The 72089-nt window shown below is 35.0% G+C and overlaps 4 protein-coding genes and 1 long non-coding RNA gene across 9 annotated transcripts; 2 read left to right on the forward strand and 3 right to left on the reverse strand.

Annotated features, from left to right (window-relative positions):
- Positions 1 to 8741: 8741 nt before the first annotated feature.
- Positions 8742 to 9745, forward strand: LOC126699481 (uncharacterized). The gene is made up of 2 exons (XM_050397321.1): positions 8742 to 8957; positions 9047 to 9745. The coding sequence occupies exons 1-2, from the start codon at positions 8892 to 8894 to the stop codon at positions 9743 to 9745; spliced, it is 765 nt and encodes a 254-aa protein (XP_050253278.1). The 5' UTR covers positions 8742 to 8891.
- A 15399-nt stretch (positions 9746 to 25144) lies between these two features.
- Positions 25145 to 26234, reverse strand: LOC126700332 (uncharacterized). Its single transcript, XM_050398429.1, has 2 exons — positions 25950 to 26234; positions 25145 to 25817 (listed from the first exon to the last, which is right to left on the reverse strand). Exons 1-2 carry the CDS (start codon positions 26081 to 26083, stop codon positions 25394 to 25396), a joined length of 558 nt encoding a protein of 185 aa, XP_050254386.1. The 5' UTR covers positions 26084 to 26234; the 3' UTR covers positions 25145 to 25393.
- A 4697-nt stretch (positions 26235 to 30931) lies between these two features.
- On the reverse strand, positions 30932 to 49042 carry LOC126700330 (protein ALTERED SEED GERMINATION 2). Of its 5 annotated transcripts, none has more exons than XM_050398427.1 (20): positions 48645 to 49042; positions 47175 to 47243; positions 46232 to 46309; positions 44745 to 44879; positions 44541 to 44648; positions 44263 to 44391; positions 43328 to 43443; positions 43118 to 43235; positions 42039 to 42144; positions 40847 to 40992; positions 40550 to 40720; positions 40325 to 40435; positions 40020 to 40131; positions 38641 to 38990; positions 38253 to 38343; positions 34195 to 34290; positions 34027 to 34097; positions 33822 to 33949; positions 31853 to 31958; positions 30932 to 31356 (listed from the first exon to the last, which is right to left on the reverse strand). In XM_050398427.1, the coding sequence occupies exons 1-19, from the start codon at positions 48705 to 48707 to the stop codon at positions 31877 to 31879; spliced, it is 2280 nt and encodes a 759-aa protein (XP_050254384.1). In that variant the 5' UTR covers positions 48708 to 49042; the 3' UTR covers positions 30932 to 31356; positions 31853 to 31876. The 5 variants fall into 5 exon arrangements, with proteins under 5 accessions (XP_050254384.1, XP_050254383.1, XP_050254382.1 ...); XM_050398426.1 differs by having other exon boundaries at positions 40847 to 40989; positions 48636 to 49042; XM_050398425.1 differs by having other exon boundaries at positions 30932 to 31303; positions 48636 to 49042.
- Positions 35301 to 37649, forward strand: LOC126700333 (uncharacterized). The gene is made up of 2 exons (XR_007647117.1): positions 35301 to 35370; positions 37616 to 37649. It is a non-coding gene; the product is annotated as an uncharacterized LOC126700333 (long non-coding RNA).
- A 17814-nt stretch (positions 49043 to 66856) lies between the features above and the next one.
- LOC126700338 (transcription factor bHLH143-like) lies at positions 66857 to 70793 on the reverse strand. The gene is made up of 4 exons (XM_050398434.1): positions 70550 to 70793; positions 69304 to 70012; positions 69059 to 69208; positions 66857 to 68948 (listed from the first exon to the last, which is right to left on the reverse strand). The coding sequence occupies exon 4, from the start codon at positions 68928 to 68930 to the stop codon at positions 67824 to 67826; it is 1107 nt and encodes a 368-aa protein (XP_050254391.1). The 5' UTR covers positions 68931 to 68948; positions 69059 to 69208; positions 69304 to 70012; positions 70550 to 70793; the 3' UTR covers positions 66857 to 67823.
- Positions 70794 to 72089: the final 1296 nt, after the last annotated feature.

Raw genomic sequence — 72089 nt, forward strand, 5'->3', positions numbered from 1 at the left:
GGATACATTTTTTAAGTTAGTGCTTTCTTTAAGAAGGTAAAAAAATTAAGATTTTATTTTCAAAATTTGTCATTCTATAGAGTGTCACGTTATTTAAAATTTTAAATGACATGACACTAAATACACATTTAGATTTATAATATTTAATTTAAACCATTAAATACATTCATTTCAAAATTGAGAGCATCAGTCGGCAATGCATGAATGTTTGAGCTATACATACTAGCATTAAGTGATAGTATTGAGCTACCAATTTTTTAGATTCAACCATGGATGAGTGAAGGGAGTCAATCACTTGAGCGTACATTTTTTATGGGGGAAACTTGAAACTAAATTTAGTCTTTTTTTTTTTTTTTTTTTTTTAGAAAATCATAACTAAATTTAGTCTCATGGAGAAAGAAAATGAGAATTTGAAATTAGTAAAGAGGAATTCTTCTCAACTGATTGTACTATCATTTGGAATTGAATGTTCTAAAAACTATAAATAAACTAAGAGGTGCCCTATTTTGAGCTTGGAGAAGGAATGACCAGAGTAGATCATAAATGGCTTGTTTGGAAGTTTAAAAAGGGAGGAGAGTAGAGGAGAGTAGAGGGGAGGAGAGTAGTGGGGAAGAGAGTAGAGGGGAATGGTTATTCTCTACCTTGTTTGGATGTTTTTAAAATTAGTAAGGGGGAATGGAGTAATTAACCCTTCCTCTTGTTTTGATGTTTTAAAAATTTGGATGGAGAGGAGAGGAAATGATTTAAATAGACAAATTTACCCCTATTTGAAAATGGACTTGCAACATTAGTCTATAATTAATTTATCAGTTTTGTAAAGTCTTGAACCTGATTATCATTTGTCCAAATCTTAGAATATGTTAGTGAATTTTTTTTTTTTTTTTTTTGGGAGAAGCATAAATAAAATTAAAAAAAAAATAAAACAAAATAAAGTATATACCTAAAAACTAAAAATAGAGTAAACATCCAAACCCAACCCAACAGCCGAAAAGAAGAGGCCCAATCTTCAACCACCATACTTTCACACTATTCAGGTCAAACCAACATTTTTAGCAAATCAAACACAAAAATCTATGAAATATAAAAGCGTAAGAAACTAATATAAAATCAAATCCTCAATTCGTAAAGCTTCTTCACCTGACCAATCAAAAAAAAGAAAAGAAAAGGGAAACACACATTAGCGTACAGAAATGATGTAGAGTGCGAGCGAGAAAGAGAATTTTTTTTCGCAAAAAGATTTTTCCATTTTTCTCGTGAACCACACAGAAAAATTGAAGAAAAAGAATCAAACATACAGATTGGAGGATAGAGGGATTAGAGGCGGGATCGTTGGCTGAATTGGAGTCTCGTGCACTGTGATGAGAGAGTGAGAGTGAGGTCTGATCTGATATGATTCTCGGTTTTTTTTTTTTTTTTTTTTTTTTTTTTTTTCAAATCAGCAACCAAAAATTCAATGCTTAAATTTTCTCAAGAAACAAACAAAGGTTATTTATATAATTGGTTTGTAATTTTGTTAATTTAGAAATGGTAAATTGGAAAATTTCTTTGAATAATAATTTATCTACTCTACTCTCCCTCCAAATCTCTCCAATTTGGGGGAATTAAAAATGAGGGGTTAGAGGTAGTTGAAACCCCTCCAAATCCCTCCCCCTCCTTCTTTAAAAACTACCAAACAAGGTAATTTGAATTACTCTCCCTCTCTTTACTCTACTCCCTTCCTTTTTTAAACATCCAAACAGGCCAAAAGGGTGAGCTAGCGCTTGTCCTATCCTAAGATGGGAGATATCTTAATAAAGGTTTGGTATTACACCCATTTTTTTTGTATATGGTACCTTTCGCCGTAGGGGATAGGATTTATATGATTATCTATAGATTTGAAGGGCGTCATATCTAATTATCTATAGGCTAGGCTAGATTATATATATATATATATATAATCTACTAGGTAAATAATATTTTATTTGTGCATCTTTCATCTCTCTCTCTCTCTCTCTCGGTCAAAGGTCGAAAGGAGCAAAAACACTATAACACAGTGGGCCCAATGGTCTATACTCTAAAGAGGCCAGAGAAACCAGGCATGTAGCTTGCAGGCTCTAGAGTCAAAGGTTTGAACTAAGCAAAAACATGAATTGAGATAAGATGCAGTACTAATAGCGAGCACTGGTATTGGTGTGTAAATACTCTCTAGCTACTATTTTACGATTTAGTACAGTAAAAATTCACTTTATTTGGATTTGTATACTTAAAAAAATTTGCAACTTACTAATAGTAAGAACACTAATATTGAGGAGTGTAAACACCTCTCAGTTACTATTTTACAACTTAAACCACCTAAAACCCACTTTATTCGGGTTTGTAAACTTAAAAAAAATTGCAACCTATGAAAAGAAGAAGTGAGTGGAGAAAAAAGAGAGAAAAATACTTTTTATTATTTTATTAGGGGATGTTTGGTACGCCATTTCAAACAACAATTTTCAGTTTTCAAATAAAATTACACGTATTTTCACACACTTTTTTCACCCACGTATTTCCATACATGTTTTCAAATAACAAAACACATGTTTTTAAGTGCATATACCAAACACCCCCTTAGGTAGTTTATATTATTTTATTGGGTTGTATGTAAAAATAAAAACTGAGATGTAGGGTGAGTTGTAAAATGAGATAGTAAAATATATAAAATAGTGTTTGAGGATGCAAAATAAGGTTTTTTTTTTTTTTTTAAATCCCTGGATGCTAATGCTCTAAGGTTGCATATATACAACCTTATTATTCACACATTGAAAAAAAAATAAAAAAAAAAATAAAAAAAAATCTAGTGGTTGTGTGTGAAGATAAAAAGATAGTGGGAGGAAAGAGAGAGAAGAATACTTTTTATTTTTTTATTAGGTAGTTTATATTATTTTATTGGGTTGTCTGTACAAATAAAAACTGGAATGTAAGGTGAGTTGTAAAATGAATTGGTAAAATAGATAAAATAGTGTTTGATGATACAAAATAAGTTTTTTTTTTTTTTTTTTTTTTTTTTTTTTTTTTTTTTGCATCATGCTAGTGCTCTAAGGGTTGAGATTAAGAAATAAAAAATAATTTTCAATCTCAATATTTGAATTATAAAAAAAAAAAAAAAAAAAAGAGAGTAAAAAATCAAAATTAAAAAGTAAAAATGTTTGTATGTGAGCGATCCAAATCCCAAAAACACTATAACACAATGGGCCCAAAGGTCAAAAGAGGCCAGAGAAACCAGGCATGCAGACCTAACATAACTTTCAGGCTCTAGACTAGCACTTGTCTATTGTATTGCCCTAGATTTGCTATTGGCAGATTCTGGGCTTCGAAGACCGAAGCTTGAAGAATGTGGGCCGAGACTTGTATTGCCCAAGGCTTGCAATTTGCCAACTCTGGGCTTCAAAGACTGAAAGCTTGAAGGCTGTGGGCCGGAGTTGACCTAAAAACAGATGGGGATGGTTGTTCCAGCTTTGAGTTTTGTACTTTGATCGAAGATGGAAATGAAGAAAAATCGAGTTCAGCTTGTAAAGAATGTGGGAGGTGGAGGTAGGTTCTAACCACAAACATGGGATACTATGAAATATGTTATTACCACTGAGCTATCACTTGAGCCTCTATTAGTTTGTTAAATTGTCAATTCAAAGAATAAGCTACAATGAGAGTGTAAGTTTATATATGTGGGTGGTGAGGAATTATCGATGGATATTTGATGGAAGCTCTTATACAAAGGAGTATCAGTATGTTCGGCACTTGCACACAATGAATATAGGAGCAACCCTAGCAGGGGTGACAATGAGCACTTCGAAGCTCAAGTCAGTGTTTTGTCTTGGAAGAAATTGAATGAGTGCAATTGTTATGTGTCAAGAATTGTTTATACCTTTTGGACGTTGCAAAGGGAGTATTTAAGCCTTTAATTAACACTTACCAATTCAGAGAAATCTATCATAAGACTCATAACATATCCAACTTGCTTTTGGTGAATGTGACCATCTTTTGGCCGATTTTCTAATTTCGAGATACTTTTAATAGTGGTTGGGACTTCCACTAAAGAGACGGATCACATCACATTAAATGCTGACTGATTTATTAGATTTAATTAATGCAATCATGATTGATACAACTTTATGACATGTATTTTGGGGATTGCACCCAATTCAGCCGTTGTGAATGGCATATTGGAAAAACCTTTGAACTGGAAATCCTAATGATTATCGATCTAATGTATTGGTCTTTTGTTTGTTTGGTATAAGTTTTAGGCAAAATACTAGTCATAGCCTTGAGTCTTGACTCATAAATTAGACCACCACAATTTCCATTAGAAGACTTAGTCTGGTCCACAGGAGGAGTTATCCTAATTAATTATTAATTTTATAAATATTTAAATTTATTGTATAATAATAGTGGTAGAAAAATAAAATACTCATCCCCTTCAAGTAATTGTGAACAGGTATTTTGTGAACAGATGTTTAAAAATTAAGTGTTAATAATGGAAGACAGAGGTCGCTAGCCTAACATTTGAATAAGCATATTTTTCATCAAATGCCAGTGTACGCCATAGACTGTCTTCAATTTCTAACATAGAGTTGTTAATACTTATGACGAGCTCTCTTACATTTAGTTATTACTACTAAATTAAAATTATTAGTTTGTTGATATTATGCTCGTGCAAAATATGGATAAAAAATCATATATAAACAAAATAAAATATTTTAATAATATAGCTGAAAATGAAACATTAAAGTACATAGTAAAAATGAAAGAATAAAAATTATTTTAAGTTATGCAATGAGTGCAATTTATATAATTAAGACAAAGTTTCTATCAAAACCAAAATGCTTGAAACTTTTGTTAATTGAGTTTTAATCGTAGTATTTTCAATTTATCGAAACTTTGGTAATTTTATTTCACTAAGAAAAAACTATGCTAATTTTTATGTACTTATTGTGCATGGCTTGTCATATGATATATAATAGTTACATTGAACCACACAATTTAACCACATTCTCAAGCAGTGTTAAACTTAATTTTTTATTGTTAAAACTAATCTAAAGACTTTTGGCAAAAGGATTTTAATTAGAGCAATATTTTTAAACTTTTTGAAAATTTGATAATAGAGTTAGAAAAAACTATATTAATACTTTATAGCAGTGGTGGCGCCAAGTATGACCACACTGAAATTTTTTTTTTTTTTAATATACCTAAAAAAATTTTAAGTTTTAAATTAATATGGGTCTTTTGACCACCCTAAAAAAAAAACTTGATCGCCCTTAAAAAAAACTTGAACACCCTTAATAACAATTGAGCCCATTAAAAATAAAATTCAACCTCTACTTATTGTGCATGGCATGTCATATGATATATAATACTTACATTGAACCACACAATTTAAGTATTTAACCACATTTTCAAGCACAGTGTTAAACTTAATTTTTTATTAATTGTTAAAACTAATCTAAAGACTTTTGGCAAAAGGATTTTAATTAGAGCAATATTTTTAAACTTTTTGAAAATTTGATAATAGAGTTAAAGAAAACTATCTTAATACTTTATAGCAGGGGCAGGGCCAAGTAATAATGAGGGTGGTCACAAAACCACCCTGAATTTTTTTTTTTTTTAATATACCTTAAAAAATTTTGAGTTTTGAATTAATATTGGTCTTTTGACCACCCTAGAAAAAAAACTTGACCACCCTAAAAAAAAACTTGAACACCCTTAATAACAATTGAGCCCATTAAAAATAAAATTCAACCTCTCCAAAATTTTGGTCCATTGAACGTTGAACAAAAAAATTGCAAGAAATGCAATGTTCACAATATTTTCATAACAAATCTTAAATAGCAAGTTATTACTGGTAAACAAAAAAATAATTTCAATAGTAAGTTCAAATTAGAACCAGTAAAAACTTATCACCTAAGTTTTGTTGTGAAAATATTGTGGACATAGCACTTCTCAAAAATTGTCCAAACAAACAAATTAGCCTAAAATCTCAAACCAAATGTTTAATTGCGATTTTTTAAATTGTATTTTCAAATGACATATTTTAAAATCACTATTTTATATATATATTGTAGTTGCACGATTTTCCTGGCCCAACTTCTGTTGATCAGGCCTTGGCCCAAAGCACAACCCACAATAAATACTTGTAGAGAATGGGTTAAAGAACTTGGCCTCAGTGAAACTAGCAGGTCTAATGCATGTAGTGTACTGTTTGCAGAAAGAAATAAGAACGTAAAGAAGGATTCCTCCCGTCTGATTTTATTTCTTTTGTTCCTCTTATAATTCTGCCGTCCCTTCTTTGAGGGACTCCACTACATTATATCTCTCTCTCCCTCTCATCTCAACCTTACACCTGTTGACCATCTAGACGTCCATCTGAGCACCTGTCCCATCAGACGCCCTTATCAGTCCCTTTGTGAGTTGTAGAGGCCAAGGCGGCACTGTTCAGGAGTCTTTTCCTCATTAATGCGGCCAAGAGAGTGGTTGGGGCGCAATTAATGTGGTGGTAGCTTTCCGTGAGATATTTTGGATTTAATTCATTTTATATGTTGGGAAGGCGAGTTGAAATGGCTGAGCAGAGTTTCTCGTCTGGGCTTCGTGATGTCCGAGGAGGAATTACTTCTCGGACGGGTTTCCATGGAGCTGCTGGGATTGGGTAATGCTGTATACGAGGCTCTTCCTCGGATAGTACGCTCCTCGGACGGGCCTGAGTTTGGAATAGCCCATCATTTTTGGGCCGGCCCCCACAATAGCCCCTCAAAACTGCGGTTTTAACCTCCCTCCGAGGAGAAAAGCGGGGTTTTGATATTTGTGAGTGGAGGCAAATAAGGAGATCGTGGGGTGCGCGTGCGGACAGTTACTTTTGGCGCGCCACAATTTACGAGACGGGGTCATTAACTTCTGGAGGCGTTATGTTCCCTTCATCCAACGGCTTGGCGTGAATCGAACGGCCATCGTTTCTTTCTCGTATTTTTAGGCAGGGATGATCTTTTCTCTCTCCTCCCTGCTATATAAGACGTCAGCGGGGCTCAGTTTCTTTTTTCATCTGCATTTCACAAACCCCAAAAGACTCCAGAGAACTCCACCGAATCCCAGAGATATACGAACACTTGCGTCCGTTACGCCGCCGTAGCCGTTCTTGTGAAGCGCTTCGTCCAAGAGAGATTCCCAGGCGTCCCCTTGAGCGTTTTGTGAAGGTACCAGTTCATTTCGCCTTTCTCTCCGTTTCAATTCCCTCCTCGGACTCTACTTTTCTTTTCAGTCTTTACTTTCATTTCCTCAGTTCAGTTCAGATGGGTAGATTCGAAAAATTAGTAAAAACTCCTGCCGCTATGGAAGCCTTTAGGGCTAAATACCACATTCCCCCGAGGGTTGGGCTGCGGCACTGTCCTCTTGAAGGAATATTGACCGATAGAGTTGAGGGGGAAGTCGTTATCCCCATGATTGCTTTCATAGAGGGAGGGATGACACTTCCCATGCGCAGGATCACAAGGGAATACCTGTTCAACCATAGGTTGACGCCGTATCAGTGTGCCCCAAATATGTTCAAGATACTAGGCTGTGTAGATGTCTTAAACAAGCGGATGAATTTAGGCCTCACTTGGCACGATGTGGCTTATTTGTACGAATGCCACCGCCTCGGGGATGATGGGTATTATCTTAAATCCCGGAACGAGGTCGTTAGGTTGATCTCTTGTCTTCCAGTTTCCAATAAGACCGTGAAGGATGACTTCCTCATTGCTTCTAGGGAGTGGTTCGACGGTATTCCCTGTCCAACTCGGGCAGGAAACCCAGGTGCGACGCTTTTAGGATTGATCCTTTTTGGGGAAAGGATTTAGTGTTGAGGGGCTATTTTTTCTGGCTTTCTTTGTAATTGGAAAATTTCATGATCTGACCTCACTTTTCTTGGTTTGCTTGCAGACAAAAGTCACGTTGCTCCTCGGATAAGACTTGTGAACGTGCCAGCGCTGAACTATCTTCTCAGGTCGGAGATTTACGTTACCGGGGACGGACAGTTGCGTGCGGCCCATCTGGTTTTGGGCTATCAACCTCTGAGCAGCGCTTTCCAGGCAATTGGTCACGCTATAAGGGCTGGCAGCCCGAGGCTAGCCAGAATTGACGTGTCCCGGGACGGATTCCTAGCTGACCACGATTTGCCACCAGTTGTGTTGCCAGGTGTCAGAAATCCCTATTTAGCGGAGCAGTTACCTCCGGTAAACGAGCCTGGTGCTGCTGTTTTGGTTGAAGAAGAGGCTGAATCATCTCGTCTTTCCCTTGAAGAGGAGATAGATAAGTTTTACTTCGAGGAGGAAATTCAGCAAAACCCCTTGGTGGAGCCTTCTAATCCCGAAGTAGAGCAGGACCAACATTCCGCAGTTGGTGTTCCCTCAATCGTTATCTGCTCGGACGATACTTCAGACGAAGAGGTAGAGCCCATGGCAGGAAAGGGAAAGTCTCTGAAGGAGCTGATGACCTCTCGGGGGAAAGGTCAGTCATCAAAGGTTCAGCCATCGAAGGGACCAAGTCCATCAAAGGTCAAAACCCTTCCCCCTGTGGTTCCCCAGGGCGTCTCGGACCCTGGCCTTAAGGTCATCCCGGACCTGAAGAAGAAGAGGCCGGTGGACACGCCTGAGGAGGGCGAGGTGGCTGTCCAGCCGGCCAAGCAGCAGAAAACCACACGGGCGCCAAGGAGCAGAAAGGGCACCTCCTCGGACAGTAGGGATGAGGGGAACCTTGCTGAAGTGCGCACTGCCCCTCGTCCATGGGACCCAAAGTTGGAGCTGGATGGGCTCGCCATTCCTTACACTGCTTCGGTCCGAGAGTATAATCGTGGCCGGGCAGGGTACGTGGCGGAGGCCTTAGAGCAGCCCCTACTTCTTCCTCGGGACATGGAGGCCTACAGGCGGTGCACTCAGTCCGAGCTCTTCCTATCCCTTAAAAGGGATCTCGCGCTGGTAAGTAATCCTTTTACTGCTTTGTCCATTTACTTGCTCCTGTTAGATTATATATTTTTCTTTTAAGGACGCTCTTGTTTTGTCCGCAGATTACTCAGCAGGTCTTTGTGGCTGAGGAGTTTTGCCGTAATAGCCGCAATCTGGCTGAGGCTGAGACCCAGGCTCGGACAGAGGTGGAGAAAGCCTTGGGGTCCCTCAAGCATGATCACACTAAACTCACGGCTGAGTTCAAGGATTCGGAGAACCGACGTAAAAGTGCAGAGGCTGGCTTGAAGAGTGCCGAGGATCAGGCGGAGGACCAGCGCAAACAACTGTACACGGCTCAGCTTAACCTTAACACCGAGAGGCAGGCAGTGCAGGATCTCAGGACTGCCCTGCAAAAGGTAGAGGATGAGCTGAGGCTGGTAAAGGCGGAGGCCCAGCTGATCCGAGAGGCCACAGAGGCTGAGAAGAATGCTGCTCGCCAGCTCGGGGCCGAAGAGACGGAGGCCAAGCTGTCTGAGGAGATCCCTGAGGTGTGCAGAGAGTACTGCGACATTTCATGGGCTCATGCTCTCGACGCTGCAGGAGTTCCTGCGTATTCGGCCCAAAGGCTGCCTGAGAGCATCTTCTATCCTCCGGAGATCCGAGCTAGTCCTGATGAAGCCCAAGTCGCTTCGGAGCAAGACCTGGCGGTGCCTGATGCCGTCCTTGTGTCTGATGTGGCTAAGGATCCTGCCACAGACTCTACCATTGAGGTTCCTCCTCCTCAGCCCGAGCAGAAAGAAGATTCTCCCGCTAAGGCTTAGCCCCCTCTTTTTTTTCTTTTTTTTTTTTATGAGAGTTGTCTTGTTTTTTCATTCTTTTGTAAGGACCTCTCCTTTTAATGTACTCGGAATATTAGTATAAAATGTTCGTTTTGCTTACTAAGAATGTATGTCAATAGCGTTCTTTTTTAAACATTTGCAACGAGGTAGATACAGGCAAACGGTCAAAATGAAAATGGGTTTTTGGGTTGCTCATTCGAGGGTCGCGATGGTGCTAGATGGTGCGCATGTATTAAAAGTGATTTCCTTTAAGTAATAATCTCCCAATCTATCACAAGTAATAATCTCCCCAAAAGTCTGTGGTCCGAGGAACCAGGCAGGGCTTAGGTTCTGTTTAAAACTATGACTTGTCATGAGTAATAATTTCCCCTAGAGTCTGTGGTCCGAGGAGCCATGCAGGACTTAGGTTCTGTTTAAAACTATGAGCTGTCATGAGTAATAACTTCCCCTAAAGTCTGTGGTCCGAGGAGCCATACAGGACTTTAGTTTTGTTTAAAACTTATAAATAGTTGGCTTAAGTAACAATTTCCCCCAAGTCTGTGGTCCGAGGAACCATGCAGGACTTGGGTTCTGTTTAAAACTTATAAATAATCGGCTTAAGTATTAATTTACCCCAAGTCTGTGGTCCGAGGAGCCATGCAGGACTTGGGTTCTGTTTAGAACTTATAAATAATCGTAATGTGGACTGGCAAGCGGCAAATAGTCATGAAAGAGAACGTATGCTAAGCCATTCTTATTAATAATAATACCTCCTGAGGTTATTTACATTCCATGGTCGAGGTACAGCTTTTTCATCCAAATCCTCTAGGTAGTAGGCGCCTATTCCGGCCACGGATGTGACACGGTATGGTCCCTCCCAATTGGGCCCCAACTTGCCCCAAGAGGGGTTCTTTGCGCTGCCAAGAATCTTCCTCATCACGAGATCACCTGGACCCAGAGGCCGCAGTTTGACGTTAGCATCATACCCTTGTCTTAGCTTCTGGTGATAATAGGCCATGTGAATCGTGGCCTTTTCCCTTCTTTCCTCAGCTAGGTCCAGACTTCTTCCTAACAACTCATCGTTATCACCTGGGGTAAACGAACTAGACCTTAACGTGGGGAAGTTGTTCTCGATTGGAAGCACAGCCTCTGCCCCGTAAGTCATTGAGAAGGGAGTTTCACCGGTTGAACGCCGCGGCGTTGTCCGATAGGTCCATAAGACGTGCGGTAGTTCTTCTACCCATCTCCCCTTTGACTCATCCAGTCTTTTCTTCAACCCGTTCACTATGACCTTGTTTACGGCCTCGACTTGCCCATTTCCTTGGGGGTATGCGGGAGTGGAATATCGATTAATGATCCCAAACTCACGGCAATACTCCCTAAAATTCTTGCTGTCAAACTGAAGACCATTGTCGGAAATGAGTGTTCTCGGAGTTCCGAAGCGGGTGATAATGTTCTTCCAGATGAATTTCTGGGCGTCCACGTCCCTGATGTTGGCCAAAGGCTCAGCCTCCACCCATTTAGTGAAGTAATCGGTTCCGACTATTATGTATCGCTTGTTCCCCGCAGCCTTGGGGAAAGGTCCGACAATATCAAGACCCCATTGCGCGAACGGCCATGGACTGGAGAGTGGGTTGAGAACCCTTCCGGGTTGGTGGATATTTGGGGCGAATCTTTGGCATTGATCGCACTTCTTAGCGTATTCCTGGGCTTGTCTCTGCATGTTCGGCCACCAGTATCCTTGGGTGAGTGCCCTGTGCGCCAGCGATCTTCCTCCGGTGTGACTTCCACATACTCCCTCATGCAACTCTTCAAGAAGAGACTCGGACTCTTCTGGATGTACGCAGAGCAGGTACGGTCCAGAGTATGAGCGCCGATAAAGCTTGCGGTCCTCTGATAGCCAAAAATGAGGAGCATTTCTACGTATCTTCTCGGCTTCTAGTCTTTCCTCCGGTAGGATCTCATCTTGGAGGAAATTCCTTAAGGGGTCCATCCAACTGGGGCTCTGTCTTATCTGATGGACTTGGGTCGGGTTTCCACTGATGGGACTGGCCTTAACTAGATCTTCGACTAGGATTACTCGTGGCAAATTACGTGCCGAGGACGTGGCAAGAGTGGCCAGCGAGTCTGCATGAGTGTTTACCCTCCTGGAGATGTGCGTTAAACTGAAGGTTTCAAAGCTCTCCCGTAGCCGTTTGACTTGTCCCAGATACTCTTGCATCCTAGTATCTCGAGCTTCCAGCTCTCCCATCACTTGTCCGACCACTAATCTGGAGTCCGAGAAGGCTTCTATTACTCTTCCACCCAACCTTTGAACCATTGCCATTCCTTGAAGTAAGGCTTCGTATTCGGCTTCATTGTTCGTAGCCGAGAATCCGAGTCTTAATGACTTTTCAATGACAGCGCCGTCTGGCGATATTAAAACTATCCCAACTCCTGATCCTCTCTAGTTGGCCGCACCATCCACGTAGACCTTCCAATGCATGGTTTCCCCGGCCGAAATCGCGCCGACCAGTTTTCCGCACATGTCTTTCTTCTCGGTCATCGTTTCTATAGAGGGCTCAGCGAACTCTGCTATCAAGTCTGCGAGGACCTGTCCTTTGACGGAGGGTCTGGGCATATATTTAATATCAAAAGCCCCCAGAAGAGCACTCCACATGGCGATCCTTCCTGTGTAGTCAGCACTTCGAAGCACGGCTCGAAGTGGAAGCTGAGTCAGGACGATGACTGTGTGCGCCTGAAAGTAATGAGGAAGCTTCCGGGTTGCATGCACTATCGCCAAAATTGCCTTCTCTAAGGGTAGGTATCGCACCTCGGCCTCATGTAGTGACTTGCTCACATAGTACACCGGTCGCTGTACCCCGTTATCATCCCGTATTAGTACCAGGCTTACGGCGTGGGGAGCTACGGCGATGTATGCAAACAGCACCTCGTCTGCCTCAGGACTGGACATGATGGGTGGTCGGGACAGGTAGTCTTTAAGCTGTTGGAAAGCCTGAACGCAATCCTCCGACCATTTGAACTCTTTCCACTTGTTTATCAGGAGGTAAAAAGGCCGGCATCGATCCGCCGATCGCGATATGAATCGGCTTAATGCCGCAATCATGCCAGTGAGCTTCTGCACCTCCTTCGGGTTCCGAGGAGTCTGTAGGCTGTTAATGGCTTTGATTTGGTCAGGACTTACTTCTATTCCCCTGTGGGTGACCATGTACCCTAGGAATTTCCCAGACCCGACTCCGAGCGAGCATTTGGAGGCATTTAGCCGCAAGCGGTGCTCCCTTAAGATAGCGAAGATGGTTCCAAGGTCTTTCACGTGTTCGGACACCCTTTTGCTCTTCACGACCATATCGTATATATACACCTCAATGATTTTGCCCAGTTGTGGCTCGAACATCCGAGTCATCATCCTTTGGTATGTCGAACCCGCGTTCTTTAGCCCGAAAGGCATCACCTTATAATGATAATTTCCGATGGGCGTCATGAAAGCCGTTTTCTCTTGGTCCTCCAGCGCAAGGGGTATCTGATGATAGCCCTGGAAGGCGTCCAGGAAACTCATTCGAGGGTGCCCCACGGTTGCGTCCACCAATCGGTCAATTTTGGGTAGGGGAAATGGGTCCTTGGGGCACGCCTTGTTCAGGTCCGTGAAGTCTACGCAGACCCTCCACTTCCCCGTCTTCTTCCTTACCACCACTGTGTTTGCCAACCATTCGGGATAAAAGACCTCTTTGATAGCCCCTGCCCTTTTTAATTTTGCCACCTCGTCTCTCACGGCACTAGCGTGCTCCTTTAAAGGGCGTCGGGATGGCTGCTTCCTCGGAGTGGAAGAGGGGTTGACGTTCAAGTGGTGACAAATAAGGCTGGGATCGACTCCCGGGGCATCGTAGGCGTCCCAAGCGAATACATCGACGTTTTCTCTGAGAAATCTGACCAGTTCCTCCTTTTCTTGAGAGGGAAATTCAGAGCCGACCTGAAAAAACTTCTCCGGGTCATCGCTGACAGCAATCTTATCTAGGCCTTCACACATTATCTCCTCGGCCAGCCCCTCGTTATGCTTCACCGAGGAGGCTGGTTGCTATAAGCTTTTTGAGTCCGAGGTCTCGACCAAGGGCCGATGTAAAATGGCGGCCACCACACACTTCCTAGCCACGGCCTGATCTCCTCGGATCTCTTCTACTCGTCCTTGGGATGGATATTTTACTTTCTGGTGAAGTGTGGAGGTCACGGCCTCTAGGCTGTGGATCCATGGCCTTGCAACTATCGCAGTGTAGGGTGAATAAGCGTCGACCACGATAAAATTCACCTCCACCACTTCCACCCCAGTCTGTACGGGCAGTCGGATTAGCCCCTTTGGCGTAACAAGCTTCCCCTCAAAGCTGAGGAGGGGGGAATCATAAGCCGTTAAATCTTCTGGCGTCAAGTTTAGCCCCTTGTATAGGTCGGGGTACATTATCTCCACCGCACTTCCCGAATCTACTAACACCCTTTTAACATCAAAACCCCCAATCCGCAAGGTGACCACCAAGGCATCATCGTGAGGTTGAATTGTTCCTTCTTTATCCTCATCCGAGAATCCCAGTATCAAAGAGCTTCCCTTTTTTAACCTCTTGGGCTCTCTTTGCCTGCCCATGTAGGGGAAATGATCCACGGCTAATACCCTGGGGATGGGCGGCCCAGTTCTTCCTGGTGCAGCGAGGATGACATGTATCGTCCCGGTGGGGGGTCTTAAAGACACGTCCCTTCGAGGTTCTTGTGCTGCTTGGCCGGGATGGCCGCTTGACGAGTGCAGCAGGTGACGTAACTTTCCTTCTCGGACCAATTGATCTAGGTGATTCCACAGATTCCTGCAGTCCTCAGTAGTATGCCCGTGGTCCTGATGATATTGGCAGTACAAGTTCTGATTACGATTGGCAGGGTTTCCAGCCATCTTTCTCGGCCATCTGAAATAGGGTTCATCCCTTACTTTCTCCAGTACCTGTTGTACTGGCTCTCTGAATACGGCATTCACTGTTTGCGGGGTGCTCTGCCCAGCCTGTCGCGGAAAATCTCTCCTCGGCTGACCAGGATTGTGACGTTCCATTCTGAAATCATTTGCCTTAAAGGGAACGACCTTCTCCTTGCCCTTCCCTTGCAGCTGATCCTCCTCCACTCTTTTGTACTTGTCGATCCTATCCATCAGTTGTTGGACGTCAGTAGCTGGTTTCCCGGTGAGGGATTTCCTTAAGCCATGCCCGGTGGGGAGGCCGCTTGTGAACGTGCTGATAGCAATGTTATCATGGTTGTCATCTAAATCGTTATACACCTCCCAATACCTATCGGAATACGCTTTCAGGGTTTCTCCTTCGTGCATGGACAAGGACAGCAGCGAACTGAAAGGTCGAGGGACTCTAGTGTTTGTAATGAAACGGGAGCAAAAAGCTTGAGTGAGCTGCTTGTAGGAGCCCACGGAGTTTGTCTTCAGGCTGTTGAACCATCTCATTGCCATCGATCCCAAGCTAGAGGGGAAGATTTTGCACATCAAGGCCTCGTTTTGCGAGTAAATTGCCATCTTTGGATTAAACTGACTCACGTGCTCCACCGGGTCTGCTTTGCCGTGATAAATGGCGAACGCCGGTTGGTTGAAGCGTCTTGACATCTTAGCCCCTTCGATTCTATTCGTGAAGGGTGATCTTGAAACCTGATCCAACGCCTTCTTCATGGCGTCGCTCCCCGAACCTTTGCTGGACGGGCGCTCATACTTTCGTACAAGGCGTGGTTCCTTTTCGTAAGAAAAGGTTTCGCTTGGTGGGGTCCTTGACCTTCGTCTGTAACTCACGTCTTCTGGACTAGAAGACTCGCCTGAGTCAGAGGGAGATCGTCTTCGCTGCGCACGTCGTAACTTCCTTTTTAGGTCATCTATCTCTCGCTGCATGGCCTGGTGACTATTTCGCCTCTGAGACACGTGACTTCCTATCTGAGTGTGACTCTGGCTCGTCCGGGTGGTATGCACACTCCCTTCACGATTCCCCCTTTCACCTGGGCCAGTTGGGTTATTTTGCCTCTGGGACTCGGCATGTCGTGTCCGTTGGGAGTTAGCTTGGTGAGGATCCTCTTGGTGCGGGTCTAGTTCTGACATGCTTGACCGTTGCACTAGCTGATGCCCTAGTTCCTCCCACAGACGGCGCCAATTGTAGTTGCACGATTTTCCTGGCCCAACTTCTGTTGATCAGGCCTTGGCCCAAAGCACAACCCACAATAAATACTTGTAGAGAATGGGTTAAAGAACTTGGCCTCAGTGAAACTAGCAGGTCTAATGCATTTAGTGTACTGTTTGCAGAAAGAAATAAGAACGTAAAGAAGGATTCCTCCCGTCTGATTTTATTTCTTTTGTTCCTCTTATAATTCTGCCGTCCCTTCTTTGAGGGACTCCACTACATTATATCTCTCTCTCCCTCTCATCTCAACCTTACACCTGTTGACCATCTAGACGTCCATCTGAGCACCTGTCCCATCAGACGCCCTTATCAGTCCCTTTGTGAGTTGTAGAGGCCAAGGCGGCACTGTTCAGGAGTCTTTTCCTCATTAATGCGGCCAAGAGGGTGGTTGGGGCGCAATTAATGTGGTGGTAGCTTTCCGTGAGATATTTTGGATTTAATTCATTTTATATGTTGGGAAGGCGAGTTGAAATGGCTGAGCAGAGTTTCTCGTCTGGGGCTTCGTGATGTCCGAGGAGGAATTACTTCTCGGACGGGTTTCCATGGAGCTGCTGGGATTGGGTAATGCTGTATACGAGGCTCTTCCTCGGATAGTACGCTCCTCGGACGAGCCTGAGTTTGGAATAGCCCATCATTTTTGGGCCGGCCCCCACATATATATATAAAATGTACACTTTTTAAATAATTAATCTATTAGTGTTTGCTTTAGTCTCTAGCCGAATTTGTTGGATTTGTGTGATATATTTTTTCAAAAAGATAATGCATTTTGTTTATATTAGTACTTATTTAGGCAATATGTTAGTAATTGAATGAGAGGTCAGTAACTTAATAATTGTTTGGTTGTATACATTGAAAAAGATGTAGCTGATAACATTGATAGTGAAACTATCACACAATGATTTCAAAATATGAAAACTTGTGAAAGGAAATTTAATATATTCAAGTTTTATTATTATTAAATTTTTTTAATTTAATTATTTTTAATGACCACCCTGAAAAGAATTTCTGGAACCGCCACTGCATTATAGGTACTCATAATAGGAGATGATATTGACTTGGCATAACCATAACTTGTAGGACACAACTTTTACTATACATAAGCTCATAAACGAGTTTTAAAATCCAATTTCAGCTTATAACCCAAATGCAGGCTTAAAATACGTTAAAAAAAATTGGGAGATCTCTAATAATTATAACTTTTTTCCTAGGCATATCTTGAATTCAAAATGAGCAGAAGAATTAAATGGGTGCGCCTCTCATAGTCTCATTGTAATTATGGTGTGCAATCTTCATTTTTATTTATAATCAATTTCTAACATATTTTGGAACACATACTATTACTGTATCAATGATTGTTGCTTTATTTTAATGTCTTTCTGTCAAAGGAAAAGAGAAAGATGAGACCCTTCACCAAACAAATACTATAAAATACCACATATGTGGATCCCATTACTGTTGTAAATTTTGTAATTTTCGCATTTTGAATGAACTACCAATGAAGATTTCTTCGCAGGAAAGTTGACCCAAACTTCACTTTCACAAATGGAGATTAAAGTATTACTAAACCATTGACCAATAAAGAAGTCTTCGTTGGTATTGGTAGTTCATACAAAATTATTTTTATATTTCATCAATCCGTGTGGACCTATCTATATAATTTTATATCCCCTCCCAACTTTTCTTTCGGCTCCATTTCAATTTACATTACATGGTGATTTTTATCCTATATGCACAAACATTATTTCTTGTTCTTCTATACGGTCGTTACTTTGTTCCATGTTTTGTATCCCATTGTTGAGGTTTGTTCATTGCGTCTTTGTGCTTTCTCGTTTGTGGACTATTGCTCTGTGTTTTGGTGCAAAGACGAATGTTTTGGTTCTTTTATTATTATTATTGTTATTATTATTATTATTATTATTATTGTAGGTGGGTGTAGACGTGGCAAAACGGACGGGTCGGATTAGATTCGGATCGGGTCAATCGAGTCGGGTCAAGTTGACTTGTATTTTTCAAACTTTTTTTTTTTTTTTGAAATAGATGCAATTTGTCAATTGTTTATATGTTCCTTAACTATAATTAAATTCTCACTAGTGATACTGTTACCACTAAACACTTGATACCCAAATTTGGTGCAACTCTTGTTTCAGCTTTCTATAAGCTAATCTTGGTATAATCTTTGATCTGTTTAAAGTAGGTAGAGAAAATGAAGGTGGCAAGTAAAGAATGACAAACTATAATGGAGTATATAACATATTAAGTAAAGAAGAATAAGTAAATATTTTATAAGAATTATACCTCAATCTCAATATACTCAACGTTGGTAGACATGGCAAAACGGTTGGATCGGGTCGGGTTAAACGGGTCGCAGGTCAAAACAGGTCATTTTTAAACGGGTCAATCGGGTTGCGGGTCAATCAGGTCGGGTCAGAAAATTCTGACCCGTTTTGCCATGTCTAGGTGAGTGCATATATGGTGATGGGTATTTGATGTAAACTCTAAAAAAAAAAGGTTTGTTTGGCCGGTGCCTGCACACAATAAACATGATAATCCCAACTAGGGTGGCTATAAGCCTATAAGCACTCTGAAGATTAATTTAGTATTAAGGAAAATGTCTAATTGGGTGGAAAGTGGAAACTAATTGGGTTAAGGGTTGCACACCTTTAGGAATGCTACAGTGGGGTATTTACACCATTGATTGGCACAAGCTTAACTATGAAAATCCATCATTACCCTCTTATGTTGCTTTCATTGAATCAAACATGCATGTTCTACTGATCTGGGCATGACTCCAAACGGTGGTTAGGAATCCCGCTGAAGGGGCAGGTTACATCTCATTAAATGTTGAGTGGGTGGGTGGTTAGGTATAATAAATATGATTTTGATAGATTTAACCATCAAACCCGCCTTTTGAAGGGTTCCCTTTAGATAGATCGAGATGATCGTTACACTAAATTGATATGCGTATTTTTCTCATCTATTGATCTATTGTCTAGCTTACAGGTTCTTCAATAGAGACTGGCACGTGTTGACTACGAAGTTCCTAACTTACGGCCAAAATGGCAAAATACCCCTTTTGCCGAAACTTTCCAGTAAAATACCTTCTGTCTGAAACTATTTAAGAATATGCCCCTATTTTGAAACTCAATTTTTAGAAAATCGAGTTTTAATGAAAAACTCGATTTGGCGAAAATCGAGTTTCTTGAAAAAACCAACATGGAACTCAAGTTCCATGTTTTATTATTATTATTATTATTATTATTTGATTGCCTATAACTTGATTTTCTAAAAATCAATTTTTTCATTGAAACTCGACTTTTAGAAAATCAAATTTAAAACAGGAGCATATCTCTAAATAGTTTCAGACAGGAGGCATTTTACTAGAAAGTTTCAGCGAAATGGATATATCCCCATTTTGGCCCCCAACTTACTCTTATGTTGCTTGGCCCCTCACGATTATTATTATTATTAGTGTTATCTATATATATAAAAAACCGAAACTTTTGAAACTCCCACAATTTTCCACATCAGCAATACTTATATAAATAATAATAAATCTTTTTTTTTTATTTCCACCAAATACAAATTACAAACCCGATCCTAAACGCAGAAATCAGCCACAAACAAAAAGCCACACCCATAGTCCAAAATTCATCAAACAACTAACCAACCATTACAAATCTGTATCAAATCCAAAGACCCAATCTCTACCAAATCTCCCTCTTCTCCCTTCACCTAAAGTGCACACTGTTAGCCACACCTATTTGTCTCTCTTTTGCTCGGAACTTCCACACCCAAAACTCCCAATTAGAAATCAATGTGTAGGTGGCTATCGCTGCTCAAGTCGACGTCGTTGAGAGGCTTGCTATGGGTTAGTTAGAGACATAGATATGTGGGTTTTCATTGGGTTTGAGGGTGTGGATCGAAGGTTGGGTTGTATTGTGGTGGTTGTCTACTTTGGTAGTTGAGTTGTATGCGTTTGTTGTGATGTGGATTAAGTTTTCCCCTTCTTTTTTGGGTTATGGCTGTACTGGATATTAGCTGATGGTGGTTGGGATGAGATTGGTGTATTTGGAGATTGGAGCAAATTTGGTTGGGTTTTTAGATTTGGGTTTTTGGTTGGCTATCATAACTTTTTTTTTCCCTTATGGATCTAGAATTTTGGGTGGTTGTTAGTGGTGGGTTATGTGCGTAGTTCTGTAATTGTGCTTGCATTTGGTGGGTTTTGAGAACAATGGAATTTTTATTTTTATTTTACTAAAAAAAAAAAACACTAAAAAATGATTTCTAAAACATTTCCAATTATGCAACTAAGTACCGTAAAATGAAAACATTTTACTAAAAATATTTTACATGTAAAATATTATACATTATAAAATATTTTATTTAGAACAACAAACAGCGTAAACATAATGGAAAACTTTCATTTGTTATATATTTTTGTTCTTTTACCATTTTTGCAAATAGTTGATATTGTTCAATTTTCCTTTAATCAAACGTGATTCCAGTTTTTGAGTATGTTATGAGTAGAAAGCCAACCTATTCATTTTAAAGTGAGCTTTTAAGCAAAGTAAATATATATTATTTTTCTCAAATTATTTCGTGCATTGCACGGGTTAGCAACTATGTACAATCTAAGTGGAAAAGACAAATAGTTGTTAACATCTACTTACACAATAGTTTTCCCGTGCATTGCATGAGTTAACGACTAGTTATTATTATTATTATTATTATTATTATTATTATTGGTTAAGTAGCAATCTTCATTAAAACAAGAAAGAGCGCAACAATCCATACATGATAAAATACAAAGATGCATAGAACAATCCACAACAAAGGGATACAAAACAATAACATAAAACCTTATTCTTGCTTTTAACAACTAGATTAGTCACCGATATAGGAGGAATGGCCATTTTAAAATGAATTCAAACTTAAAGGATTAAAGTGAAAACTATATAAACTTAAGAGACCAAAATGAAGAGGAAAAAATAAATCAAACTTTAAGGGTTAAAAATATAATTTAATCAAATTTAGAGCATTCCTAACATCGCGCTCTTAATAAAACAAGCATTACTAATATATTGCGTGTGATAATATAAGTGTCTTACCATGAAAAAATAGAAAAAACACCTAATATATTGCATGAGTTAACGACTAGTTATTATTATTATTATTATTGGTTAAGTAGCAATCTTCATTAAAACAAGAAAGAGCGCAACAATCCATACATGATAAAATACAAAGATGCATAGAACAATCCACAACAAAGGGATACAAAACAATAACATAAAACCTTATTCTTGCTTTTAACAACTAGATTAGTCACCGATATAGGAGGAATGGCCATTTTAAAATGAATTCAAACTTAAAGGATTAAAGTGAAAACTATATAAACTTAAGAGACCAAAATGAAGAGGAAAAAATAAATCAAACTTTAAGGGTTAAAAATATAATTTAATCAAATTTAGAGCATTCCTAACATCGCGCTCTTAATAAAACAAGCATTACTAATATATTGCGTGTGATAATATAAGTGTCTTACCATGAAAAAATAGAAAAAACATCTAATATATTGCATGAGTTAACGACTAGTTATTATTATTATTATTATTGGTTAAGTAGCAATCTTCATTAAAACAAGAAAGAGCGCAACAATCCATACATGATAAAATACAAAGATGCATAGAACAATCCACAACAAAGGGATACAAAACAATAACATAAAACCTTATTCTTGCTTTTAACAACTAGATTAGTCACCGATATAGGAGGAATGGCCATTTTAAAATGAATTCAAACTTAAAGGATTAAAGTGAAAACTATATAAACTTAAGAGACCAAAATGAAGAGGAAAAAATAAATCAAACTTTAAGGGTTAAAAATATAATTTAATCAAATTTAGAGCATTCCTAACATCGCGCTCTTAATAAAACAAGCATTACTAATATATTGCGTGTGATAATATAAGTGTCTTACCATGAAAAAATAGAGAAAACACCTAATATATTGCATGAGTTAACGACTAGTTATTATTATTATTATTATTGGTTAAGTAGCAATCTTCATTAAAACAAGAAAGAGCGCAACAATCCATACATGATAAAATACAAAGATGCATAGAACAATCCACAACAAAGGGATACAAAACAATAACATAAAACCTTATTCTTGCTTTTAACAACTAGATTAGTCACCGATATAGGAGGAATGGCCATTTTAAAATGAATTCAAACTTAAAGGATTAAAGTGAAAACTATATAAACTTAAGAGACCAAAATGAAGAGGAAAAAATAAATCAAACTTTAAGGGTTAAAAATATAATTTAATCAAATTTAGAGCATTCCTAACATCGCGCTCTTAATAAAACAAGCATTACTAATATATTGCGTGTGATAATATAAGTGTCTTACCATGAAAAAATAGAGAAAACACCTAATATATTGCATGAGTTAACGACTAGTTATTATTATTATTATTATTATTATTATTATTATTATTATTATTATTATTATTGGTTAAGTAGCAATCTTCATTAAAAAAAGAAAGAGCGCAACAATCCATACATGATTAAATACAAAGATGCATAGAACAATGCACAACAAAGGGATACAAAACAAGAACATAAAACCTTATTCTTGCTTTTAACAACTAGATTAGTCACCGATATAGGAGGAATGGCCATTTTAAAATGAATTCAAACTTAAAGGATTAAAGTGAAAACTATATAAACTTAAGAGACCAAAATGAAGAGGAAAAAATAAATCAAACTTTAAGAGTTAAAAATATAATTTAATCAAATTTAGAGCATTCCTAACATCGCGCTCTTAATAAAACAAGCATTACTAATATATTGTGATAATATAAGTGTCTTACCATGAAAAAATAGAGAAAACACCTAATAAATTTGTAGTTGTACTCATGGCTATAATTATAGAGCTCAATCATCTTTTTATTGTCCACTCTTATTTAAATCTCTCAATTTTAATTTAGATTTAAGACAAGTGACATTTACAAAAATCTAATGGTCTTAAAAACTCTATATAAATCACACCAAAAAAAAATGTCATGTATCTTATAATTAACTAAAAATTTGAGGGATTTAGAGGATTTCACGGAAGAGGATTTTATCCCCTGTAGCATGAGTAACATGGAAATGTTCATCTGAAACTTGAATCTTACCCAAATAGATACTATGTCTATTTAGAATCCCTAATAAGTAGATTTGAAATGAGATGATAATTTCACCCAAAAAAAAAAAAAAAAAGAGATGATAAGATATAGAAAAGACAAAAAAGATATGATATTATAGGAATCTAATGTGTTATATTATGAATTTTTATATATGGTGATTTTAAAATGATATGCCAAAATGCATCAATATATAAATCCAGCTTTAGTAGATAGACTAACTAATTAAACATATAGTATAAACTTACTCTTACTTATCTCCTTTTACTTATTTTAAAAAAAATAAATAAAACAATCAAATGGAATTTATAATAGCCTTACTAGGTCACATTCACACTTTTTCTTGTTCGATTTTTTTGAACAATAGAAGATTTAGTGTAGAACAGAAGTATCTAAATAATTTACGAAGCATATATATGGATTATCGCTGAATTCGAATCTTTTGCTCGTGACACACATTTTGTCAATGGATCAATTGCCTATCTTTGATTTTTTTTTTTTTTTTTTCAATTTTAAATATAACCCATGCTATTCATAAATCACAATGCTTTTTACGGAGTCAACTTATTCCAAGATTCTTTTCTCCACCCAAAAAAAAACTTACTCCGAGTTTCTCATAATTCTTTATTTCTTACCTAATATATTAGCCATATCTTACTACAATCTTTCTGATATTCTCTCCAAGGATTCTAAGACATTTTGCAATGTATCCAAAAAGTTGGTGACATATTCTTGCAGCATATAATAATTTTAAAATATATAAAATATCCAAGTGATTGTAGAAAACTTTGGAATTGACAGATTCTATAAAAATAAATAAATTTAAAAAATTGAAAATAAGTCTTTTCCAGCCCATTTAAACAGTGAGGGGTTTAGCAAACTACCTTGAAACTTCTTAAACCTTGAAACTACCATTTTTATTTGGGATTTAACATAACCCACTGCTTCAGTAAACTACCTTGTAACTTTTAAAAAATAGACAAAACATTCCCCTAGTACTTTTAACATGCAACAATGTGTGAATGGCTCCAAAAATGTACTATGTATTGCCATGATGTTGATGATTGGTGACAACCCAAGATGAGTAAAATGCCAAAATTCTTACAATAATTCTAATATGGGAGGAGGGTATTGTTGCAGTTTTTTTGAACACCATGAATCAATGATGACAAAAAAATAAAATGGTGAAAACACCAAAATTTGTATTTCACCTCCCTAAAATGGTTCCGACAGAACTCAAAGAATAAACACCTTTGAAACAAAGGTTAGTAATGTTAGTGGTCTACTACATTTATTATTATGCACCAATCACAGCATGTTTGTTATATATATATATATATATATATATATATTGGAACCTCAAAATTTAGTATTCAATATTCGACTAGTTTTGGCTAATTACAATCTATGAAGTACGGGTACATTTCCGAATTCGAGTGCAGGTGTGGGTGCGGGACTCGACAATTTTTGAAAAAGTAGGGTGCAGGTGCGGCGGGGTGCGGAGATTAAAAAATTATTAAAAATATTTTTATTTATATTTTCTATATATTTTTACTATTAAAATATTCTTAAAAAACACATTACTATGCCTTGATTCACAAAACAAAGAAAAAAGAAGGCAAGAAACACAAAACACAAAAGAATCATCAAATATTCATAATAAAATTGAGAAATGACAGATTTAGGGTGTTTGGGCCTCATTCAAAGCCGATTTTGGCTGTTCCGGATTCAAGGCCAATTTCGATTATTTTGACCTTTTCGGTCGCCTGCTAATACTACCCGATACGGCTTGATTCTGGCCAAATCGGCCTGGTTTGGCACAAATAGAAGCCGAGTCGGCGTGAATCCGTGAAAAAAAAAAAAAAAAAAGAAGCTCAAACGCAGCACCGACGCGCGAGCAGCCGCGTCAAACTCCGGTGCGGCACCCTCCCAGCCGCATCCGTGCTTCATAGATTACAGTCAGAAACGTATAGTTTCATTATAACAAGGCATTTAGTTTGTTGTCACCACTGATTATTGTTACTAATCCAAGCTTTGCTAGCAAATTACATTGACATTGTATGTATAAATAATGGAATTTATAGGGAATGAAGAAAAACTCTGAGGTGACCCTATTACGGTATTACACTATTACCCATATATTATCTGATCTTCATTTTCCTGTACAAAAAGACAAAATATATATATATATATATATATAAAATAAAATAAAAAACCAACAATTCATCTGTATTTGTTCGCAAAAACCCATATTGATATTATCAATTATTGATCAGCTTGAAACCTCATCCAAAAGCTTGTACCTTCTAACCTTATTCCTAAATACTTGCCTTGTGACTCCAATTCTGTTTGCTATTTCCTCTGACTTTGTCCTCCTTAGCTTCTCTTCCATTCGAGCTCTGGTTATAAGCCTCCTTCGTGTTGTTGGTGATGGGGTTGGCGATGGTGAATTTTCAGCAGGCGATCGCTGTTTCTTGATTGGGTCATTGAGTTTCAATTGCAAAGTGCCTCTTTGGCCCTTTAGGTTTGCAAGGTTGTCACTTTTTTTTGTGTTCCCATTCCCTTCGGTTTGGCTCTTGTTTGATGAGGAAGAATTGGAAGAGTTTTGTGACTTTTCTTTGGTGTCATCCTTTTGACTTAGACACCAATTGCAAATCTTGTAGGACTCAGCCTTTGGGTAGAGATTGCTACAATACCTGTAGTAAAGATTTGAATTGTGAGATAACAATCAGATAGCTAAGATCACAGATACACAAAAAATATTTAAGATCCACAAAGAGAAAACCAAAATTGAATCATAAAACTGTGCTCTTGGTATATATACATACCTATGCTGTGATCTGAAATGGCAGACTTTGCATTGGAAAAGCTCGTGGGATAAACCATAGTCTCCACACATGCAACACTCAAGGCCAGGTTGTGAAGGCACAACAACAATACTAGTCTCTTTGTTTGTTGTCATAGTGTTTCATTCATTCAGAGAGAGAGAGAGAGAGAGAGTGATGATGGTTTGGGTAGCTAGGCAGACGGGAAAGCCACAAAACAGAGCCACAAAACAGAGCCACAAAATTGGGTTTTTAGGGTGTTTTGGTTGAGTCACATATACTATTGATTAGTGCTACTTAATAAGGATGTTTGGGTGTCGCCGTGTGTACGAAGCAATAGAGTAATTTCCAATTGTTGCCAGGAAGAAAGAAGTCATAATTGAGCTGGGGCCAGATAACAACATTCTTTCAAGGTCAAGTCTTTATAAATAAATAAATAAATAATTTTAAAAAAATCTCAAAAAAAATTCTTTAGAAAATTAGCTTGTCCTATAAAAAGTTAAAAAGAAATTGATTATCTCATAATGGTAGATGAAAGGTTTACTTGGAAAAACATTAATGGGGACAATATATTGGTTAGAGGAAAAAGTGAGTTGTAATTTTTTTTTTTTTTTTTTGGCTAGGTGATTGCGGGGGCTAGAACCACCCGAGCATGAGGTCATACAGGTACCTGGGTGCCAATAGGCTACTGAGGCCAATGGCAAGTGAGTTGTAATTGACATATATATATATATATATATATATTGAATGAATGTATTATAATATAATGGATCATGATAAATTCAAGACAATATTGGATTTAAAAAAAAAAAAAATTGTTTGTGTGTGTAGGCTCTAGAGGGATTTCAAACTCAACATTTTATTTAGGACAAAACTTATGTACAGTAGTTTAAGTATTGTTCTATAGGTTTACCTCTTAAGATTCAGTCATATAGCTACTTAACTAAAAAATACACTTTCATTCCATAAGAAAAAATCCACATAGCATAATCTTAAAAGAGAAACCTAAAGAACAACACCTAAGTACTTTACATAAGTCTTACAATTTTATTTAATGATAAGATAGATGAGCTAATTAGAACCTAAGAAATTGATGAAAGGTAGATGAAAATTTTTACTAAGTATCAATACTAAGGACACAATCATTCTCACACCTAAATTCATAACTTTTTGATTTATGTGATTATGAGTAGTCAACGAAAAGTGATGGGTCACACAAATCAATATTCTATAAGAAATGTTCGCCCCTTACAGTCCCACAATTCAACAAGTTGTGAAATTAAGTGTACCATTTGGTGTATCTCTAAATATAATCTTTTACTTAAAAAAAACAAAAATGGGACAAGATATTGGCTATAGGAAATTTCAATAAATATATATATATATATATATATATATATAGACAATATTGGACTTTTTTTTTTTCTATAAGTGGGATTCAAACTCAAGAATTTTATCCAATAATAATAATAATATATATATATATATATATTTTTTTTTTTTAAGGTTAAGCTAATTGGAAACCAAAAATTGATACTTCATTATTTGGTGGTGAAAAGAGCTAGTTTGTCATGGAACCATCATATTTTCAAGGTAAAAATATTTGTTTATCACACTATAAAAAATCATTTCACGTTTAATGTATTTTTATTATTTTTTAATGAAGTTTTAGGTTACACAATCAAACTAGTTTTTATCCCTTTCTAAATTGTGTCCTCTCAACTTATTACCTTGATCGCTTGTCTAGGAGAGAGGTATCGTATATATATAATTAAAAAAGTTGGAACCCAGACTTTTCCTAATGTTAATTGCCAACGTGAAAGTAAGATTCCACTATGAGTGGTTACTAGGCAATGAAAATATTACTGGCTTTCCCTCTCGGAAAAAGAACGGTTGTTGAATTCATGTTTGGTCCCTTTTAGTTATCAGTTATCAGGCACAAGATTGCGAATGCAACATTATGCTTGAAATTAAGGCATCAAACCATTTTAGGTATACCAGATTCCTTCTTGCAAAACTGAAAGTCCATCCATAGACCATAGACCATAGACCCCACATTTGATGTGGCCAGTCAGGGTTGGTTGACCATAAAGGAGTAGGAGTTACTTACTAAACATTCATAATCCATAGAAACTAATATGCTTTTTTGGTCAAATTACACTGTAAACCCTATATTTCAAGGGTGGTTTTAAATTTAATCCTAAAATTTAAAAGTTAGAAATTAAATTATATAGTTTCGTTAGTTTCAATTCAACCATGAACATTTTAAATTGTATCACTTTAAACTCAAAAATCAAGATGCCAAATCGAACTTGAAAATTTCAGTATTAAATTGTGATATAAAATTTAAATTGATATGACTTTAAAAGTTCAGAGTTCGATTTGAAACTCTTGAAATTATAAAATTTAATTTTTAACCGTTTTAAACAGGCTTTAATTTGAAACTATTAAAATTATAAGATTGTATATAGCAATACAATGAGTTTTTTAGGGTGAAGTGCCTAAGGAAAACCAAAAGGGTTTAAAGACAGAGGAAAAGTAAAAGAAAAAAAAAAGTAAGGCTTTTTCACGTGGAAAACTGTCCTAGGAAGAAAAATATAAATGAAAAACAAGTTTCTTTCTCTTTTTATAGGCACAAGGAAAGGAGAGATATTGAGTAGTTTTAGGATCACATTATTTCACAATTTTGTCATAATTTTGATGTGACAGATTATGAGTAGTTGTTTATCACTTACATAAGGATTTATTATTTTTCCTCCACCATTCACGCTCTACCACATAAAAGTTGTAATAAAAAAAATTGTGAGATAAGTTGTGATATTAGATTGTTTCATATATATATATATATATATATAAGGTTAGCTTCTCATTGGCTAACACTTTTTACATATGGTAACACTTTTTACAATCCTTATCCTATAGGTTCGAGACATTGGGGCATGCAACCAAAAGCTAACATGCAACTTCACATGGTGCTCAAATCGTAGGACACGTGAAAGGACACTCCTGAGATCCCCCAGTCAAAGATAAAATTTCAAAAGGCAGTTTTTTTATTAACACTTTGCCTGAGCAAACAATTACTTCTGTCAGTTTTTATCATGTGGTGCATGCATGTGCTTAATACAAATTTTCCATTCCAAATAAGTTAAATAACACGGACATCTCAAACAGTTACTCTCTGACATACTGCCAGTTTTGGTTATATACTCAGTATCTAATAAGGGGAGGAAGAAGAAAGAAAAAAAAATGTAAACATTGGTGGAAAATAGAAATAGGATAAATTGAATGAAATAGGAGGGTAGGCACTTTTGGTTAATGCCAATTCTTGCCTATAGATGGGTTGGAATTTCGGCAATTTAAGGGAGTGTTTGATACACTCACTCAAACACACATTTTTAATTTTTAAATAACATTACACGTATTTTCATATATTTTTTCATTCATATGTATTTTTACACATATTTTCAAACACATATACTAAATATCCCCGAAGTAAAAAAAAAAAAAAAAAAACATAAATTATACAGTAGGTTGGAATAATATAGCTTTAAATATGTTTTGGAACCAAATTTTTTCCTTTAATTTATATGTATAGGCTATTTGCATGGAAATGAATGCTTCACACCCAATGCAGGCAAAAAAACCTGCCAGATTCCATCTGGAACATATTGCGCTACTTGAATAATTATGTCTGCAATTCCTCCCATAAAGTTGGTGAGTGAGTCGAGACCATAGTACTGTGCACACAGTTGTGCACAGAATTTGTGTTAATAAACTACTATATTTTATTTGAAATGCTACTCTTTCTGTAATACTTTTCTTTGATCCTCTTCTTCATTATGACAAGTCCTAAAAGCTAAAACGTGATTTTTTTATGAAAAGTTAATAGATAAATATTGATTACTTTTCTAACCAAAGATTTAAATTATTTGATATTGTTTTCGCTTGCTTTATTTAGTGTGTTTGCATAGCATTGCGTTTGCATTTAAGTCGTATTTGCCTTTTTTTGGCTGGTCCCATGATACTGTTCATGGACCAACCAAAGCACAAAAACGCGTGAACAATGTTTTGTTTTTAAAAATTATTTTGCTATAGTATTTTCAACAATAAGTTTTCAATTTTTAGCAAATAAACGATATCTAAATACATCCTTAAGCATAATGAAAAGTCTAGAGTCACCGAATATTTGACCAAAAATTTTCACACGCTTTGCCGACTTAAGTGAGGTTAAACATGACCAAAATTTTCACACATTTTTCCAACCTAAGTGAGGTAAAACATGAGCTCATACAGTTTTTAGTGTAATTATTGGTAGATTATCTCAATCCCTCTCCACGAGAGGCTTCGGAAACCACATGGATCAATAGTATGGTAAATTGATCCTAAATTCTCTAGGTTCACATTGCGCTTGAGACCAATGAACCCACCACTCGAACACTAACTATTACGTGAGAGTAATACTAGTATATTTTATATAAAAGAAAAACCATTTAATAATTTGCACATAAAAATTAGAATTTTCTAAGAAAATCCACCCAAAAATAAAAATCGAGTTAGAGGAGTGCCAAGTGCCAACTAGTTTTATTGGAAAAAGACAAACATATTATGTATTGGCAGACAATGTTACTTAAAGCGTACACGTCAATGATTAAAATTTATCGGAGTCGACTTTCTTATTCTACAACTTTTAGTCAAGACTCATACAGCCATTCACTCCGATCCCCTTCTAAAGTTTTCTAATCAAATGCATTACATAAATTATTGATTTGCATTAGACGAAGTACTTCCATTTTGTTAAAATAAGACATCAGGTACAATATAAATAATGTGAACAAAGTCCGAGGAACCAGCTAAAGACAACAAACCCAAGCCTATAATATTGCTGGCATGTTGGGCTAACTTTACAGAATTGGTGTGTTAAATTTGTAGTGAATTAAAGAATTCAATATCCAGAAGTTTCGAATTTTTAAGTAATCAACCAGAACTATGATGAACACCGTTATGATCGATGGAGATGATAAAAGTGATTACATTACAGGTGGCAACTGCACTGTGCACCATGTTATAGAGAAAATTTTAATAATAAAACACAAAATGTGAGAGTTCTGTGTTCTTATTCTGTACACCAACTATACAAGAAATTTTCAGATGTATATTACCAGACAGATGTATGAAAATTTGAGAGGAGAACTCATTAATATTAGCATGAAAAGAGCCAAAAAGCTCTAACCAGGGATGAAGGGTGTCCTTATTCAATCTTCAATTTATTTTTGCAGGACGCCACTTAGTATCAAAGTATCAACTGGTTTCCTATTGCCAACAATATGGTTGATCGTATCTCTCCCTTTCACGACCTTCTGCATTTCGCTTAAACAACTCCACTCAATATATACATTTAAACAGGCAGCAGCTGTTCATGGTATAAAAGTAGAAATCAATCAGGGTCCGGAATATAATGTCCTTGTTGACAATTCTATAAATAAAACAATCCATAGCTTTTATTCATAAAAAAGAAAAAAATCCAAAGGTATCCAGGGTCGAGAATACGGATATAACAACATCAACTTGTTGCTTCCACTTCATAGTGTGTGTGTATACAACTTTCACATTCAGCAAATCAATTTGTTTAAATTACTAGCAAACCTTATACCTTGAGATTCATTTTGATTGTCTGTACATAACAATCTCTAATGATCCGTTTGGATTGAGAGGGAGGAAGGGGGAGTAGAGTAGAGTAGAATAGATTTAGCACAAAATTAGCTTATTTTTAGCCGACACTACTCTACTTCTCTCCACTCCCCCTCCTTCCCCCCTCTATCCAAACAGGCCATAAAGAAATACCAAGCGATGATATGAAGTACCAAGAAACACAAATATAATGAACAAACAGACAGTGCATAACTTACATGCATGCTTCAATAAGAAGCCGATTAGCTCTGTGTACACTCAAACGGATGAAATGTTCCTTCACTAAATTCATGCATCCGAAACCGCTCAAAGATTTCCAAAGGCCTGCACGTTAACAGAGTAATTCTTCATTGTGAATATAATCAAAGTAAGAATCCATCTGAAGAGAATGGGATTAACAAAACATATAATCCTTTAGTAGAAACATAGTTTGATTCTGCATGCTCACACATGTTTTGCAACGTGCAATGTGCAGGCTAGTCTAAATCTTAAAACTAAATTTCCCTATTTTTTATTGGTAAACTACATAGACCCAGTAGACCTTGAACCCACAACCTCATTTTCCGACCCATTATGATGAGAGAAGAAAGTGCCAGTTGACCCCCTTTAATTCATTGGCAATCTGAAAACTAAATTTTAGATCTTAACACAAGTAGCAAATTTTATCTGTTCATCCCTTCTGATTGACTTGGACGTTGTGTAGGAGGAAGCATTCACATATTATGGCATGTTTGACATTGGTGCTTCTACTCAATTCAAAACAACAATGTGGCATGTAACATGTTTTCATTTCAAAGCAGAAGATCGCATTTCAGTTTTTCAATCTTAGGTATCTGTCAAAAAAGTAGGGAGACTCGTGACAATAGATTCAGGCCCACACCCAACTCATTTCTTGTCTAACAAATTCTAAAGAATCCACACTCATGAAAGTACTCATAAAAACAATTTTACAAACAACTTACAAAGCATGACAAATTCCGTGACTATCAAAGAGAAGTATATATTTAGAATGTCCAATGAAAAGGCACAAACCACCAGGATGCGGAATATTAATATTATGAATTTATGATATTTCACAGCACATTAACATATTGCACTCTAGGTTGTTGTTGTTCTAATAATGTTATTTTAGGTCTTCCTCTACCTTTTTTCTTTCCCTTGACTTGAATCAATTCACTCTTCCTCATTGGTGCATTAATCACTCTTCTATACACACGACCAAATCATCTCAAGCGACTCTCCCTTATCATTTCATCAATATGACCACCCCTATATTTAAGGGGATTTCTTCATTTCAAAATTTATTTTTACTTGCATTTCCAATTATCCATTTGACCAAGGAAAAAGTTCTCTTCCCTGGTGAAATATGTAAATTATATCTCAGAATTTCTCCTGGTAAAATCACATCTTTTAAGTATTTCTCATCCTCTTTCTGAAGTAATTATTTGCATTTCTCTTGACTATTGTGGAAGATGTAACTACACAAGAAGGTAGTGGATTGGCCAAGTACCACTTAATACTTTTAAATATTAGCATGATTACACAGATCTGTTCAAGGAAAGAGCAGCTATAGTATGAATCTGGATTTTAACAAATTCAGAACCACACTTTTCCCTTTAACAGAAAACCAGCCTCCGCACATGTCAAAATCTCTTCAACCAGAGAGAGAGAGAGAGAGAGATTAGAGTGAAGAGTGGGGTAGTGGGGTTAGTGAACATCTTGTAGCTAAAATTTATATTTGACCTTTTTCATCTAAATTTTCAATTTTGTTTTGCAACATTATAAGATGAAGCCTTGAAGGGCTTTCTAGGAATTTTACGTGACAAAATTTTTTGAGTGAAACTGTTATTGGGATTGCCTTTTGTTAGTATTAGCAATTAACTAACTGTCTACATATTATAAAAGAAATGAAAACAATGAAATGTAATTTAGTATAATTGACTATAAATATAGAGATAAGTAGGATAAGGGCAACATATATGAACTTCAATTCTAGTATAACCTCCAAAATGGAGGAGGAAGCAATCAAGTTTGATTGCTGGTGAGAAAGGAAACTGATTTGACAAAAGCAGGGAAATCTTCTCACAGAATGATGTACTTGCCAATCCAAATAAATAAATAAATAACCACCAGAATATTGATCTAATAAAATATCAGGAAAAATATTGAAGGCTCAATAGGGCTCACAGTATAGCTTCACGGTTACGGGATAATTTTCGTTGATTGTTTTCCATGGTAACCAGAACATCAGCAGTTTCTGGTCTTTCTGCTCCACCTGCTACAATTGATGGGACAGGAGCGGTTGGAGTCCATATCTACAACAATGGACCACCAAAATTCAGAAATTATCCTTGTCTTCTCCAACAAACAGACTATTACTGATAACCCTTACCTTTATTGTGTTATCAATCCCACTAGTTGCCACAACAGAATCAAATGGGTGGCATTGGACGCAGTTCACAACTAAGAAAGGAAAAAGTGATATCAGACAATACAATCAATTAAGAGACTACAGTCTGCAATAAATCCCATTTATCTCACAGTTAAAGAAAACAATTACCAGCATCATCTCCCAGAAGCATTTTTATCAGTCTACCAGTTCGCTTTTCCCAGATAAACCATCTTCCATCATCGCTTCCACTAGCAACAAACTCACCTTAAATCACAAAAGAAACAATGTGACTGCTACATTATATTGTCCATTGACTCAAAAATCCCATCCATTAAACTTGGAAGATGCATGAATAACAGGATACATCAACATCAACTATCATATCAAGGTTCCAAAAAACAGAAATACTAATGGAGGTATCAACATCAATATCGAATATCAAAAGTAATTTAGAACTAGGACAGAAGTTCATATTGAAACATGCGAATCGTTATGAAAATTAAGATTCAAAATAAACTACCATACATGTATTAGCATCATGCGTGCACACACACACACACACACAAATAGTAGAAAATAGTATGTATGTATGCAAAAGGCTTTTTTCCCCCCATAAATGACAATTTTCTTGCAAACCAGTTTAAAGAAATCTCCTCCAACGTAATTTGGCCATTAATAAAATCATTCTCATGCAATTTAAGCACATCACCTATTAAGTCATTTAAACAACTGTACTTTAATCACATCATCTATTAAGTCATTTAAACAGATCAGATGACTATTAAATAGGTCCCATGACTAAAAGCATATGTGGATAATCATTTCAATCGCCAAGTAATAGATTGAAGAAATTTTCTTTTAAATCAGTTTTGAGGAAAATTCAATTCTTTAATAAAATATAGACACCCAAGAAGCCCACCCTCAAGTAAATGGGAAAGGAAGTGCCATTTACAGTAATAGGGCCCACATTCACCATCTTTCTATAAGTAAGACTAAAATAATTTTTTAAAAAGGCAGAGAGAGAGAGAGAATATAGGAGGTTTAACTAATTAAACATTATCCACTTAAGAATTTTTTCAAGCACAGATTTTATTAGATGAGACATAATCACCAATTGGAAGTTTGAATGTGAACAGATGCTGACTAAGATGTCAAGTGAACAAAAAAGAAATGATGATGTGAAGGTAACAACCCTTACGTCAGTCATCTTTTACATTTTTTACATATTTAATAAAGGCCAATCACTCTACAGTTGTACTCTCACAATGTGATGCCAGAAACACAAGAAGATTTTTATTTAGTATTATTTATGTTTGCAAGTCAATTGTATTTTTTATGTTTTAGGTCCTAGTAGTTTATTAGGCTATTAATATTTTAATTTGGAAACAAGGTTATTTTCGTAATAAGGCAATTAGGGTTTCCTAGCCAATTAGAACTAGGGTTTAGTAATCCTTTATAAGAAACCTATTGTACTCCTTGAGGAGATAGTTAATATTTTGATGAATGAAAACAATGGTCGTTTGGTCTTTCCTTGATCTGGTGCTAACTCCAGGTCCACCCTAGGTGCTGACTCCTAGTGATTTCCTTGCTTGGTGCTAACTCCAAGCAAAGCCTAGGTGCTAACTCCTAGGTCATATCCCTTTATATTATTGTTGTTTCAATTTTGTTCTAGTTGCCCTGCGTCATATTTGGTATCAGAGCAAACACCGATCTGTTGAAGCATCACCATAGAAAAGAACCAGAAAATATCACCCAAAAAAAAAAAAAAAAATTCATTGCCGTGTTTCTCATCCCATCAAACCACAATACCCACACAAAAGCCAACCACCATAAAGGAAACCAGATCCAGAAAACCCATAACCCACTCCACCAGAACAGAACCGCAAGAATTCGTTAATACCGATCTCACCCCGTCGTTCCAAAGCCACTGCCCACAGCCATCACAAGCTGCCGGAAGGGCCAACCACCACAACCACAACACCATCAGAAGCCTCAACCTCGCACGCCGCTGGTTCTACTGCAACACCAAACCTACATCTATCCAATCTCATGAGGTAACCCACTGGCCTGTCTAAATTCCCCTATTTCCCTTCTTTAGCCATTTACATAACCAAGCTTTTTGTCAGCAAAAAAAAAAAAAAAAACCAGCGCATTTGTCTCTCAAAATTGTACCTAACCCATCAGCCACTCAAACACAATTTTACCCAGCCCAAATAAAGAACCCAACACAACCCATTATAAATTTAGCTCAATCCATTAGGCCAGCACCCAATATAAAAAATAAATAAAAAAAAGTCATCCTATTGCAAAACCCACAGCCCAATCCTTTTAACAAGCCCTAAGCCCAGCTTATATAACACTAGTTTTCCTTTAAAAGTAGAAGACCCGGCCCCACACACACACACACAAAAAAAATCAAATCAAATCAAAACATCAGTTTCAACTTTCAATCTCTGTGTTTTGTGTCCCTAAATCTGAGCTAAAAAAAAAAATGACTTCCTTTCATAGTGATCTTGAAAAGCAGCTTAAGGAAGCTGGGAATAGACTCCTTAACCCTCCTTACTCTTCTTGATGAAGTTGAAAATTTGTTAGCATACGTGGAGCAAGTACCATCCAAATCAATGCGAGATGCACTTTTTCCCTCAGTAAAGGCTCTAATCAATAATAAACTTTTGAGACATGCTGAAATGGATGTGAAGGTTTCAATTGTATCTTGCATTATTGAGATTACAAGAATAATAGCACCAGATACCCCTTATAAGGATGAGCAAATGAAGGAAATATTTCAATTGATTGTGGTAGCATGTGAAAATATGTCTCATGTCTACTCGCTCTTATAAGAAGGTGACTTCAATTCTTGATACCATTGCAAAGGTCAAGTTATGCTTGGTGATGTTGGATCTTGAGTGTGATGCATTGGTTGTTGAGATGTTTCAAAGTTTCTTGAAGATGATTAGGTCCAACCATCCACCTGCTATACTTTCAACCATGGAAACAATTATGAGTCTTGTCATAAATGAAAGTGAAGACATTTCCTTGGATCTTTTTAGTTCACTTTTTGCTATTGTAAGAAAGGCAAATCAGAATGTTTCACCTATTTCGTGGACACTGGAGGAGCAAATAATCACTAGGATTAATGCCCAGCTAGAAAAGATAATGGCACCCACTCAAAAACTACCCAGCAAGCTTGAGGGTGCACATGATGTGTAAGTTGAAGTTGTGGAACGTGCTTCTGATCAACCCTCCACAATACTTGAAGATCTACATCTTGGTGAAGTCGAAGAGGTTAAAACCACAGTGCTGCCTATCGTTCATAAGGTTCAAGAAGAGATTATACTGATTCCACACATTGATTTTGTTATTCCAAATGAGTTTGATGTGGTGGAATTCAAGGTTTTTTTTTCCCTATGCTCCCTAAGGTGATTTCAGACTTAAAACAAGTGTTATTTGTCAGCATCCTAATCCTTCAATGCTTTAAAACTCGAGGTTGAGTTTTCTCCAACCAGAGGAGAATGATACGGGGGACGCAAGAAGATTTTTATTTAGTATTATTTATATTTGCAAGTCAGTTGTATTTTTTATGTTTTAGGTCCTAGTAGTTTATTAGGCTATTAATATTTTAATTTGGAAGCAAGATTATTTTCGTAATAAGGCAATTAGGATTTCCTAGTCAATTAGAACTAGGGTTTAGTAATCCTTTATAAGCAACTTATTGTACTCCTTGAGGAGATAGTTAATATTTTGATGAATGAAAACAATGGCCGTTTGGTCTTTCCTTAGTCTGGTGCTGACTACAGGTCCGCCCTAGGTGCTGACTACAGGTCCGCCCTAGGTGCTGACCCCTAGGTCATATCCCTTTATTTTATTGTTGTTTCAGTTTTTTTCTGGTTGTCCTGCGTCATAATGATTTACTTTCTTTCCCTCTAGCTATTAACAACAAATGATTGAAGCCTGATTGTTTGTGAGGCCTGTCCTTTTTTGGTAATTTATCTATTCTCTATGTGCAAGGCCCATAATTGGTTCAACGTTATTCAGCAAGTCTACAAATGAAAAATGTTAGTATAGTTATTTTTGTTGGATCAGCATACAGTGCTGGGACACTATGTAGAAGTTTAAATACTTGGGACAAATGTTTTTACAACTACTGTGAACAGTTGAAATTTAATACCAGTGCAAACTTGCACAGTATAATCTAATTATAACAAGACCAATACTAAAGAAAGTACCTTTCTGGCCAAGAAAACTGGCCTGCTTTATGTCAGTTCCAACATTACAGTGGCCAACATATCTCTGCTTCATATCAATAGCTACCTCAGGCTGCATAATAAACAAAAGCATGACTTACATGGCCAATGCAAGATGAATGGGAGAAAAAATTATGTAATATATGATAAGAAAGAGAACAAAGGATTCCATATTTCAGGCAACCCATTTAATGCGCTTGCGTGTGCGCATTAATCAGCCATTCCAATGGCTGCTTCTTTCTTCTTTTTTTATAGCTAAAATGACTGCTAAATTATAAAGGTGAGCTATTAAGTAAACATAACATTTATGAGAAGGAAAATCCAGAAACAATTGCATTTGCATTTAAAAAAACAAAACATGAAAACGAACCAGATAAGGTATCCTGTCATTTTGTGACGATGATGAAGGTGATCCACATATGCCATTTGCACCAACACTTTCTCTACCTGAATCACCTCTTCGATGAAATCTCACATTTAAACTCCCATGAAGAATGTTTGATTCAACATCACGTCCTTCATCACCCGATATTGAAGTTTCAAAGTCCAACTCCACTTCCTCATCATAATCAGAATCTTCTCTTTCAGATCTTGGACCATCTTGCGAAGCATCACTATTAGCTTCTGAACGGTAGAGTATATCACTTAATGAGAGTACTCTTCCACCTCTTGATTCAGACCTTGGCAATCCATCATTTGCTTTATTTTTTTCAGCTTCAACTATTAATGCAATCATGAAGTTAGATTTACATTTTACACAAAACCAGGATTTGCTAACATAAGGCAACCTGTCCTACCATGGTGACTTGAACTTAATAGAATTGGAAGTCACATTATAGGAAAACACTTTTCAAGGGCTACATTGAGCTTAGGTTCTTTGCCATACACTGGCCAAGTTTCCTGACAAGCATACTGCATATTCAAAATATAACAAGTGGCAACCAAGTTTCTTACAAGAATATACCACATTTAAAAGTATCCTCGTAGACCTGTTCAAGCAGTGATTCCAGCTGGCAAAACTAACTTGCCCTAGATTACATATGCTGAATTACAACTTCCAAGAAAATTTTCATCTCTCTCATATGACAGGCTCCACTCTACCTCCAATTTAAACAAGTAAAAATCACATGTTAGGCCCTATTTATTATGTTTGGGCTTAAACATGAGAGGGGTTAGAATAATAGTTAAATGATTAAATTCACTGTTTCCTAATAACTTAAGCTTTTGGAACATATGGTCATTTATCAATATCAAGTCCCTAATGCACAGGAGAATTGATAGTGACAGGTCAGCAGTGAAATCAAACCAATGAAAATGATTTATCTAAACCTTTGTCCAACAACCTTTCAATCAAATCTAGAAACTACTTCAACCAGGGTTTCTATATATCCTTTCCCCAGCAGAAGAATAAAATATCATGGGCTAACTACATTAAGCTTCAGTGAGGTTTCTGATAGTTAGACTCATCTATTCTTCTAAACTAGACTGAATTTCATCTTAAGATTCTTAACCCACAAATGCTAAAGCCTCCTCTTTGTAACTAAATATTGAAATGTGCACTGCAATGCTAATGACATTCAAGGTTGCTTAAAGTTGGCAAGTTATCTCACTTTAATTAATGACTAAAAATATCTTAATTTCCAGACACTATTATGGAACCAACTGGATTGACATTACACTAACAGCTGAGAAATAGGGTGTACCAATAGGTGAAATAATAAAAGGAGAAAACATACTATAGACACAAACCTGCAGCAAGATCCCTTTTGACATTGTCCACTCTGTCTACCGCTTTAGAATTGGATGGGGACAAAATTTGAGCTGCAAGGGCAAATTCTAGAGCCTCTTTATGTTTGCCTAACTGCAAGAAAATAAGACTCATTAAATCACTAAATAACTAAAGGGACAGATTCAGTCATCAAATTCACATGCCTAGATGACAAGGCAGTTTCTTGTAGTCCCTGGCCCAGCACAAAACCCATTACTAAGTTACAGATTGCATTCTGTGTAAACACCTAGACCAGAAGAATAGAATGAAGTTGGATGATCCATACCTGCGATAAAGCTTCAGACATATAGTAAAGTGCTTGAAAAGAGGAATTATCAATTCTTCTAGCATTGTAACAATCTCTTACGGCCATATGAGCATCATTTTTCCACTTCCTCTGGGAAAAAGACGAGTAAATATCAAATGAATGAAACTGTACTTCCAACCAAGTAACTTAATTTTCAAATAACCTTTTTTCTTTTTTCTTTTTTTTTCTTTTTGGAGGAATAACCTGGAGCAACAAAGCAGCACGTAGACATAGACATTCCTGCTTTAGCATAGGCCCAACGTCATGAACATATCCATCCAAAACCTCACTGCATGCCTCAATGCCGTAGAAATAATTTGTTGCCTCCTCTAAGCATTTTTCCGCAATTTGAATTAGTTTCCTGCACTTTTCTCTCTGTAACAACCATGTTAAACAAACCATAACATATTCAGGAAATAACAGCCAAGGTTATCATTCGATTGAAAACAAATCTATACCTAGAACAGTGACAATAATAAGTAGAAAAGCAAAGATGCAAACCGTGGCAGCAACATTGTTTTTCCTAGGAAAGTGACTTGTGAAGACATTGGACACTGGCGGCTGCAATTCTACCCCGTTGAGTATAGGACTGAAGCTCATCAATTTTGAAACATCCCCTGGAGTATATTGCATAGCACTCCTGCCTGCTGTGAATTCAAAAACCACTTAAGCATATCATCTTGACAATTTTGCTGATCTGACTATACCAAACAATAGAATATAGACTAGACAAAAAGAAGATACTAAAACTATGTTGGCAAAAATATTGTTGTGGATATCTAAAGAATAACATATTTAAATCTTAGACCATAACTTATGTTTAACACTTAGCCAACCAAAAACTGACACCCAAAACCTATTTTACATCAATATCAGCTTAGATCACATTTAGGGTGACACTCTTGAAATGCAGAGGCTATGATATTGAAATTCAAAAAGAAGTCCTAAACTTAAAATGTTTTAGGTAATTCATAACGGCCAGCAAGGAAAGGATTGAAGCCAATTTTTTTTTTAATAAATAAGAGTACATTTATAAGAAATAGGAGAAGATGAGGAAGTTTGTTTGAACTACTCCTAAAGAATTTCAAATATCTAAAAAAATAGAGAAATAAATAAAAATTAACGCATAAGGATTTTAAGTCAAAAAAGAATACGGATCTGTCATCACTAAAATTGCAAAATGACATGTTCTTGTATTTGAAAAATATATTTCAAAAAGTGAAAACTGAGGTTCTGGACTGCTTCAAAAATTGAAATTGTTCTGGTGCCTTATCTTTTATCTTTTTTTTTTTAATCAGTAAAAGGTAAGTAATTCATTGAAAGATGAAAAATGAGATATGAGGTATACAGGAAGTTGACACTTTCCTGCACTTATACACACGAAAATTTCATAGGAATTAATGATTAAAGGCAGGTCTTAAGATTCAATTAAAAAATGTGTCTTTGCAGTACTTTAACAGAAAGATGGTGAAGAAAAATAAACGTGTCCGTTCACTAAGATTCAATTAAAAAAAATGTCTTACCAGTATATCAACAGATAGATGACAAAGAAAAATAAACATGTCCAGTCAGAAACTATTTCTGTGCCCACATTTGTTAGTCCATAGCCCAAATTGGCATAATAAAAGTATCTTAATTTATTACCTACAACAACCAAGCCTTGGGAGTTAGAAGTTTCAGGTGAATAACATACCATTATTTACATCCATCAGGTACACATGCTCTCCACTATAACTAAGGAGAACCTCTTCTCCATTTGGACTAAATGTAACATGAGTAAGGTGCAAGCTTTGACGCCCCTGCAAATATGAAAAAAAAGTAGACAATGTCATTCTTCTATAATGCTAGCTCACAGCAGACAAAATTTTCCTCCAAATCAACTCCAAGCCACAACATGAAAATTCAAATGATCATCCATGTGTGCCTTCAATCACATGACTTATTTAATAGTCATGTTATAGGCCATGTAATTAAAATACACAAATGCATATGGATGCCCATCTGAATAGCCATGTATGAATTGGAAGAGATTCCTTCAAGCAACGACATGGCAATTCAAACAACCATCCACATGTGCTTTCAATCATGACTTATTTAATAATCATGTGACTTCTGTAGATGACTTACTAGGTCATGGGATTAAAATGGACACAGGATGGTCATCTGAATAGCCACATAATGGGTTAGAGGAGATTCCTCCAAACCAGTTTGAATGAATACGCTGTCCTATGGTAGCTAACATATGGAACACAGTCAAAAATGTATCATAAGCAGCAACATAAGAAAAAGTCAAGAGAAGATGCAGTTAGATAGAATCAAAATTGACCAAAATAGGCTTCTATTAGGGTCTATAAAGATTAAAGACTAATTAATGTCAAAACCCAAAATCATACAACCCTAATTCACAAATGGTAATGAACATCAAAATATTTTCCTCAAAACACGATGAAGATAAAGAATAAGTAGAGGAAGAGAAGTCCCAAAAAAAGAAAAAAAGAAAAAGAGTGCCAATGAATGAGACCAACAGAATTGAGAATGCTCAAAAAAACATTATAGGTTTTTCTACCATAAGAAATGAAAATTCTTGAAGCACCCTAAATTACTATTCCTATGAGCGATGGTGCCACAAATGCAAAAATAGTTTGAGCAAGGAGGTGGCAGCATCCTTGTAATCGCTAGTAGCAAAAATAATATAATATGTAAAGTGTAAATACTAGTGGTAGTAGTCATAATAAAGCGCAATAGTAGTCAGCAAGAACTTCTAAAACTCACACGGTCAGAGAGATGCATTGGGCAGAAATAGTTAACACAAGGAGGTGGCGATGTCCTTTTCCTACAAGAGGTCAGTGGCGGCAGCATCCTTCTATCATATAAACGTGCAAATGCATCACTGCAAACATATGAAAATCAGAGATCTGTTGGATCAGGAATGTGAGTAAATTTTAACTTATGAAATCATTATTCACCAACAAAATGAAGTACCTCCCACCAACAAGGAGCAAATGAGGCCTAGTGGAACTGATATCAAAAGATTTTAGAGCAAGAACTTGTTTAGGAGGATCAGAAAGTGACCTCTTTGCTCCACTCCGCAAATCAAGCTGCCATTAAATAATAATTGAGAAAAGAGGAAAAAAATTCAAAATTTCCAAAAGAACTAAGCTTGGATGAGATGAAGTTCAAACAGAAAGCACCTCAAGGTCAGGAACACCAAAGAATCATTTCAACAAAACTTAAAAAGCATATTTTCAATGCATTATGTAAATGCAGCCACCCAGCCAAAGGTCAAGGCAACCACAATGTGGATAACAGCCTAAATGTCTCAAGGATCAAGCTGTTGGCATCAAGCCTACTAAGTAAGGTATCTCACTCACATTGTTTGCCAAGAAGATCCCTCTTGTATAGGGTTTCCATGTAAACTTCAACAAGAAAAATAACACTGCAATATTTGAAATACTTTTTAGAGTACCATGACAGAAGTAATCAAGATGAGAGTTGTGATCACTCAAACATGAAGAAGCGAAATTCAATCCAGGTTTCAATCATTAGCATTAGCACACTTTGATAAACAGCAAATTGGGTTTACATTGCAATCCAGAAAATTTTTTACTTAAGTAAGCGCAAAGTTTCTGTTGTATTATATATGGGATGGAATATAGGTTTTTCCTTCTGATGTATTGATTGAGAAGTCAATTAGCTGAAGTTTCAGTGTCTTAGTGGCTGACAAGAAATATGTAATATTTCCCCCAACCTAATGTTAATGTGTGACAAAGAAAGAAATGTCTATATGCACAACTAAAAGCAAAAATTTTGCAAAGACAATCACATCAAGCCAACACCTGACAAGCATACGGAGGCCAAGCTCCATGAGAATGTGATGATAACCACGAAGGGAAGGCCCAATTGTATATGCCACTTACTAGAACATTGCGACATTCTTGATGAGAAGATCCAGCTGGAGGACAAGATGTGCCCTCTCGAAAGTCATGCTGTCTCAAAGTCCCATCTTCACTAGCACTCCATACCACATTGGGGTTTCCAACTTCAACCTACAACCAAAAAGAGGTAGGCAAAGTTACTAGAAGAAAAAGCAAGAGAGAGACTGTTAATATAACATGTGACTTTCTATTTCTGTCTTCATATAACAGCATTAAACCATTAAATTAACGCTTTACAGTGATTTTAAACAAGATCTTACAGCTAATTTTTTTACTCTTCTAGTGTGACACTGATACAATGCTGATGGAGCGATAACATTATCATCAGGTCCTCTCCCACTTAAGCGAGACAAATTAAATAGCCGTACCTGCATAAAAATCAGTAAGTGAAATCACCAATTATATCTACTAACACCACGCAAATAGCTCCCACATACAAACATACAAACTGATTAGGAAATTACTTCTGCATCTCCAGCACCAGAGGCAACAAGCTCATCGGAGGTTTCGGGCACAAACTTTGTACAGAATATGTTTGCAGAATGCCCAGTCTCTATAGAATGCAAAAGCGTCCGACTGTAATAGCTCCAAATATTAAGCTGCACAAAAACAAAGCATTAATACTTTCTGTCAAGATATAGGTAACACAAGAATATAGCAGAAAGGCCATAGAAAACCTAGCATCCATAGTTGATGAGTTGATTAGCTAATTAGCACTCTCCTTTAATTCATTCTATCAAAAACACCATCAAGTTAGTAGCTTTGAGTTTCAAAGATAAGGTCATCTAAGTCATAGCATACTCATTTTCCTCACCCTACCTCAAATCTGCAAAGTTTATAGCTAATATAAGAATAACAGCCCCCCTACTCCCCCCCCACAAAAAAAAAAAAAAAAAAAAAAAAAAAAAAAAGGCTCTGCGTACTTTCACTCTTTTCTTAGCTGACCTCTTGAATACCATAGAAATTATTTTTTCTTACCAAAATATCCTTAGGTTTATAAACACAGTGAAAAACGTGTTACCCGTGAATGTAAGCATAATATTAAAAAATAATTAGAATAAAAATTGAATACATAGCATAAGCACCTGGCAATAGAGGAGAGATGTTTGATTAAAAAAGTGTTCTATTTTAGATAGTCAAAGGATATTCAATTATGGTAAAATTGACACTTTAAAAAAATTGACCTTTCCCAATCTATGAGAATATGGAAACCTACCTTTTTAAAGGAGAATCCAAATGTCTATTAAAGGGAGGATGGTGGGAATTTAGATGCCCACATACATCTGAATTGTCCTGAGCTATGTGCAACGAAACATGGGTGTTATGAGTATGTAAGTGATGGGGGTAAAATTTTCATATTGTGATACCAGTTTAACAAATTAACCCTAAACTTCAAGTTAGCGTCTTATATTCTCCTAGAAGATCATTATTTTCATGTCGTCATTCCTATGATGAGACCAATCTTTGGACAAAATTCTCAAATCAAACAGCTGAAAATTCCCTTTGCACAACCATGTGAAACAATATATGAATCATCAATTATCAATTTGCAATTTCCAAGAAACCAAACTGCGTAGAGGACCAATTTACAAAGCTTGTATGAATTAAACCAAATGATGTAGCATGAGGTGCATGATAATTGACAAGTCACTCAGAAAATGGCTAGAATTTATCAAAAATACTAATTTGGAAAGTTTTATGCAATAAAGTGGAAGAGAGAAAGCAAGAAATGGTCGAAGTAAATAAATAACAGCCTCAGTGGGATAAACAATGATACCTATGCGTAGAAAACTTAAAATGTTCTCATATGTAGCATATCTATATGCAAACCTCTCAAATAATGCATAAATAGGTCGCATATAGTGCAAACTAGCCTAATGAAAAATACAATGATAATTATTATTTATCAATAGAGCGTAAATTCCAACTTATAAATATCAAATAATCATACCCTTGTATCATCTGATCCAGATATCAAAAGCGAACCTTTGGAATTCCATGCCACAGCATTAACACAACCTTGATGTCCCTATTGAGAGAGAGAGAATAAACACAATTACTTTTAATACATTGTAAGAACTTTGAGACCACATACCATTTACCACATAGTTTTATAAACTAATTGGAATTCCCTGGTCCTTGGCTTAGCACTTATTTTTGGTAATCGCTAATCCAAAATGCTAGGGAGTCATAAATACCAAGGGCTTTCACATTAAAAAAAAAATTCTCAGCTCCTTCAAGAGACAGTGGATGAACTGAACTCTTAGCACCTTTTTTTTTTATAAGAATAATTGATTGAAGAACTACTACATGTACAATGGACACAAAGAAGCCTAAAGAATTACAAAGAATGAATTATGTACAAAAATAAAATTTAATAAAAAAATTTCTTGCTTATCTTGCAGCTGTTGGACTTGAGTGTAATAGAACTAGAAGATTCCAATTTGGATTCAACATACTTTTAGTGTTTCAATTTAAAATAATTTTTCTAGGCTCCCTTAAACCTTCTCATTATTTTTTCCTTTTTCAATACTTTTTTTTTTTTGTTGATATGTTACACACTCATCTAGTAAGTCTTGAATCCATGACCTCACCCATTATTATGGAAGGAGAAAGTGTCATTTGAGCTAATGCTCATTTGCAGCCATTTTTACTACATTGTTTAAATATATTGTGAATCCACATAGGTGGACCTCTCAGAATCTATTATATACTTTGCTAGGATCACAGAGGAAAAACAAAAAATTAAATTAATAGAGTCCAAGGTAAAAATAAATAAATAAATAAAATAAAAATAAAAATTCAAGAGATAATATGGATTTGTGACAAGGCTGCATAAACCATGACCATTCTATCATTATATACAAATATCAAATACTGAACCACATACTAACCTCCATCACTTTTTCAAGGGAGAGCCTTCGTACCAATGATGAGTGCATCTGCAAATTGTGATTAACATCCTATATAGACACCAAAAATATTCTCTTAGACCCTGAATAAAGCAAAATTACAAAATAAAACACAACACTCTGTTATATAAAATCAGTGCCCCAAGTGGCAATACGATATGAATCACTCCCTTTGATGTTGGTCAAAATTAACAAGTTAAATTTGAAAATGGAACTGGTCCAAGATCCTAAAAACAAAAAAGATGAAAGACAGAGACCCTTTGGCAGCAAAAGAGAAAAATCAAAGACAGTCAATTCCCTGAGAATCATATGTAGCACAAATTTAAAGGTATATCAATGTAGATTCAATCACCATAATTTATGGGACAAACTACTAGGATTTTTTTTTCTTTAAAAACTATTTCCTCCTAGACTCTTCTTTTTAAACCCTAATGAAATATTAAGAGGAATATAGCTGCCATATTAAAACACACAGGAGAGTAACTCTCAACCCAAACTCCACAAAAGTGCTCACATAGCTAAAAAAGAGCTTTGTAGCTCAACTAGCACCTCCTGATGTTTCCAACGTAAATATCCAGAATTCAAATCCCACCACCCCCATTGTAACTATTGAATTATCAAAAAAGTGCTCACATAGCTGAATATAGCTGTCCTCAAAATAAGAACGTTAGTGGAATACAAAACATAACCATAGGACATAGCTGAATCGTCTATCTCGTATACTTGCTTAAAATTGTACCTTCTTCCATTCTCATTTTTAAATTTTTGCAAGCAATAAGTAGAATTACCCAATTGGGTAACAAACCCTAATCCTGAATAATGTCTACACTAAGTGCATGTCAACTCAATTGCAAGCATCCTTCATTAGTTCTCTTTAAGATGGTCTTTTGTATCGAGTCTCACAGATAGTAACTCTGTTCATTCCTCATAGAGTCGACCCATATGTAGGTATTTTTCCAACTGTAATTCTCTAGGCTACTTAGTGACTATTTTCACGAGGTCAATAAAATTACATTTACCTATCCAAAAAAGAAAAGCTGTATTTCACACTATCACCAGCTCTCATAAAAATGTGAATTCCTCTTCCTACACCAACAACTTTCTTCTTTCAGGTTCACCAAGCCTTAATATAATAACTAATTTATCGTCCAGCAATTCATCAACAATGTATATACCACTACTAACCAAAATTAAAGCTGTAAGCACCTATATCATACAATTTACACTTCAAGAATCAAAGAAATTCAATTTCAAACTGTTTGTCCATTCTGTGATTCATTTCCCAAAATTAAACAAAACTCACAACACGTTCCACACATCCAAAACACAATTCAATCAAGAATCACAGTCAAAATTGGAATAGGAATTAAATCAAATTCAAATTAAACAATAAACAAAATTAACACAATCCAATTCAAATTCATCATGGAAAATGTAAAGTACTTGGCGAACGTTGTAGTAACGATTCTCGAGTAAATCGTAGATGTTGCCGTCGTGAAAACCAAACGACTCCATTGAAGGAGCTCCGAGCAAAATCGGAAGAAAAACAAAACCCTAACCCGATCGCCGACTCCGATCACCGCTGTGAATAGCTAGCTCTCTCAGTAAAGGCGGTTTTCCGATCCTTTTGTGTGTTGTTTGTATGTACGTATTTTTTTTTATTTTTCGTTCTGTTATAATTATTATTATCACCAATAAAGGAATGGCTTTTATAGTTGAAGTTTTTATACTACTTTTTTATATATACACGGATGCAAATAAGATCGCATATTTTGTGTACGTGCCTCAACCGTGGTGGAACTTCCCTCTAAATTTCCTGATAACTCTTAACCGGAAACCTCTAGTTCTTTCCACTCACTCTTATGCCATGTTCTATGTTTTTTTTATGTATGTTATTATAGAATATACTATAGATACTTATCAATTATAGAATTATAAACATGGATTTTTTTTTTTTTTTTTGAGAAACTCTTTTGTTAGAATAATACTTATCTAATACGGTCAAATTCTTTTGTTAGAGTATATCATGATATATTATATAGATGTTAAGATATTTCCTTAAATAATAATTATATTATTGGTTTAAAATCCATGAGTTACATTAGTTTATGTCTTTATGATACCATGGATTATTGTAGATTAAAAAAAAAAAAAAAGGAGAGGATTATTGTAGTCTTGACTCTTGATGTTATTATATTATAAACAAAATTTAGGTACAATACTCTAGATGTTGTTCTTTAGATTTCTCTCGTAAGATTTAGCCACGTGGCTACTTAACTAAAAAATACACTTCCATCACATAAGTAAAAATTCTTGTGGCAGAATTTTAAGAAAGAAACCTAAGGAACAGCATCTAACTACTATACCTAAGTTTTGCCCTTATATTATTGTCCCTTTGAGATAACCAATGGTGGTCTCAATGAACAACAAGTCTTAATCCCAAAATTTTTGGGATTGACTATGAATTCTTAATAGAAAGGATAGGGTCAGTCTCATCTTTTCGTCCAATATATTCTATCTCAAGTCATATTCCTGGTAACTTCCTCGACTGATAAGTTTTTGTTTTTTTTTTTTTTTTTTTTTACTAATGTTATTTTGAGTTTTCCTCTACAATTTTGCATTTAATTTAATAGGTATTCTACGATCATACAATATTTTTGATATGATTCTCAACTTCATCAACCATCCTTTTATCCTCTTGATTCACATCCTCTTGAATTTCTTTATCTTAATGAATGATTGTTCCAAAATATAAAAAATTCTCGCTCTTTATTATCTTTTTGACTATTAAGTCTTACCACCCTTCTTTTGTATGTATTTCTACTCTTAATAAACTTACATTTTAGGTCTATGTTTTAGTCAATCGAAAGTCTTTAGACACTAGTGCATCTTGCCACCAAATTCCATTGAGACCCAAAAACAACAAACAAAAAACAAAAATGTTTTAGTCAATCGAAAGTCTTTACACTTCAGGTCTATGTTTTCATGTATTCTCACTTATCTATCTTAACATTCTTTTTTTAGCTATACTCATTTTATGAATATGCTACTTCTTAATTGCCCAATATTCGATATCATAGAGCATAGCCAGTCAAAGAGTAGTTTTATACAATTTTGCATTTAATTTAATAGGTATTCTACGGTCATACAATATTTCTAATATGATTCTCAATTTCATCAACCATCGTCTTATCATTTGATTCACATTCTCTTCAATTTCTTTATCTTTATGAATGATTGGTTCAAAATATAAAAAATTCTGGCTCTTTATTATCTTTTTGACCATTAAGTCTTACCACCCTTCTTTTGTATGTAATTCTACTTTTAATAAACTTACATTTCAGATCTATGTTTTAGTCAATCGAAAAGTCTATAGATACTATTACATCTTGCCACCAAATTCCATTGAGACCCAAAAACAACAAACAAAAAAATATTTTTTATTCAATTGGGCCGACGGTAAAGCTTTTTTACTTTTAATAGGTGGTGAATGACTCAATGACACGTTCATGTAAAGATAATAGTGCTAAGATAACGATTTTTTCTTTTCTTTTCCCTGTTCCGGTTAATGCAGAAATCGAATGTATGTAGGTTTCGGACTGGCCCAACCAGCCTTTGATCTTGGGGTAGAAACAACGATGGGCTTCAATTTTGAATTGATAATTTCTATCCATTTCATTGATATGGCAAAGATTTATTGAACAGGTCCAGGGCCCATATGTACTTGTTAGTTATGCATATGTGGACTTGGGCTTGTGGTAGAAACATCGGTGGGCTCAAATTTGGATTGAAAATTTTCCATCCAACCCTTAAATTCCAGTCATATTGATATCTACTTCCTAAGGTTAACCTTAATGTATCATAAAACAATTCTGAACTATGTTAGCAAAAGTACTGAATATTTATTCCTTCATCTTAAGTAATAATTTTTTAAAAAAATTTCCTAAAAAACCATTAGTTGCCACATCTTCAAAAAGAAAGAAAATAAATTTTCCTTATTAATTATTAGCTCTATTTTGAAAACCCTAAAATAAGTGTATTTTAGGAAATTTAACTTAAAAATGATTTAATTACACCTTCTTTTTATACTCTACTAAATTATGGATGTATATTCAAGATTATATTCCTAAATAGTCACCAAACTAATGAATAGTAATACTTATTACATTTCTACTTAATGTATTCTTTGTAATACTTATTCATATTCCCATGTAATAATCATTACAATGTACCAAACATGCCCTAAGAGTTGTGAAAAAATCGATAGTGCATGAATCAGAAAAGTATCATAAAGACCACTCATATATGTGCTGAGGAGATACCACCTTGCTTTCAAGTCAAGAGGTTCCATGGAAGAATTGTTTTGGGATTTGGAGAAATATTACTCAAAATGTCTTTTTAAATGAATTTTATCCTGATAATATGTAATAAGTATATAATGTTTCTACTACGCGCAATATTATCTCTCACATTGTGTAGGTTTTATTCACGTATATGTTATGATCCTAGTGTCCCACATGGATTAAGTATAAGTTTAACCATGTGTTTATAAACTCTTGGGCACCCTCCCCTTACATGTTGGTTTTCAAGGGTGAATTATACTCATGGGTTTATAACATTTGATACTAGAGCTAACCACTAGCAAAACTCTGTTTGGAAACAAGATTTTTAACATCTTCCTGTAAAACTTCTTTAGCACTTTTACAATCAACTCAAATTAAAAACTTTTGATTAAAAAGATCATTTTGAAATTTTGAAACACATAATATAGTAGATAAAATTTCTTTATTAATAGTACTGTAATTCTGCTGGGTAGCTAACTAGGAGCCATAATGGAATCTAACAATCTATTCTTTGGCATCATTTTTTGCTACCTGTTTTAGAATTCCACCATAACCTATGTCAGAAGCATCTGTCTTAACAATTTTAAAAGTATTGGGGGAAGGAATAACAATACAAGGGAGTTGCTTAACATGTTTTTTTATCTGTTTGATTATCATTGTATGTCTGTTTGTCCATGGAGGAGGATTCTTTTCTAACCTTTTATACAAGGGTCTACATATCTTTCTTAATCCTTGAAAGTAATCCGAAACATAATTTAGGCTGCCAAGAAATCTCTGTAATTGGTTTTTATCTTTTATTTCATTTGAGAATTTATTTGCAAATTAAATGGCTCTGTCAATGGGGCTTAAGGTTCCCTTATAAATATTATGACCTAAAAATCGAATTTTATCTTGAAATAAATTCATCTTAGTGGTTGAGACAACTAATCAATTATGTTTAATTACTTTGACAAATATATCTAAATGTTTCCAATGGTCCTCAATTGATTTAGAAAAAATTAAGACATCATCTAAACAATTGAAAAATCTATAAAATGTGTAAATATATTTCATTATGTTTTGAAATTCACCAGGTGCATTTTTTAAACCAAAAGACATGACATTCCACTCATAATAACCAAAAGTAACCGTAAAGGCAGTTTTATATCTGTCTTTCTCATCTGTCTGTATCTGCCAAAATCCACTTTTCATATCAAATTTGGAAAATATGGTTGCTTCAAAGGGGTTTAGGCTACATGTTAATGGGGATCTTTCTTGGGATGTGTTCAAAGATAAAGTAGATGAGGTGAAAGACGGACAAAGGAGAAATCTGCTACAGGGAATTGGAGGAGCAACATAAGACTGTCTGGTTCTGGGTTTTAGGGAGTTGCTCTTATCTACAGGGGAACTCATCTTCCCTGTAGGAATTCACGGGTTAGGAAATCAGGAATCAAATTAGTTTCTCCTTTACCATTTAACATAGTTGCATCATTTTTCCCCCTTTAGCCTCTTCCTCTAATCAACCAAAGTATAGATCCTCTACCTCTCAGGAAGCCCAAGCCCCAAAAGAAGACCACAGTATTGAACTCCCAAAAGATTCTTGAAATTTTATTTTATGGATTAAACCAAAATACTAGCACATAACAGATACCCTCTTCCTAGTTAGACATCTCATACCCCCAGGATGGGAACACCCTAAGTAAGGCTGTCCATGGGTCGGGTTTGTGCCCAACCCGTAACCGACTTGCTGAAATCGAATGGCAAAACATTGAACCCGCCACCAACCGCCGGAGTAATCGGATTAGGCGAATTAGACCATCAACAGGTGGCAAGCGGGTCTGTCAGAGTCACAGATCTGAGAAGACGACGAGAAAATGGTGAGAAAAACTTAGATCCGGCAAAAATCTCACCGAATTCAATGAGATTTCGCTAGATCTAGTGAAAATATCACTGAATTCGATGAGATTTCGCCAAATCCAGTTAAAATCTCGCCAAATCTAAGTGAAATGTCGCCGAAATTCGGGTTTTTTTGGCAGGATTTGGAAAACTTTGGCCGAAATCTGGGTTTTTTTGCCAGAATCTGGAAAATGTTGGCCGAAATCTGTGTTTCTTCGGTCTGTTCTAGTTTTAAGGGAGGAAAACTGAAACCGACCCGTCAAAATTGGTTTCTGGGGTTGAAGATCCTCCGCCAACCACCGAAGTAGTTGGGTCTACCGGAGTCAGATCAAATCTGGTCGGTTTTCTCAGGTGGGTCGGGTCTCGGATCATTCTGGACAGCCCTAACCCTAAGATAGACACTTTAAAGACTCATAAATTTTGTGAATTTATTTTAGTTGATACAGACTCAATCTTGGTAACACATATGCCTTGCTCCCAAGACCCAAACAGAATTGGCTACTCTAAAGTAGTCATAAAACAGATCCTCACCCCCTCCCAATGGAAAGCACAACCCTGGATCACTAAGAACTTTTCCCAACTCTTTGACCTTCAATTTTATAATTATTATGATTATATAGAAGCCTGGGATAGGTTCATTCTACTCCAAAATAATATTTACAGACATATTTGCTTTTTCCATTTTGATATGTATAGAAAGAAAGACATAATGATACCAAGATGGTCCATTGACTGGTGGAATTCCTAAGGTCCTAAAGCTATGATTCTCCCTCCTGGTCTCTTAAAAGCTTATGAGACTTTCAAGAAAGAACCAAACATATCGTATCTTAAGAATTTTCCACATCTTTTGCAGTTCTTTTATAGGTTTTCAGATCTCCCATGGATCATTAGATGGGAATACAAGATAGAAAGACATCCCCAGTATCCTTTCCCCATATTTACCAGAAAATTTAAATTAAAATGGTGGAATAAGTTTAATTTTGATCCTATTTGCCAAGAATTACAGAAAATACCTCTTCCTCCCAGATAGAAAGTTCTAATTTCCTTCTAAAGAAAAGTCAAGTCCAGTGCCAGCTTGCCTCCGTCTTAGATAGAAAACAGCTACTTGAAGCTACATCACAAATTTTGGACGATGAAGATGATACGATAATGGAATCCTCCTCTCCAAACTACAGGACTCACCTAGAAGCATTTTAAGACTCTCAAGATCCCTATGACATATGACTGACAAAACAGAACGACAGATTAATAGCTTGTTCTCTTCAAAAATAATTATGACAAATAACTATTCACCAAGCATGCGTGAATAACTTTCAGACAGACCACCTAAACAGATTCAGAAAATCAGACAGATATTTATGACAAATCACTATTCATTTGCACACGTGAATAGTACTCTGACAGATTCCCAGACAGAGTCATCAAAATTCACTTTACGAAAAGACTACTATTCATCTATAGTATTTTACAAGTTTCAATCAACAGATTAACTTGAGTTAACTTTACTAACTCAGGTTACTTTTGAAGACTTACCATGGTTCATTTCATCTATAAAAGGACAAACTCCGAAGACAAAAGATAAGGTTCAAAATTGAGGTTCAATTCTCAGGTTTAAAATTTAGAAGTCCTAGAAAGAAGATAGCCATCTCTCCCTTAGAAAGACTCTTGTAATCTTTCCTCTCCTGTAATCCTGTAACCCTTCCCTTCAGACAAAATATTGTAACTTTTCAATTTCAAAGACAGATTTTACTTTGTAATCTTGTAACTCTTCAGACAGTTTTATTTTCAAGCTTGTATCAAAGATAGAAGTTTTTATTCAAGTAAGATTTTACTAGTTTTTGTTTTCATATTCTATATTCTGTTTTAACTTATTTCGAATATATTTATTTTACTGTTTTCTTCTTTATTACCCATTTTATCATTGTTTATGCTTCCATATTACCACTATGCTCTCTCCTGGGGTATTTATGGTATCAGAGCCATGGGTGGTAGATGTATGAGTTTTATTTCTTTGCAATTAAGAAGTTACTAGGAATTGATATTACTATATAGCAACTACTTGCTCCTTGATAGCATTGGTTAGCCTCAAGACTCGTTGGCAGACCATAGTTTGGTGTTGGTTAGCCCGTTTTTGTTAACCGACGGACAGCCGTTGTTTGGGTGGTCCCGCAATGGAGTTTCCCGAGGAGGTGGCCTCAATAGCAAGGATACCATTGGTTAGTAATAGTTCTGCCAGTAGTTATTAATTGCTTTGAAATATAATAAATACGTTTATCAGTTCATCATCTGTTTGCTTGTTCACACTTAGGTTAGGCACACACTAATTAGAAACATGGACTATGATGATACAGATTATAATGAAGGTTATAGCATAAGAGATATAGGCAATAATTGGTTAAATAGTAATATGAATTATGATGAAACAAATTCTGATTCTGATAGTGATATAGATGATTATAACTATAATAATAACACAAATAATTGGAGTACATTAACAGGAGATAAAATCAACCGATAGACTGATAGACACAATAATAGTTTGTTAACATGATTAATAAAAAATTAGAATCTTTAGAAACTGTTGAAAGATCCATTACATACACTAAAGTAGAAAGAAAAAATAATATTTTTTTGAACATTCTTGAAAGAATGAAAGTTTTAAATTCAGAATTAGAAAAAGAAAGATAAAGAGAATTTGAACCTCATCATAGATCACCTTTAGCAAAAACCGTGATAGATAATTGGCATAATAGACAAAAGAATAACTTACGCTCTGTTTGTTTTAGCATTAACGTTTTCTAGAAAATGGTTCATTTTCCAAAGATCATTTTGTAGAAAACTGTCTCATTTTCCAGTGTTTGGTAACGACTTTGAAAATGAGCTTGAGAATGTTTTCTGGTGTTTGGTATGCAATTTTTTTTTTTAAATATTTATTGTATAATTTAAAACATGTATATTATGTAAACCAACTAATGTAATCATTATAAATAAATAAATAAACCAAGAATGAATTTGGTTTTCGTACTAAAATTTTGATAATAGATACAATCAAAATTAATAAGTTGTCAAATTTTTATGATCTCTACCACTCATTTGCTCATATATAAATACAATAACGTACGGACACACATACACACACACATATACATCAACCATTTGTCTATATATATATTTAACAAGGGAATACATTTTCAATATGTATAAATAATAATAACTTTTAATTATCTACTGTTTTTGTTGGTATACTAATTGTCTATTATGGTCAACTACAAGTCTTCAATATTACTCTAAATTATGTATTTACATAATGTACTGCATAATATATCATCACTGCATAGTATCTGCATAAACTATCTTCCATCAAAAAAAGTATTTGCCAACAAATGCAATTCCCGTAAACAATTATCATTTATTATATAACAATATTATTAATCCAAGATAAAGATTGTCCCATGTAAAAGCAATTTAGAACAATATAGGTACTATGTTTAAAATTTTCATCTTTTACTTTATTCTTCTTCTTCTTCTTCTTTTTTTTTTTTTTGCACTTTATGTACGAAAAAGAAGTAACTTCTGCCTGGAACCCATCAAACGGAAAATTTCTTAGAGAAAAAAGAAAATCAAGCTTGAAGTTCAAGGCAAAGAATTGGGATTTTGGTAGAGAAGAATGAAATAATTACCATTGCAAATTTGTTTTCCTTTGCAAGTCTAAGCTATTGACCGATCAGTGAAGGAAAAAAAAAATCTAATAAGAGAATTTGTGTTATAGAGGGGAAAAGAAACATGGAGAAAAGAGAGAAGAGAGAAAAATCTATGGGAAGAGGAGACACCAAAGTTAGTGACAGTGAGGGTGTGAGGAGAGAAAAAGTGAGAAATCTAACCATAAGAGAGGGAAGGCGCCAAAAAATTATGTTTATCATAGCTACAAATAAAGATAATATTTATAGGAGATGCAATGTGTGAGAGAGAGATTGTTTTCCAAAAAATATTTTTGGAAAACAACCTATAGAAAATAAGCCTTATTTTTATTAGGGTTTTCCGTTGACCAAAGATAGTTTTCCATTGACCAGTTTTTTTTATACTACCAAACATTGAAAAATGTGGAAAACTATCTTTACAGAAAGTTTTCCAGTGAGTACTGACATATCTATGAACATGACAGTGTAGACACCCCATTTTACAACTTGCATTTAACCAACCGGTAGATCTTCAGATTTGTGATACAAAATAAATCTTGATGTTCTAACGATCATAATGGTATGTCATGGGTTTTGATCGGACCACCTGATTAAAAGTTATCATACAAACAATTTTCAATGATCATGGCTCGCCTATACGATGGGCTTGATCACATCCTATTATAAACACTTAATTTTGATTGGTTCTCACAAGAATTAATTTAAAATTAATCAAGTATGATTTTTGATTGGATTTCATTTTATTTCTTTTTTTTTTTTGAAGAAATAATAAAAAAATGTTTTTCTTTATGGCATCTTATCTGCTATTTAAAAAAAAAAAAAATGGAAATATGATCCATGAAAAATTCAAAAAAAAAAGAAAAAAAAATGCTCAAAAAACGTCATTATCTTCAGCAGTTACTTGAATCGCATTTTTGGTCAGAAAAAAGTTGAAATTTGGATTTCTCTATTTCTATAAAAGTTGTAGAGAATTAAATTTCATTCCAAAAAACATCAATCCCAAATCAATTGGAATTTTGAGCAGCAAGTTATGGCCAAAAAACAAAACAGGTGCAAAAGATAACACAAATTCAGCATTATCTTCAATTTTCTCTCAAAATTTCAAATGAGTTCAACATCAAATCTGGTCAAGCCTATCTAATAGACTTATCCTTTCCCTTTGCTTCAGAAGAAAGATTTTTGAAAAATAAATTGGGTCAAGAAACAGATACAGCCTATGAAAAAATTCAAAAATGCTCAAAAGACGTTACTATTTTCAGCAGCAATTTGAAACACATTTTTGGCATGGATAACGTTGAAATTTGGCTTTCTCTATTTCTGAAAAAGTTGTAGATAATTGAATTTCCTTTCAAAAAACACCCATATTGAATCAATTGGAATTTTGAGCGGAAAATTAGAGCCAAAATACGAAGCAGGTGCAGCATCATTTCAAAATTTGAATGGGGATCAACACCAAATCCGTCCCAGCCCATTTAAACAGGTTATCTCCTCCCTTAGCTTCAGAAGAAAGCTAATAACTTAGCTTTAAAGCTAAGCCATCCCTTTCCCTATAAATAGAGAAGACCTCTTCCATTCTCTGGACCCCTAAATTCCCTCTAGAGAGCTAGTGAGAAAGCAGAAAAGAAAAACTGTTGAGCAACCATTGTTCTTACTTTGGTTGTAGTTTAGTACTTCCTTGCTTTCTCCCTAGCCCTTTAAGTGATCACTTCCCCCTTTTAATTTATGCTTGTAAGTAGTTAATTGTTTTTTTTTTTTTTTTAATTCTTTATACATGCTAGAATAAATGCTTACAAATCATTATTCCCTTCTTCTATGCTATGCTTGAATGAACATGCCTATATGTCTTATTGATTTTCTCTTACATGCTTAGATGAACATTTCTAGGTGATACACAATTTTCTCTTGAATGCTTAGATGAACAGTTCTAGGCTAATACACAATCTTCTTTTGAATGCTTAGATGAGCACTTCTAGGCTAAAACACAACTTTCTCTTTAATACTTAGATGAACATGTCTAGGTAGTTGTTTTAATTTTTTAAATGCTTGAACAAACATGCCAAAGTATTTTGATTTTGTCTAGATAAACATGTCTAGGGTTTTTCCTTTACTTCTCTTCATAATTGCTTGGATGATCAAATATGCTTAAAGGTTTTATTTTTATTTGTTTCTCTTTGCAATTATGTTGATGACAAATAACATGACAATTTTGTTTTTCCTTGACATGCTTAGATGAACATGTCTAGGCTAGGAATTCTTTATTTATATTGATCTCTTGGATGAACATGCTATTACCTTCATTTTTTTTAAAATTGTTATCTAACAAGTTTTATTTATTTTTTTATTTTTTTGTTTCTCTTTATGTCAAATTCCCCTAACACATATTTATTTACAATTCCTGCAAATCACATGTTTATATGACATATTCTTTGTATTTGTTTGACATGACATGACATTGGCCACCTTAACCTAGGAGACCGGTTTTACCTGGCGAGATGGGTGCTTAATCCCTTCCCATCTCGTAAATTAGCCTCCGAACCAAGATCAAGAGTTCTAGAAAATGCTCTTGTATATACAATTTTACTTTTAGAATGTAACTAGGAAATAAAGCAATGTAATTTACTTTTCTTAGATTGTATCTAGGACAAAAAGCATTGTAAATTTTTGTTACAAAATTTGATGTAAATTGTCATATACATTAATACAACAGAAGTATTTTTCATTAAAGGTTTTCTTGTTTTTCCTTTTAAATTAAATAAGTGGCGACTCCATGTAAAACCCTCGATCTAGGGGGGAGCACATTTTTACAGACAGATATTAAAAATAGTAAAAAAGATAGCTTAAGAGAGACAATTGATGAAGGAAATGACGTAAAGACACTAAAAACAACTCTAACATATAGTAAAGACGATAGTCACATAGTGCAAAAGAAGTTAGGAATGATAGAAGTAGAGAAAGAAAGAACTCCTATAGATATAAAAGAAGAGATAGAAAAAGAAAGAGAAAATAGTACTTTAGTATAACTAGTCAACAAGGATGGACAAATAATAGTTCTAGGAATAATAATAGTTTAAAAGAAAAAATTGATGAAAGACTAAAATCAATTGAAGGATTCATGATATATACCCAAAATGATAGTTTGTCATAATTAACTAAAAAGATATAAATTTTAAATTCACCTTTAGATATAAACAAAAAAAGAGACTTAACAATTTTAAATATTACTGAGTCATCAGATAATGAGAAAACTGACAGACATATTAGAAATACTATTTGTCATAAATGTAAACAATATGGACATACTAAAAAACAATGTGATAGACATAATAAAATTGTTAAACAAATCAGTAAATTAGAGTTTGAGAAAGATGTAATAAATGAATTAATGGAAATGTTTAACGTTAAACAAGAAGAGCTAGAGAAAGTAAAGAAAAATGAAGAACTAAAATCAACCAACCCACTCAAAGTCAATAAAAGAAAAAGGAAACAAAAATATATAATAATGAAATTGATAGATAATCTACCTAATCACCTAAAAGATAAAAGAGGCTATTTACTAAATTTGAAATATAGACATATCACATACCTATTGCTTGTATTAAGTGTAGGAAATACGGACACCATGTTATGGAATGTGGAAAAGGGAAAAATGCTAAGAAAGAAAAAGATAAGAAAGAAAGGACAAAAATGAAACAAGACGAAACAAACATAAAACCAATAACCCTACAAGACTTAATGACAGAAGCAAAAATAGTAAAACAAGAAATTAAAGAAGATAATCCGACAGACATAGATGAACAAAATATTACAGAAATAATAAAGAATTGTCTATGATAGACCCCCCTTCATTAGAAAAAGATGCTCATAATAGACAGAATTTCTTGAGTTTAATTGACAGGGTAATTTTTCAAAAATGGCATACAAAAATCACTTTAGTAATTAATAAAGAGTTTTCTTTGACAGAAATTGCTTTAATAGACTCAAGTGCTGACATGAATTGTATATAAGAAGGACTAATACCTTTAAAGTATTGTGAATAATCATCTAAAAGATTAACTCAGGCAAATGGAAAAAAGCTCATAATTAATTACAAAATACCTAATGTTCACATATGTAACGATGGAATATGTTTTGAAACTATTTTTGTTTTAATTAAAGACCTTTCTTCAAAAATTATTTTAGGAAATCCCTTTATGGTCTTACTTTATCCCTTCTTAACAACAGACGAAGGAATTAAAACTAATGTGTTAGGAAAAGACATACTTTTTAAATTCATTTTACCACCGATCCCGAAAGAAATCTATTCACTAGATAATACTTCCATAATAAAAGAAATTGATAAAGAAAGAATTTATAGGAAAAACAGACATTTATTAACTTTAAAGTTAGAAATAATATATGAAAGAATTGTTGATCAATTGATAGATCTCATATTAAATCATAAAATAAAAGTATTCAGACAACATATTGAGACAAAAATTTGTTCTAATCTCCCTACTGCTTTTTGGCATAAGCACCGACATATAGTACAATTACCTTATGAAAAAGACTTTAGTGAAAGACGGATACCTACTAAAGCTAGACCAATACAAATGAACAATGAATTGTTAGAACACAGTAAAAAAGAAATTGAAGATCTTTTAATTAAATGTTCAGTCAGAAAAGCAAGTCTCCTTGGAGCTGTGCTGCTTTTTATGTTAATAAACAGGCAGAATTGGAACATCTTTATGATACCGTGGATTATTGTAGATTAAAAAAAAAAAAAAAAGGATTATTGTAGTCTTGATTCTTGATGTTATTATATTATGGACAAAATTTAGGTACAGCACTTTATGTGCTATTCCTTAGGTTTCTCTTTTAAGATTCAGTCATGTGACTACTTAACTAAAAAATACACTTTCATCCCATAAGAAAAAATCCATGTGGCAGAATCTTAAAAAGAGAACCTAAAGAATAACACCTAAGTACTGTACCTAAGTCTTGCCCTTATATTATTGTCACTTTGAGATAACCAGTGGTTGTCTCAATGAACAACAAGTCTTAATCCCAAATTTTTTGGGATTGACTATGAATTCTTAATAGAGAAGATAGGTTCAATCTCATCTTTTCCTCCAGTATATTCTATCTCAAGTCGTATTCTTGGTTTCTTCCTTGATTGATAAGACTTTTTTTCTTTTCTTTTTACTAATGTTATTTTGGGTCTTGCTTTACCTTTTTTTAATTCCCTCAACTTCGATCAAGATCAACCCACTATTTCTTCCTCTAAACATGACTAAAACATTTCAAGCAACTCTATCTCATCTTTTCATTAATATGAGTTACCCATATCTATAAGTGAATTTCCTTATATTGGATCCTTTTTTTTTTCTTTTTTTTTGTATTCTCATTTGTCTATCTTAACATTCTTATTGTAGCTATACTCATTTTATGAATATGCTACTTCTTAACCGCCCAACATTCGATATCATATAGCATAGCTAGTCGTAGAGTAGTTTTATACAATTTTGCATTTAATTTAATTGGTATTCTACGATCATACAATATTTCTAATATGATTCTTAACTTCATCAACCATCATTTTATCATTTGATTCACATTCTCTTCAATTTCTTTATCTTTATGAATGATTGGTCCAAAATATAAAAAATTCTTGCTCTTTATTATTTTTTTGACTGTTAGGCCTTACCACCCTTCTTTTGTATGTATTTCTACTTTTAATAAACTTACTTTTGAGGTCTATGTTTTAGCCAATCGAAAGTCTTTAGCTACTAGTGCATCTTGCAACCAAATTTCATTAAGACCCAAAAACAACAAACAAAAAACAAAAATGTTTTAGTCAATCGAAAGTCTTTACATTTCAGGTCTATGTTTTTGTGTATTCTCACTAATCCATCTTAACATTCTTATTTTAGCTATACTCATTTTATGAATATGCTACTTCTTAACCGCCCAACATTCGATATCATAGAGCATAGCTAGTCGTAGAGTAGTTTTATACAATTTTGCATTTAATTTAATAGGTATTCTACGATCATGCAATATTTCTTCTCAACTTCATCAACCATCCTTTTATCCTTTGATTCACATTCTCTTCAATTTCTTTATTTTTATGAATGATTAGTCCAAAGTATCAAAAATTCTCGCTCTTTCTTATCTTTTTGACTATTAAGTCTTCCCACTCTTCTTTTGTATGTATTTCTAATTTTAATAAATTTACATTTTAGGTCTATGTTTTAGTCAATCGAAAGTATTTAGATACTAGTACATCTTGCCACCAAATTCCATTGAGACCCAAGAACAACAAACAAAAAACAAAAATATTTTTTATTCAATTGGGCCGACGATAAAGCTTTTTTACTTTTAATAGGTGGTGAATGACTCAATGACACGTTTATGTAAAGATAATAGTGCTAAGTTAACGATTTTTTCTTTTATTTTCCCTGTTCCGGTTAATGCAGAAATCGAATGTATGTAGGTTTCGGACTGGCCCAACCAGCCTTTGATCTTGGGGTAGAAACAACGATGGGCTTCAATTTTGAATTGATAATTTCTATCCATTTCACTGATATGGCAAGGATTTTTTGAACAGGTCCAGGGCCCATATGTACTTGTTAGTTATGCATATGTGGACTTGGGCTTGTGTTAGAAACATCGGTGGACTCAAATTTGGATTGAAAATTTTCCATCCAACCATTAAATTCCAGTCATATTGATATCTACTTCCTAAGGTTAGCCTTAACGTATCATAAAACTATTCTGAACTATGTTAGCAATCAGCATATGAAACAAGAATCTAACAATGTAAGAGTTGTGAAAAAATCTACAGTGCATGAATCAGAAAAGCATCATAAAGACCACTCATTTATGTGCTGAGTAGATACCACCTTGCTTTCAAGTCAAGAGGTTCCATGGAAGAATTGTTCTGGGATTTGGAGAAATATTAGTCACAGAGTTTTTTTAAATGAATTTTATGCTGATAATAAGTAATAAGTATATAATGTTTCTACTACGCGCAATATTATCTCTCTCGCATTGTTTAGGTTTTATTCACGTATATGTTATGAACCTAATATTTCACATGGATTAAGTATAAGCTTAACCATGTGTTTATAAGTTCTTAGACACCCCCCCTTACAGGTTGGTTTTCAAGGGTGAGTTCTACCCATGAGTTTGTAACATTTGGCAAGCACACAAAGAAACTTGAAAGGGGGAAAATATCAATGTTATTGATGAGATTTTGGTTGAAATTCAAACTACACCATATAAGTTTAAGTGATTCATTTTTTTTTTAATCATTGTAGTCCTTAAACTTCAACGTTCATATTAAGCTGATATTCTTGTCCATTGCCGTTTATAAAATGCATTCTTCACATGTATTAGACAATTCAATAGACAACAAATGGATAAAAGAACCATCTATAGTGTATGGTTCAAATTTAACAAGCAAGTTGACAAAAATTATATGATTTTCTAACAGCACCATTGATATTAAAAGACTTTTTTGTTTGTTGGAAAGAACGGGATAACATATCTCTTTCAACCAAATGAATCTGGCACTACTACATTGATGAGATCACATCAAATACAAAATGCTCAATATAAAAAACATGGATATTCTCACACAAAAAAAATATAAAAACATGGATGATGAAGGCATGAAGCTATACTTTTATACTAGTAAAGTTGCCAATCCCCTGAAAATTGAATGTTAGCTTAGATTACCAAAAACAATCTCAACATTCAGGAAAGTTCTTTTTGTTTTTATTCCAAGAGGTAGAAAGCACGTTTAGATTAGGAATCTTGATGTCACGCGGAATATATTCTTGCCTCACCTAATCACATCATAGCAAAAATCAAATAGGAAAAAGAAGGGAGGTTAAAATAAGAAAGTAGGAAGAAGAAAATTGATGTCATTGATCAGTCATAAGATTCTTAGGTCATAAAGTCATCATTTATAAGAAAAGGAAAAAAAAAATAGCTGTTATTTGCCAAGAATTCTCCTAATTTTTATGTGAATAACCCATGTTCACACCTTTCTTCCTTTTTCTTTTTTAGCTGTTTTCTTATTTTGTTTTACTTGTGAATTGTCACTCATCTCTTGTTCATATAAACTCTTTTTTGGCCACCCACCTTTTCCTTTTCTTCCTTGCTCTTGACAAGTTCCACTTTTTTCTCTCTCTCTCTCTCTCTTTTTTTTTTTTTTTTTTTTTTGAGTTTTTTTTGTTTTTTGTTGTTTGCAAATTGATCACAGGATCACTGTGGACAACCAAAAGCCAGATGGCCTTGGCCCACAAACCAATTTTGGTTGGACCCTAAGATCATTCACATCAGCTTGTGCAAAAAAATTCTATCTATTTTAGCATAAGAACTTACATTTTCTATTTTACATACTTATTTTTCAAAACACTCCACATCAAATTATCTATTTTACACTACTTTATATTAAAATATTTTTTCTTGATTTTTTTAAACTGTTTATCTTTTTTTTTTTTTTTTTTTTAATATATATACACAACAACCATAATTCATTCTTTTTCTTCATCCTTAGGACGTGTAAATAAATAATAAAATACTAAGGATCCGTTTGAGAACAGTTTATCTAGCTTTTTACTGAAATTTTTTTTTTTACTAAAAGTGTGCTAAAATATATTTATACCTTGAAAATTTTTGAAAAAAATAATAAAAAACGGAAAAAAGTAAAGTTTTAAAAAAACTGTACATAAAAGATAATAACTATAACTTAAAGCTAATGCCAAACTTACCCTAAATACAAAGTGAATAGTATCGGTGTAAATTTGATACATATTTTATAAGGTAAAATACTATTTTGATCCCTAAATTTTACCAAAAAAATTGTTTTTCATCTTTAAACTTTAAGAATTTTATTTTTTATTCTTAAACTATTGAAAAGTTCATCTTTCATTTCTAAGCTATTGAAGATATTTTATTTAAGTCCTTAAACTTTACCAAAAATTTGGTTTTCATTCCTAAACTAATAAAAAAAGTTAAATTTTCATCATTATTTCTCTCTAAACTACTGAAAAAACTCTTTACAAAGTTTAGGAAAGGAAAAAAAAAAAAAAAAAAAACCCTTCTTAAAGTTTAGGAATGAAAAACAGATTTTTAGTAAAATTTAAAGATCAAAATAATATTTTATCTTTCTTTATTTCTTTTATCTTTCTTTTTTTTGGCAGTGACTGATGCAAATGCTCTAATATTATAAGTCTGATCATTGCATAGCCATAGCCCCAAGCTAGGAGTTTGTATCATTACCTATCAGGCTATCACACAAAAGAAAGGTTAATTCAGCTGAAAAAGCCTATTTATCAAAGATATCATGCTGAAGTGAAATCACAATCTAATCTTAGCCACTTCTTTTTGTTTCTGTTGGGTCATAATTCACTATATTTTTTTTAAACATTATGGGCCACTCAATTTCAAACACATCACCCGTGCTCTCATGCACAATGCATATGCTTCCTCTGCCTAATAATGCAGCGTTGTGGTCCCCTCACACGCCATCATCAATTCATAGAAAGATAAAAACACATCAAACAGCTAAGAAGTCACAAAAAACACATCGCTGTCTCATATCATAAATGCGTGCATGCGACGTAAGTACATTAGCATAGAGACAACAAACAATAAACACTGAAACACAAAGTAAAAACTTACACCCAACCAAGATATCATCTTTTTTTTTTCTCTACTAACAACCAAAACCAACCACAATAACAGCAACACCAACTACTACTACTTAATAAAAGGCCTTGATAGAATCAAAAGCACATTTCATATTGTTTAACATAGTATTTCCCACTATCACATTACAATTCCATAAAAAAAGGTGGAAATGAAAGTCCCACAAGAAATAGTACTATTACATAAACAAAGCTGGAATTGGTTTTTCATTGAGGGCCCTCCAGCCAAGTTGCATTGCATGATGAAGTGGGAGACGCCTCTTGGGCTAGTGCAAATTTCTACATCAAGGAAAAAGATAACCCCACAAACAACTAAACATGGACAAGAATACAAAAAGGGTGAAGAAAGTGAAGGTTGGGTCCCAATCCAACCCAAGGGGTACGCACGCTCCTCTAAATGGGACCCTTTATGTAACAACTATAGTCTTCTCATCCGCACAGCAAATCTCACACCCAAGTGTGAGTATTACTTTCTCTAAACCCTAAGACAAGACTAATGATTCAACACCCTTTATTGAAACACATTATAACCACACCCCTTCTTCTCTCTATCTCTCTCTCTCTAGAAACTACAGAGAAATTTTACAAGCCAAAGGGTGCTGATTTCCAACTCAATCATTGAAGAAAGACTTTTAAGGAGGTTTTCAAGCTATATATCTCCACACTGTTCAAAGTTTTACCTCCAATACTGGGAACAACTCCAAGGTTAATGGATGCACACCCTACATGCCATTTAGAACTTCTAACAGAGACAAGGACTATATTTCCAAGAACTACTAATATAAAACTACTAGGATGGAGAATAATCCTATATCCCCAAGTGTTTCACTTTGTCCACCAATCACAGCCTGTCAAGCGTCTCACAATTTTTTTCTTATAAAGTAACAAAAGCTAAGAATAGAAAGAAAAAGAAAATCAGACATATGAAGTCCTGCATATGGTGGAGCATAAAGTGAGCTCAGTGTGGGATATAGGATTTTATTCTACTAGGACATCGTCCTGCAACTCGGAGAGTAGTCAGAGAGCATTAAGCCCTAAAGCCATGGCCTTGAGCTTCAAAGATTTCAAGTAATGTATGGTTTCATCAAGAACCACCATCGCATCCTTGCCCCTGACACCAGGAATGATGCCCTGCAGAATGTTCACAGTCTCGCGAATTCTCTCTCTCTTCATCCTCTTGTTGCCCGATAAAGAATCCACTTCTCTTGGACCTGTGTTGTTGCCACTAGCACAACTAGATTCTGCATCCTCTTCATGCTCAAAGGGTCCTTTGGTTTTCATAGAACTTGCTGTGTCCATCAGTGATGGCACATCATCACAACCTCCATCATCAAAGAGTTTCCGCTTTTTACTTGGTACAGCAGAACTAGCAACTTCTTCAGTATCGCCCACAAAACAATCTTTCTGATCATGGACAGTCATTGTACTAGGCGAATGACCTGTGCTAGTAACTTCATCATCTTCGCTATACTCGCTCTCTCCATCTTCTTCCGAGTAAAGCAACGCGTTGAGTTCTTCAGTGTCCTCGTGCATTTCACTTTGGTCGTCATCTCCATGATTTTCATTGAACTCATCAGTCAATATTGGTCCCAAGGGGTCATTCAAGGCCTTCTTATATGCAAGACCTACTTCCCCATCCAAATCACGAGTGACATTATGTTTTGGACCCCAAGAAGTAAGGCACTGAACAGGAGTCCCAATCCCGGAACTATAAATCAAAGTTGTCTGGTCCTTGGATTGATCAATTACAACAAACCTCTTCTGGGCACATCCAGGCCCTGCATTGGGTGTGGTAGCCTCCCTACAGCTTTCATAGGGGTTAGCAGGCAGGTCTCCTTTGCCAATGGGGTATTTCGGGTCAGAGGTAAATGCCTGCCGATAACGAGGCAAACCATAGAACCAACCAAGAGGTTCATTTGTTTGGCCAACTGAAGAAGGGTGTAGTCTGAAAGGTGCATATACTGGCATATTCCCATTTGCTGCAGCCATATTAGTGCCAAGATTCATATATGCAGACATGAGATTTTGCTGCCCCGAGTCAAGGGGAGCACCCAAGGAATTCAAACTGGGTGATTGCCAATCAAAATGTGGCTGAGGAATCCAGGTTCCACAGTCGCCTCCCATCCAACCCAGACCAATCACCTAGAGATCAAAAACACAAACAAACACCATAAGACTTTGTCTTCTATCAATGTAATTTGAAGACTAAAATAAAATTCAACTATCAGACATGGTTAAACACTAAAGCGTACCTGAAGGATATTCTAAGTCCTACAAATAGCTGATTACTTTCTCTTTCTATCAGGAACTAGGAAAATAACTACAAACTCCAGCTTAACAAGTACACGAAATTGAGAACTAATCTACGTTACAGGTTTGAGCAAATGACGGAAGTATTCAGCCTGCAAAATCACAAGAAATAAAATTATTAAGCATCATATTAGCTCTCCAACATTATCAATAACCAAATAACCAGATCGAATAATCTTATACAAACCTGGCAATCTTGTAGAGGTTGAAAGCATGCTATGACTCTAACAATAATAGTAGCGCTCCCTGCAATCCCATTTTCGTGTTTCGTTGCCCGAAATCTTGTTTGACTCGCTGCTTGGCTTACCATAACTACTTTCCAACCTTTCACTATGAGAGTAAAAATGACCCAACTTTCTGAAGAACAATGACTTGAACACACAAACCCAATACTTAAGAAGTATAACCAGAGAGATCTATTTCACAGAAACTGAACCTTTATCACAATTGGACACAAACCCAGTACTTAAAAACTTCAACTAGAAAGATCTATTTAGCAAAAATAGAATCTTTATAACAAAAACACAGAAAACCCAAGAAAATTAGTTGGACAAAAAGAGAAAACAACTAATAGGTATCTATATCAATGAAAAGGATTTGAAATGAAACTATGGGGTACTGTTCAACTAATCTGGCGAACATAACAAGGAACAACAACGAAGAAACTGGATCCCATGGAAAACAAAGAGGGGTAAAAAAAACAGAAGGCTGAGAAAAACTTGAGGACGGTCTGAAATCTGAATGATAACAAAGGAGTTACAGAATTACTCTACAGTAAAGGTTCAAAGAGATGACTTTGCGAAAAACATCAACAGAGAGACTCAACCACCACCGCATGCTGTTCTATCCTTCTTCGAAAAACAGATCGCCACGATTCTTCCTCTATTTCCAAGACCCTGAAAGAAAAAACAGATTCTAGCAAAAATCAGAGACACACAGTCACTAGCACAAAGTTGACTTCAACAACAAAAAATTAGTTCCGGGTTTTGCAGGATTTTAATTTTTTTTTTTTTTTTCCATTACGTAGACATAGAAGTGTGTGTTAAAAAATGTTTAAGTTTAGTTTAGTCATATTTCTCAGGTGAAAGTACATAAATTGAGCATCTTATCAAAGAAAATAAATTCATTCTCTTACACAACAAGAAGATAGAATAGTTAAAAAGGAAAAGAATTGCGTGTGTGCATGTGTGTGTGTGTGAGAGAGAGAGAGAGAGAGAGAAGAAAAATTAACATAGAGTTAGACATAGTGACATACACAAAGCTTAGAGGATAAAAGCAAAACAATAATTTAGATAAGCCAAAACCACAAAAAAGAGAAGGCTTAAAATTCAAAACAAACAAAAGCACCGCACAAATTCAAAATAGCATTACAGAAACAATCATTCAACACTAAGACCAGAGACTAAAATAGAAGACTAAGAGCAAGAACTCACAGTGAGAAAAACCCAGTGAGCTTAAGAGTCTTTAGACCAAAATTTCCACAGCAAGAACACACAAGAAAATCTCGAAGTACCCAAATCCTCAAATCCCAAAAGCTGTGCTTGAGCCCCAGATCGAACACACCCAACACTTAAAACTAAGTTTTTCAGAGACACAGAGAGAGAGAGAGAGAGAGAGAAGAAGACAGAGAGAGAGTAAAGTCAAATTGGAAACTTGGACAGAGAGCACGGGGAAGATAAGAAGATAAATAATAGAAAGTGACATATATATCCCTGTTTTGGTTGGGGAATCATAAGAAAAATAAATACTAAAAAAATATAATAAAAGTGAGTTTGATACGTGCGCGAAGAGTGCACGCAAGGTATTAGTGTAAAATGATGAAACATAGTAGACAAGCTCACAAGGGGGTGCTTCTATCATGACCTTTGGCTTGGTTTTTGGTTGGTCAAAGTTTTTGGAAATGACTTTCATATCCTTGTTCTTGTTTTTTTGACCATGTCCTTGCTTTCGAACCAAACTACACGTTTGTGGTTCAAGCCTTGTTTCAATGAACGAATCTTCCTCCTCTTCCGGGAATATCATCATGCATTCTTGCCCATTTACACGGTACAATCCCCAAAATAGCCCCCAAACTTTGTTTAGGGTAGGTATTCTTAAAACAATTGTTAAGAAAAATTTTGATACTACTTTCTTAGAAAATATAAAAAACGGTCAAAAAAAGTTAATTATCCTTTTATTTTTACCAAAAAAAATTTCTAAAAATATTTCATAGACCCATTAAATTAACCATTAACTTTTTTACTATTAACTATAAAATAAAAATAAAAGTTTGCTCATGCATTGCATGGAATGAGTTTTGTCAAACATGTTGTGCGGTCATTTATATAAAACAATTTACATGTGTTTTGAATAACATGACTTATATATTATTATATAATTAATTATAAAGTATATCATAGGTTTTATCTATTAGTGACTTCATACACCACAAGATTATTGAAAGAGTTTGAGTGATTACAAGTACATGTTCAATTTTTTATTTGATAATTACCTTCTTATTTTTACCATAAAAATTTTCTAAAAATATTTCATAGATCCGTTAAATCAACCATTAACTTTTTCACTATTAGCTAAAAAATAAAAATAAAGGTTTACTCATGCATTGCATGGAATGAGTTTTGTCAAACATGTTGTGCGGCAATTTATATAAAACAATTTACATGTGTTTGAATAACATGGCTTATATATTATTATATAAGTAATTATAAAGTGTATCATAGGTTTTATCTATTAGTGACTTCATACACCACAAGATTATTGAGAGAGTTTGAGTGATTAGGAGTACATGTTCAATTTTTTATTTGATAAATTTATAATTATTTAGTAATTCAAATGACTACCTATTAATGACACAATAGGCCACAAGTTTATTGAACAAGTTATGTATTTGAAAAGCAAACACATTATTGGTTTTTATTATTATTATTATTTGATAATTGATACATAGAATATCATGCCCAAAAGTAACAGTAG

The sequence above is a fragment of the Quercus robur genome, chromosome 9 (assembly GCF_932294415.1).
Source record: "Quercus robur chromosome 9, dhQueRobu3.1, whole genome shotgun sequence".
NCBI lineage: Eukaryota > Viridiplantae > Streptophyta > Magnoliopsida > Fagales > Fagaceae > Quercus > Quercus robur.

Excerpts from the sequence above, each read along its gene's own strand:
- LOC126700332 (XM_050398429.1), bottom strand. The coding sequence starts at position 26,083 with ATGACAACAAACAAAGAGACTAGTATTGTTGTTGTGCCTTCACAACCT. Across the intron at positions 25,818-25,949 it reads CATTTCAGATCACAGCATAG|GTATTGTAGCAATCTCTACC; the intron begins GTATGTATATAT and ends TCTTTACTACAG.
- LOC126699481 (XM_050397321.1), top strand. The coding sequence starts at position 8,892 with ATGGAGGCCTACAGGCGGTGCACTCAGTCCGAGCTCTTCCTATCCCTT. Across the intron at positions 8,958-9,046 it reads TTAAAAGGGATCTCGCGCTG|ATTACTCAGCAGGTCTTTGT; the intron begins GTAAGTAATCCT and ends TTTTGTCCGCAG.
- LOC126700330 (XM_050398425.1), bottom strand. The coding sequence starts at position 48,707 with ATGGAGTCGTTTGGTTTTCACGACGGCAACATCTACGATTTACTCGAG. Across the intron at positions 44,392-44,540 it reads GAAGAGTAAAAAAATTAGCT|GTTGAAGTTGGAAACCCCAA; the intron begins GTAAGATCTTGT and ends TTTTGGTTGTAG. Across the intron at positions 34,291-38,252 it reads CAGTTTTCTTGGCCAGAAAG|GTGAGTTTGTTGCTAGTGGA; the intron begins GTACTTTCTTTA and ends TTGTGATTTAAG.
- LOC126700338 (XM_050398434.1), bottom strand. The coding sequence starts at position 68,930 with ATGGGAGGCGACTGTGGAACCTGGATTCCTCAGCCACATTTTGATTGG.